At 47.3% G+C, this 69891-nt stretch overlaps 4 protein-coding genes, 1 long non-coding RNA gene and 5 other non-coding genes across 13 annotated transcripts in view; 1 reads left to right on the plus strand and 9 right to left on the minus strand.

Moving 5' to 3' along the window:
- ZSCAN12 (zinc finger and SCAN domain containing 12) overlaps nucleotides 1–2199 on the minus strand; it is an 8857-nt gene extending 6658 nt beyond the window's left edge. Inside the window, exons 1-2 of the mRNA XM_039257564.1 lie at nucleotides 2113–2199; nucleotides 1216–1663 (exon numbers count right to left, since the gene is read on the minus strand). Of these exons, the coding sequence (XP_039113495.1) occupies nucleotides 1216–1620 (405 nt within the window). The 5' untranslated portion in view covers nucleotides 1621–1663; nucleotides 2113–2199. The remainder of the gene's footprint in view (nucleotides 1–1215; nucleotides 1664–2112) is intronic.
- Nucleotides 2200–5726: 3527 nt separating this feature from the next.
- ZSCAN23 (zinc finger and SCAN domain containing 23) lies at nucleotides 5727–24913 on the minus strand. Of its 4 annotated transcripts, none has more exons than XM_039257574.1 (6): nucleotides 24733–24913; nucleotides 18629–19135; nucleotides 18295–18403; nucleotides 17318–17943; nucleotides 8668–9182; nucleotides 5727–6415 (listed from the first exon to the last, which is right to left on the minus strand). In XM_039257574.1, exons 2-5 carry the CDS (start codon nucleotides 19055–19057, stop codon nucleotides 9153–9155), a joined length of 1194 nt encoding a protein of 397 aa, XP_039113505.1. In that variant the 5' UTR covers nucleotides 19058–19135; nucleotides 24733–24913; the 3' UTR covers nucleotides 5727–6415; nucleotides 8668–9152. The 4 variants fall into 4 exon arrangements, 3 of the variants coding, with proteins under 3 accessions (XP_039113505.1, XP_039113503.1, XP_039113504.1); XM_039257572.1 differs by having other exon boundaries at nucleotides 18253–18403; nucleotides 24733–24911; XM_039257573.1 differs by having other exon boundaries at nucleotides 18253–18400; nucleotides 24733–24910.
- Nucleotides 24914–35142: 10229 nt separating this feature from the next.
- Nucleotides 35143–36087, minus strand: LOC120249058 (olfactory receptor 2B11-like). Its single transcript, XM_039257544.1, has one exon. It carries the CDS (start codon nucleotides 36085–36087, stop codon nucleotides 35143–35145), a length of 945 nt encoding a protein of 314 aa, XP_039113475.1.
- A 2678-nt stretch (nucleotides 36088–38765) lies between these two features.
- Nucleotides 38766–45492, minus strand: LOC120249087. The gene is made up of 3 exons (XR_005532778.1): nucleotides 45441–45492; nucleotides 44481–44486; nucleotides 38766–38776 (listed from the first exon to the last, which is right to left on the minus strand). It is a non-coding gene; the product is annotated as an uncharacterized LOC120249087 (long non-coding RNA).
- Nucleotides 42234–42307, minus strand: TRNAT-UGU. Its single transcript has one exon. It is a non-coding gene; the product is annotated as a tRNA-Thr (tRNA).
- TRNAM-CAU lies at nucleotides 45420–45492 on the minus strand. The gene has a single exon. It is a non-coding gene; the product is annotated as a tRNA-Met (tRNA).
- Nucleotides 45493–48123: 2631 nt separating this feature from the next.
- TRNAL-AAG lies at nucleotides 48124–48205 on the minus strand. The gene has a single exon. It is a non-coding gene; the product is annotated as a tRNA-Leu (tRNA).
- An 861-nt stretch (nucleotides 48206–49066) lies between these two features.
- Nucleotides 49067–49139, plus strand: TRNAM-CAU. Its single transcript has one exon. It is a non-coding gene; the product is annotated as a tRNA-Met (tRNA).
- A 9083-nt stretch (nucleotides 49140–58222) lies between these two features.
- TRNAT-CGU lies at nucleotides 58223–58296 on the minus strand. The gene has a single exon. It is a non-coding gene; the product is annotated as a tRNA-Thr (tRNA).
- An 11306-nt stretch (nucleotides 58297–69602) lies between these two features.
- GPX6 (glutathione peroxidase 6) overlaps nucleotides 69603–69891 on the minus strand; it is a 10065-nt gene continuing 9776 nt past the window's right edge. Inside the window, exon 5 of the mRNA XM_039257584.1 lies at nucleotides 69603–69891. This exon is cut by the window's right edge and continues 421 nt beyond it. The gene's annotated coding sequence lies outside the window, so the exon portion shown is untranslated.

Raw genomic sequence — 69891 nt, forward strand, 5'->3', positions numbered from 1 at the left:
TTCTGAACTAGTGAACTTTCCCCCAATCCACCTTCCCCTCTTGATAGGAACACTCCCCGCCTTGACCTCTGATAGGAACACCTCAATTACACTAGTCTCTCAAGCTTGAACCCCCCAGCGCTTAGCCTAAACTAGACTGCTTGGTAGAGTTTTCCCTTCATTTTCCCTTTATCCATCTAATCTGTCATTTCCAATTAATATTTATCTAAGACATGCCTCATCCTTCATAGTCTCACCATCCTGATCTATTTCAAACTCAGATCTTTCTGCCACATGTTCCTCCCCCTCCCCAAAGCTGGACTGCACTTCTTGTTTTATTATTCCCGTTTTATACTCTTCATACGAAGACTTCCAAGCCTTCACTCTATTGAGACGCTGGGTCAGACAATTCCTTGTTACAAGAAGTCACCCTGTACATTGTAAGATATTCCATAACATCCCTGCCCTTTAGACATTAGATCCCAGTAGCACCACCCCTCATTATGACAACCAAAAATGTGCCAAGACATCGCCATATGCCCTCAAGGGCAGAAAACTGCCACTGGTTGAAAACCACTGTCTTTTATCAATATTGGAACAAAACAGAACAGGGTCCTACATAATTTGGTTTTATTCTGGGGTTAGAGAAGTTCACTTAAAGAGAAAACATTATAAGCTTGTGTCCTACAGAACAGACTCTACATTCTACTGGTGATACTCAAAGGCCTGGACTCTGTTCTCAACCTTTCTACTCACAACCTACCTGTCGGACCCAACTGGGTTCTACTACTCCAGGAATCTTGGTCCCCACTCTCTGAACCTTCCTCTCTGCTCTGACCTCACACTCCTCCAAGATACCAACCTTGATTTCTCCATCTTTTAATCCTATAATGGACGCATGGCAGTGGATATACCCGCAAGACTTTATTTCTTACTTGTATCCCGCAACAGAAGCAACGTCCCTTTCAAGAGACAGCTCCCCACCCCATTAGGATCACCTCTCTAACATTTTCTCTTAGGAATCTTGTTTCTAATGTTTCTGAGTAGCATTTCATCAAATAGAATACTATAAGCTTATTACAGAAATACATGATCCTTCCGCAAAAAAAAGGTATAAATAAGTTAGGGCTACGTTAACCAAATTTCCATTATTTGGTGGAAAAATCCTGTCCTTCAATGTCGCCTAGAAATCCTAATTCACTTTTCTCAATCACAAACCATGTCTCGTTTTCTCACTTGCTCTCCCGGTTCGTCCAGCTCCCTCTCCAGATCCTCCAGCACGGTCACCACCTCGTCCCCGCTCTCCGGATGGTGCTCCCGCACCCAGGCCTGGAGCTCCTCGGGCAGGATGGTCAGGAACTGCTCCAGCACCAGCAGCTCCAGGATCTGCTCCTTGGTGTGTATTTCTGGGCTCAGCCACTGGCGGCACAGCTCGCGGAGCCGGTGCAGCGCCTCGCGGGGCCCAGGGGTCTCCTGGTAGCAGAAGTGCCTGAAGTACTGTCGGAAGACCTCCCTGCTGTGGGTGTCGTTCTTCTGCAGGTTCTGATCCTGTCTGGCGGTATTCCTGTATTCCTCCTCCACCTTTACTTCCAGAAGCGCACCCCTGTCCCCGTGGGCCAGGGCAGCCCAGGCAGACGCCATCGCGGCCGTGGAAGCTCTAGTGGTGCTTCCAGCAAGGGTGGACCTGAGGGAGAAGCCGTCGCTTTTAACACAAGTTACACCATAAGCATAAATTGCAAATTCTAACAATTTACTTCTGTGCTGTGCAAGCCACCCCCAGGGTAATTTACGACACTCACAGAAACGGAACAGAAAGACAAGAACAGACTAAAGACAAAGATTCAATAAAAGGTGCTAAGGGTTTGAAGACTTTACAAAGGCAACACTTCCATTTAGCCCTGGAATAAAGAACGATCAAATGGAACACAACCAACGTTCAGAGCAAATAAGTAACAATAAAACGCTGAGACGGCCAGTTCCTAACCCGCAGGCGTGCGGAGGAAACCACGAAACCTGCGCGGTAGCCGCAGCCCCGCAGCAGGTGTAAGGGTCGCGGACGACGCTCCCAAAGGCTGTCCCTGCACCTGAGTCTCCTCGGGTCGGCGGGGCAGGGCACAGCAGCAGCTCGCTCACCTGCGGCCCCCGGTGGCCGGAAGCCAGGTCCCTCCCGGGGAGACCACGGGCCGCGGGGTCCAAACCGCTGGGAGCCAGAACCACCGACAGCGCCCCACAAAAGCCAGAAGCGAGCCGGGCGGGCGCGCGCGCACTTCCGCTGCAGCCGCAGGAAGGGGCGGGCACTCGCCGGGCGGGTCCGCGCGGCCCCACGAGGTCGCGAGAGTGGGCCAGTTGGGCGCGAGTGCACTTCCGCTGCAGCCGCAGGAAGGGGCGGGCACTCGCCGGGCGGGCCCGCGCGGCCCCACGAGGTCGCGAGAGTTGGCCGGTTGGGCGCGAGTGCACTTCCGCTGCAGCCGCAGGAAGGGGCGGGCACTCGCCGGGCGGGCCCGCGCGGCCCCACGAGGTCGCGAGAGTAGGCCGGTTGGGCGCGAGTGCACTTCCGCAACAGCCGAAGGAAGGGACGAGCACTCGCCGGGCGGGCCCGAGCGGCCCCACGAGGTCGCGAGAGTGGGCCGGTTGGGCGCGAGTGCACTTCCGCCACAGCCGTAGGAGGGGTCGCGCTCTCGCCGGGTGGTCCCGGGCTGTCCCACGGGTCGTGACAAGTAGCCGGCTAGCTGGCAGGTGTGGCAGGCCTGGGCCCCCCGCTCCTGGCCATCGTGCCCGCAGCCCCACGGTGCGCGAGGCCTGGCACCCCTGGAATCGGTGCCGTTTTGTCATGTGTGTAATTCTTATAGATTGGCGTCAACTTGCCTGTGTAGTGTTGGGGACTTGGCGTCTCTCTTCGTGGGACATCTTGGCCCGTCGTTTTCCTTTGTGACATCGTCGGGTTCTGTCCACCCCGCCACGGGGTCTGTGCGGGGCCCGTCACAGGGGCAAGTGCCGCGAGAAGTGCGCGTCGAGGGGCAGGACGCAGGGAAGCCCAGACCAGACCTCCGGTTTGTACGCACAGGAAACCCAGGGATGTAGGGTCACAGAATAGGCATTAGTTTACTACTAACACTTCGCCAATTTATAAGCCAGGGAATTCCAACATTTAATAAAAACTGTTTCCTGTGATATTTTGATAAGCTGTCTAACTACTACTTCTAAAATCAAAGGGAAAAAAAATGAGATGTCTTAGGAAATAAAGGGTGAAACTGCAATGCCGGGAGACGACTATGTTATTTTGTACATAAAAAATGAACATAGAAAAACACGATTTGCTCATAGTCATGTTGGGTGTATTTGGGGAAGTTGGAAAGGAGGCAAAAAAGGAGAACAAAATTGAACATTTAGAGAATCCAAAAAGAACTTTATTATTTTTTCCCCAAGCTTTAAATCTGGGTGGATAGGGTATTTTGGAAAATTAAAGATGACTACAAATTTCTTAGTACTTTTCCTGTTTAGAGGTGGGATCTATGTGATTTCCCCTGGGTCTGAGTGCGCTCGAGGACTGTTCGAATAAAATACAGCAATAGTGATGCTGTTTTAGTTTCCCAGCCTGAGCCTTTAAGACAGCAGCAGCTTTCACTTTTTGCTTTTTGGAACAATTGCTTCTGGAGCCCTGAGCCACCACAGAAATCATCTGACTGCCCTGCTGCAAAGATCACATTAAGGAAGCCCTGAGACCATCCTTCTAAGCTGTCCTTGCCCCAAGGCACCAGGCATGGCAGCACAGCTGTCTGAGATTTTCCAGACAAACCCAGCTGCCAGATAAACACCACCAAGTGCCACTTTAAGATGCCACACGAAATGGAAGAAAATTCTACCTGAGCCCTCCCCAAATTCGTGGCCCAAAATCATGGGATGGTTGTTCCAAGCCACTGTTTCGGTTTTTTCTTTATTTGAGAGAGCTGGAGCAGAGGAGAAGCAGGGAAGGAGACCGAGAACCCCCAAGCAGGCTCCACATGGTCAGCTCAGAGCCCAGTGTGGGTCTTGAACTCAACAACTGTGAGATCATGCCCTGAACCAAAATCAGGAGTCGAACGCTTAACCCACTGAGCCACCCAGGCACCCATCTATATTCTTAAATGCCTGTATAAGCAAAAGTAAATCCTAATAGAAGATAACACCAATCAGAACCTTAGCTTATCTCCACAAATTTTCACATACAGTTGTGACTCTTGACCTTAGGGTCCTGAGTTTGAGCTCTACATTGGGGGGTAGGGATAACTTTTTTAAAATTGCGTTTTCTTTACATACAGTACATAATGCATGTAACATACAAAATATGTGTTCAGTTCTTTAGGATAACAGCAAGTCTTCTGGTCAATAGTAGATTCTTGGTGGCTAAGTGTTCGGGGGTCAAGTTATACTCAGATTTTGACTGTGTAGGGGATCAGCACCCCTAACCCCATGTTGTCCAAAGATCAACTGTACTATGAAAAGATCACGTTTATAGTGGCTGCAATGAATAATTAACATGATCATCTTTCTCCTGTAGAATTCAAAGTCAATATAAAGAGAATCCTGGCAATTTCCCTGAACTTAATGCAATGTAATTTTTTTGTTTGTGACTTTAGATTGCTTCCTTTATTTATATTACCTGCCTCTTCTGGGCATTTTGAGTTTGCTTATTCTGCCTTGAAGATTAACTTGGATCTTTCCTGTTTTCCTATGCAAATTAATACCTTTAAAAAAAAAGATGCACCTGAGGCTCCTGGGTGGCTCAGTTGGTGACTCTTGGTTTCAACTCACAATTCGTGAGTTCAATTCCCCATACTGGGCTCCGTGCTGACTATGCAGAGCCTGCTTGGGATCCCCTCTCCCTCCCTCTGCCACTTCCTTGCTCATGTATGCACACTTTCTCTCAAATAAAAATAAACTTTAAAACATAAAGATGTGTCTTTCTTGTTTGGAGTCTTAACTGGGGGCTACACATCCTACATCATAACCTAGATAGGAACAGAAGGCCCAAGAATTCACCTATGTCACTGAAAAGATGCTGAACAAGTTCTTTTTTGACTTGGCAAGTCATAACTGCAACATTTAAAATAATTTACCATTGTGGTGTCTGGGTGGCTCAGTCAGTTGGGCGTCCGACTTCAGCTCCGGTCTTGATCACACTGTTCGTGGGTTCGAGCCCTGCATTTGGGCTCTGTGCTGATAGCTAGCTCAGAGACTGGAGCCTGTTTGACATTGTGTCTCCCTCTCTCTCTGACTCTCCCCTCCTCACGCTCTCTCTCTCTCTCTCAGAAATAAAACATTAAAAAAATTTTTTTAATAAAAAATAAAATAATTAACCATCTAATAATGTTCCTATCTGTATTTTATACATGAATTTTCACTAAAAAAATTAAACAGTCCAAGCTTTTTAAGAACTGTATTTAGGGACTGATTACAACACTTAGAAATCTGAACTGGTGGTCCATACACAGCCCTCTGAATCACTAAAATAATGTATCTGCTTGAGAGTGGTTTTTAAAAAGAAAATTTTTTTAAATACTTATTTTCGAGAGAGAGAGACACTGTGCAAGTTGGGGAGAGGCAGGGAGAGAGGGTGACACAGAATCTGAAGCAGGCTCCAGACTGAGCTGTCAGCACAGAGACGGATACAGTTGAGATCATGACTGGAGTTGAAGTTAGACACTTAACTGACTGAGCCATCCAGGTTCCCCAAAAGATTTTAATGTTAGATGAGATGCTACTGTTCAGACTTTTCCATCCATATTTATTAACTTCTCACATTCTTTGAGTTTTCTGATCTTTAATAAGGAATGAAATACTCAGGAAAATTCTAACTACGTTAATTAAACTAAGAGTTTCTCTCCAACACAGACTCTGATACAGTAAAAAAGTTGTGTTCTCACTGTAACCTTTCCCACACTTGTTAAGATGGTAACAGTTCTCCCTGGTGTGAAGTCTCTGGTCCTGGTTAAGAGCTGACTACTGTCCAAGGCTTTAGCACACTTGTCACTTTTATTATAGGGTCTCTCTCCAATATGGATTCTCTATGATGAACTAGTCCAGTATCTGCACCGAGCGCTTTCCCATATTCTCCGTATTTGTGGGTCTAATTCAGTGTGAATTCTCTTATCTTCAATGAAGCCAGCACTCTTGGACTAAAAGGTTTTCCACACTTCTCACATTCATAGCGTTTCTCTTCAGTGTGTATCAAATACTGGATAAGGATGGAGCTCTGAGTGAAACTCATTCCACATTCATCACTTATGCCATCACAGAAATATTTCTAGGGTTCTCTGGTATTTTTGGACTTCTACATAATCAAAGTGCTGAGGAATATTGCCATCAAATCTAACAGTGTGTTCCTGTTGGCATGTTATTTCTTCAGATTTCTTCTACTTTGGAAACACCTTCTCATTCTCCATTTTGACCAAATCATCTGAAAGAAGAGATTGAAAATTTCAGCCTAATTCCCTCATTCACACACACTTTACTCAGTTACTTGTTCACTGAACAAGAACTCATTGAAACTACATGCTAGAAGAAAACAAAATGTTTCATGTGAGACAGATATGTACTGAGTTTTGACTTAAATTATAGCGTTATTTTTAAAAGGGAAGGATATGCATGTATACATGTGCTTATAATAAATATAAACAACAAAGGGAAAAACCATAACAATAAAGAGCAAGAAAAGATTACCTATGAGAGGGAATTGAAGGAGGGAACAGGAGAATTTTCTTGAAAATATTTTATAGATTTCATATATAAAAGTTTATATTTTACAGAATTTTAAAAATCTATATAAAAAATAAAATTAAAAAAGCAATCCCTAAACACTGAAACAGAAATGAAACAAACTGAATTTAAATGTGTACCTGCTGGTGGCATAACCACACAAAAGAGAAATTATTTCCAATGTCCTTAGAAGAGGAATTTATTTGTATATACTCAATGATATAAAACTTAAAGACAAAAAGAATGGAAAAATCAAGCACCACCATTAAGCTGTTTATAATAATCGTATTTGATAATAATGCTAACATTTTTATTGAAGCTACTGAATAGGGATAAAGCATAGGAGTATTTGATACTCCATCATTCTTAATGTTTTTGAGAATTCTCCACAAGGATACAGATGAAAGAGTAAGACCTTCAAGTACTGAATCTGAATTGGAACAATCAGTATGAATTCACAATACATATTTTATCTTAAATTCTTCCTAGCTCTGAGCACTGAAAGGCGTAGAAACAATGTCCAATAACACAATAAGCATTCCTACTCTCTTATTTTTGGTTTTAAAATGCCATTTCTCACTAAACAAAATCTGGGGTCCTTGGGAAAATGATTGATTTCAGGAGTAGGGAAGGAATTAGAAGAGTCTATACTTCTTTTTATACCCAAAACAAGAAAGGTGTCAAATGCCTAGACTCATGTCATAAATATAGGAGACCAGCATCTGAGAAGCCTGCAGAAGAGAAACCCACCACAGAAGACAAAAAGCCCGATGCATAAGCTTCAGTTTATTTGTCCCATACATGTCGAATCATTCTGGACAGCTAATTTTGAATAAAAACCTGATTAAAGTAAAAAATAATAATTTGATATCGATACAATGGAATCTGTGTCAGCTATATGTATACGTTACATGTAACTCTTGGGAAATATGTCCATAATGTAATACTAAATTTAGAAGTAGTGGTTGATATGTTCAGCATGATTACATTTGGGCATGTATGTATGCTTGTCCAATAAGCAAATAAAAATAATAAGTTTTGTTTCCTACACGAAGTTTTTAGAAAAGCACATTTAAAAACTTCTCTACTGTATGTAGACTTTGAATTATTTTCTACTGGCTTCAATGTAGAATAATGTTCTCCTACCTTTGGCATAAAAGGTCAGGCCCAGTGAAGTTGGTAGTATTCAGTTAGAATGGAGAAACTGAACCATTCAATAGGAGCAGGATTTTCAACAATTTTAGCGCAAAGAAGTGAAGGAAGAATCACGATCAAGGTTAAAACGATGTGCTTTAGAGGGACAAGTTAAAAATGGAACAAGACATCAAGGTAAGCAAAACTTTTAGTGATAAGGCTCATTTGGAAAAACGCAGAAGACATTTCTGATCTTTCCCCCACGGAATCTGATCTTTCTCCTCAGTAGATTCAGAATCAGCTGCCCTGTTCTGGCTGGAGAGTGGACCCCTGTGAGTCCTAATGCCACTGCCAGACAAGCTGTTTGCCCTCAGGGCACTTCCTGTCCCTGTAGGACTAGGGGCCCCGGACAATTGGAGAAATCTGACCAGGGTGATATCTGCTGAGGGTTTAGAGCTTAGATCCCAGTACGAATGGGGGAAAAGAATAGGAGAAAAGAAAGCAGAGTTTCCCTCGACCTATAAGGACAGGGAATAAATGGACAGGGAGAGGAATACAACTCTGGCCAATGCATCTTAGCCATTTCCTCTCACTACACTTGAGAGGAGATGTCTGGAGAGAATACCCGCCTCTGATAATTTTTCTTAAATGTCTTTATTTTGAGAGACAGAGACAGAGAGTGAGCCGGGGAGGGGCAGAGAGAGGGAGACACAGAATTCGAAGCAGGCTCCAGGCTCTGAGCTGTCAGCACAGAGGCTGACACAGGGCTCGAACCCACGGACTTGCCTCTGATAATAAATTATTCCTTCCTTATCTCACCTTCCTCCTGGATGATCCAGCTTCCTCGACAAGCCCCCAGTCCAGTAACAGCCTCCTCCCTATTTGCTGGGTGCTGCTTTCACACCTGGGCCTGGAGCTCCGTGGGCAAGAAGGTCAGGAACTGCTCCAGCACCAGCAGCTCCAGGATGTGTTCCTTGCTGTGCGTCTCGGGCCGAAGCCACTGGCGGTGGAGAGTCTGCCTGGGGCTGGACTCCTGAGGCCCAAGGGAATCCTCCCAACAGAACTGCCTTAAGCTCTGTCTGAAGAACCCCTGTCAGAAGCACCATTTCTGCGCAGGCTAGATGCTTTAACTATTTGACATCCCTTGTGTTCTTCTGCAGCCCAAAAGGACTGGACTGAATCCATTCCTGGGCAAAACATCACCACAACAGCAGGAGAGGCTTAAGGCTGGTCATAAGGCATCACTGTTAACAGAGATCAACTCCGAACTAAAAGCGTTATTTTCTCAGAGTGAATCGTTGTGGTCAAGCCAATGATTTGAAGGTACAGACGCTCTGTAAAAGATAAAACAAGCACAAAATGTCATTAGAATCATGTCACAGGGGCGCCTGGGTGGCTCAGTCAGTTAAGTGTCCGACTTCGGCTCAGGTCATGATCTCACTGTTCATGGGTTCGAGCCCCACGTCGGGTTCTGTGCTGACAGCCAGCTCAGAGCCTGGAGCCTGCTTCGGATTCTGCTTCCCTCCCTCTCTGACCCTCCCCTGCTCATGCTGCCTCTCTCTCTCTCAGAAATAAATAAAACACTAAAAAAGTTTTTTTAAAGAATCATGTCATAAAATTAACTTATACACAATTCAGTTATTTTAGAATACTAGAGCTTTTAAACCTAGAAACTAAAGTGAAACATTCAGATTACATTAAATATTCAAATAATGAAGAAAAACAATGCAAACAGCTTTGCCTACTTGAATTGCATGTTTAGTCAATTGATTTAGTCAATTATATCTATAAATCAATCTCTCTGTGCCAAGAATTAGGCTAGATAGCTTTCAAAGGCATTTTTAGTTTTAGAAAAGAACAGTGTGCATGTTATGTGGGGTGTCTCACATTTGAGTCAGGGATCCCAAGTCAATTAACCGAAGTCCCCTTGTATACAAACCTAGTATTTTTCAGTCCTTTACTTCCCAGATGCCCCTGCAGCACCTAACACTGCTAACCACTCCCAATCTTCTAAAAACTGCAATCTTCTGGCTGTTTCTCCATGAGCTGGTTTTTGTAAAGTGCTTAGACCAATACTTGGTGCTCAGGAAGTATTATATAAGGGCTTGTCGAAAGCTCATTCTTAAGTCCACTTCATGGCTCTTCTTCAGCTTGCCAAGAAATGTCTAGTTACCATTCATTGAGATCCAGCCTTCTTCTCATTCCACGTTCACTCTGGGCAATCTTGTCCATTCAGTAACATCTGAGAACTGAGATGCTATCACCTAGCAACTCCTAAATCTGACTGTCTTATCCCAATCTTGCTTTGGAGCTCAAGACCATTATAGTCCAATGGAATATCAGATCCTTTCACTTGTCTTAAAAGCACCTCAACACTGCCAAAAACTAACTCATCATTTTCCCCTTATGATCAATAATGTCTCTTCTAAAATTACCCATTTCTTTTTCTTTTTTTTTTTAAGTTTATTTGAAAGAGAACGTGTGCACATGCATGTGTGTGAGCAGGGGAGGAGCAGAGAGAGAGACAGAGAGAGAGAAAATGCATGGGGGATGGGCAGAGAGAGAATCCGAAGCAGGCTCTGCACTGTCAGCACAGAGCCCACCCCGGGCTCCCACTAACCACAAGATCGTAACTTGAATGGAAACCAAGAGCTGGACACTTAACGGACTGAGCCACCCAGGCAGCCCTACCCATTTGTGTTAAAATGACACATTCATTCCACTAATCATCTAATCCAAAACCTAATTATCCCTATCTATAGTAAAAAGCAAGCCTGTAGTACTTAGGATGTGCCAGGCATTGTGCTCAGCACGTTTTCAACAATCTTTCTCCCTTAGACATCAAGTGGAGTTAAATCCGCGTCTTCCACACAATCCACCCCATCCTTGTCGTTTTCATAGCCAGCACCTTACTGTCACCAACTCACAGTACTGGCTTTTCGGGGACCACTGCGCCTCTCTTCTCCCCCTTGCTTCCAGTCTTGCCTCCTTCCAATTCATTACCACCTGCTTCTAGAATTTCTACAAGCCTAGTAAGATAACACTACTCCCGTGCATGAAGACAGGGACTCCCGTCTCGGCGACGTCCCCCTCCCCGACCACTGGCCACGCCGCCATTCACTGCACCGCGAGCAGCTCACAGCAGCGTCAGCACATTGACGACCTGGGCTGCCCGGTGGCCGCGCGGAACTGGGCAGCGCAGCCCAGGCCGGCTTACATATGCAAGGCCGTGCGCACACACACACAGCGTGTGCACATTGTGCGGGAACAGTCACACCGAAAACAGAGAGGCACACTGCCTTTTCGAGTCCAAGTCCCCTGGGGTACCGCAGTTCCTCTCGGTCCCGGCCACAGCACACCCACCTTCTCTCGGTTTCCTCTCTGCTCTCCGCCACGCCGCGCAGGCGCCCCCCGGCTCCGGGCACCCCACTGCGCCGTACGGGTGCGCCCGTCTTCCGCTCGGCACTGTGAGCTGCGGGCCGCCTCCGACCTAGAGAGCCGCACGACGGCCTGCAGCCCGTGTCCGCTCGAAGGACACGCTTCACTTCTCAACGTTCCCTGAGCCGAAGAAATCGCACTTCCCTCCGTTCTTCAAAACCCTGCGATCCCATCACCGCGCGTCGCACCGGGTCGAGCCTTCCCGGCGGTGGTCACGACCACCGCCAGGGGGGCCTCGTTGAAACCAGGTCTCCGGAGGTGAATGGAAAACCACCTCCGGCCCTAAGGGCGCGTCAGCGCCCGGAGCCTCGAAGCGGGTGGTCTACGCAGCGCTGTAGTCCACAGGCGCGCGCGGCGACACAAAGGAGACGGCGTCCCGTGGAGCCGCCACCTGGCCCCAAGGCCACCTCTCCCGGGAGAAGACGCGCGCTAGCAGCGGCTCTCAGGAGGCCGGAAGTACGTCACAACGCGCGGGCACGCCCCCGCCGGCTCCTCGCCGCCCCTCTAGGAAGGATAGAGGTCCCATATCTCAGTGGTTGGCCGGCTCCCACCGCCAGAGCCTTCGGTGGCCTCTCTGGACGGCTCAGGCGGGTCCACTGGGTGTCTGGCGGCCACGCAGCCTGGGCCCGTCTCTCTGCCCTGCTGGGGAATGAGACGCAACCCTCCGTCCCCTAGGACCCCGGTCCCTTGATACCATTGTCCACTGGCCCCCAGGGTCCGAAGCAATAATCGACAGGCTGAGCAAAGCAGCATTGAGGGGCAGGTGTTGGCTTGCTCTCCACGGTCTCAATCTCTGTGCAAATGACTCCAGTCCTTTTTAGTAACCTAACGACTTACAGATCCCCGACTCTGCAGAACTGGCGGAAAGGAAGGGAAGCCGCGCGCCCTGCCCTGCCCACTGTGAACGGCCAGAGAATTGCAGAACGTGGGGCCCCGTCAGCCTGTCTTCGGCACCCTGCGGTGGTTAGAGCGCTCTGGTTCCACAGCCCGTGAAGAATGTGCAACATTATAACTTAGGAAACTACCTGGCACAGTATCTGGTCCTCATTTTTCCTAGCTACTTGCTTCAAATGCCTCGCGCTCTGCCTTATTCCTGTGAGGTTGTGATCTGGTGTGCTATATTCCCACTCTTCCTCTGTATGTTACAGGTGAACAGCCATACTAGTCCATCAGCCCTAACCACTGAAATGCTCGAGGCTTCTGAGCGGCCATCCGTCTTGTCTGGTAAACCATCATCTCAACAGGCTCATCTAGCTATTTTAAGTGTTTTGTCGTTGGTTGGGGGGGGGGGGGGCATACCCACCCTTTCTTACCTAATCCAATAAATGTGTTAACCGGGATTATTTCAAATCAGGCACATGGTGGCTACCTTGGTCTAGGTGGCTACACCTAACCATCCCATAGCCTCCTTCATAGATGTTCTACCTTAGCTTTCATGAGAACACTGTATTCTTTTCTTTCTGATTCTGTCTCTTCTGTCTCCTCAGCTGGAAAAGTCTTAAGTAGGAATACCGTATGTCCTGATTTATGCCTCCTGGCTGCGTGTAATTATTAATAGCAATCCCTTTCATTCCCAGAAGTGTCCAAGATTGGGCAATACGTTATATATAGTTACCTCACGTCTAAGACCTACTGATACACTAGCTGAAATGCAGATTCCCAGGTCCTGCTCTCACAGACATTCAGCCAGTCTGGGGCAGTACCCAGGAAACAGCAGTTCAAACCGCGTAGGTGATTCTAACACAGGTATGTACTCAGAAGCAGTGGCTTCCTCAGAGAGCTGAGACGTTGGCAAGGAAAACTGCGTGTGGGTCCAAAGAGACCTAAAAAAAAAAAATCCGTGACTTACACACTGTGCCCGCCTCCTGTTTGCTATGTAAAGTGCGGAGATGAGTGAGGAGTGAAGAGCAGTGGGACACGTGGACTCTCTAGCAGCTATTGTAAGGATAAAGCACTTTTCTTGGTAACACCATCTCTGCATCCTTTTATATTTTCCTTCTCCTTGGTCACCACTTGCTGGCCTAATCCCGTTTTAGTGTGTAATTTTGCCTGGTTCCTTTTTATCTTCTCATGTTTTGTTCTTCCCTTTCCTTTTTCTACCCCGTTTTGTTGCTACTGTTTGCAGATGCCTAAATGGGTCTTGGATTCCACGTCCAAGTGTCTATGAAACCACATATAATTCACAATGACCTTTGTTCATAGTTTTGTTTTTAAAGAGTTTTTAAGATTTTTTTTTTTATTTTAAAATTTTCAATTACTGTGATTAAAAAATCAATCACTACAAGTGTTTAACCACTTTAGGCTTCACTTTTCTCATGCAGGTATGAAATTGGTAAACTCAAAATTTTTTCTTAAAGCTAAAATTCTCTGATTTTGGGTTAAGAAACTCCTATAGCACAACAAAATACTTTCAATGATTCCATCATGCTTAATAAAGTGTTACTGGCCTCTCCATCTGGCCCCCACCCCTGCACTTCCTTGCTGGTGCCCCATGACCAGGCCAAACTGGAAAACTCATGGCTCTCGAGCCTATCTCACTTGGGCCTTCCTCACCCTGTTTCCTCCGCCTCAGATACCTTCTGCTATCCTCCATCTCCTTCTACAAATAATCCACCTTTCTCTCAACTTTTATTTTCTCTCTCAACTTCTAACTCAACATTCAACCAATGACACACATGTATACTGGTATATAGATTTCAAAACTGCTCCTGAGAAAATGTTTCATACTCTTTAATTTTGACTTTAGATATACTGTTATTTTAAAATTTTCTCAGAGATATTTTTTGTCTTATATAGTTTTGCCTTAAACTGTCCTACCAGTGCTCAGACGGGCGCTCAAGAACCAGTAAGGCTTTTTTATATTTTTAGTAATCTCTACACCCAACGTGGGGCTGGAAATCACAACCCCATGATCAAGAGTCACACACTCTTCTGACTGAGACAGCCAGGCATCCCTAGAACCAACAAGGCTTTTTAATTGAATTTGAGTCAGTATTTCTTACACCCTGCTCAGCCATAAAACTGACTAGTCTTTCAGACTGGGGTTTTTCAAAGGCACAGGGAGAGATGGTTACTGGTTTACAGCGCAGCTGAAAGGAGATCAATGCCAGAGACTCTATGGGTTGAGTGAAAAGAGCCAGGGTAGAAAAAGACAAAAAGACAAGTGAGGGTAATGTAGAAACGTAAAGGGGAGTCAACGACAGTGTCCAGCCAGGAAGGCTGGAGTAATCACAGAAAAGGCAGGGTCTACATGCCACTGTCTACAGGTTAAGTCAACTAATGACAAACATGCATCCCAGGCAAGAGAACGAGAATGATCTGTATCAGAAAACAAGGAAAGTTATAGTCTGGTGAACTGTCAGTCATTTTAATCATGTTAACCATCACTGCATTCAAGTAGTTTACATCTCTACAGCACAGACTTTTGTTTTGTTTCTTGGTATTTTTATCAGTTGTTGAGAAAATTTAGAATTTTTGAGAAGCTGTGGGGGGAAAAAAAAAACAAGCACGAAACAAACCAAACATCCAATCTTCAATTGCAGGTGTAAAAACAGTCCATTAGAACTATATCCTTTAAAATCCCCATCTGTTCATATTTTAAGTCTTTTAATAGCTGTTATGATGGAATTACCCAAATGCTGTTTCAGCATATGCAGAGGCATCTGAGATGCTTACGAACTCAGGTTATAAGAATGTATGTATATTACTGTACAGAATATATATTTACCTGAGTTTATTTTATTTCAAACTTAAGTCTACTATATTTTCCTTAACTTCAATCGGTATGTATTTCCTTTGGAAATAATTTAACCTCAAGACACAGTAAAACACACTCTTGAGAAAATTTAAGATTTTTGAGAAGACCTACAATTAGCCAGAAGTGGCCTCACAAATGGTCTGAAATGTTATGACTGAGAATACGTAATAGAGCCAAATATACGAGACTGAAACCATCTGCATCACGGCATTTCTCTATAGAATTATACCCAACGCTAGTTGTGCAAACCCTGTTTTCTAGCTCATGTGGAAGTTGTTAGCTTTTAAACAGTTTGACTTGAAGTACACTGAGAGGAGAATAAAACAATTTGTAACATTCTGAAGTAGAGGTTGTGCATTCACAGAAGTGTGTTAAAGTAAGGAGCACCAGCAAATGAGATACCGTCCTTGTAAACAAAGAGGAGACTTGCTGTTTCAAGCTCTCTCTAAAGATCGTAGGGTTTCATGAACACAGCAAGGGGCTGAAGAGTGTAAACATATGCCATCTTTCCGTGGAACACAGGGAATAAGGTTATATATTATACAGTCACAGTTTCTTGTATTTACGTGAAGAAACACTGAAGATATGTTAAGATAGCAGAAAATGACTACCTATGAGGAAAGAAGACTCCCTTTTTAATGTTGTTTTGGTATTTGAATCAGATGAAGAATGAATTACCTTCTTGAAAAGTCCCTCTAAGAAAATTAAAAGTTAAAAAAAAAATCATTCACTACAAAAATAAGTAAAATGCCCCCAGTGAGGGATGAGTGGGAGTCTTTCCTGGAACGCCGTGGCCAGAGCAGCACACAGACGGGAGGCTCTGTTGAGGTGGCAAAACCTCAGTGCCTTCTAAATCCTGGAAGTTCCTTATATGAGTCACTTCTATCTGGTGATAAAACGCTCCCAGTGGCTTAGAAAGAGCACTGGGAATCAGGAGACAGGGTTCCAGCTCCAGTTCGGTGAACCAGCTGGAAGATCCACAGTCACTTCCAGAGCCCCCATTTCTCTATCTATTACATAAGGGGGCAAAGAAGTGATCTGTAGGGTCCCTTACGGTGTCTCTATCATGGTTAAGTGACCTGCGGTGTATTTGGTACTCTAATCCGGATTGCCATCACCACAGATTCCCATTTCTTTGTGACCTGGGCTTAGTATAAAGCTTGGTAAACACTCAATCAGTATTAATGAAAATAAGTACTTTTTAATTTTTTTAACGTTTTATTTATTTCTGAGAGAGAGAGAGAGACACTGTGAGCAAGGGAGGGTCAGAGAGAGGGAGACACAGAATTGGAAACAGGCTCCAGGCTCTGAGCTGTCAGCACAGAGCCCGACGTGGGGCTCAAACCCACGAACAGTGAGATCATGACCTGAGCCGAAGTCGGAGGTTTAAATGACTGAGCCACCCAGGCGCCCAGGAAGTAAGTTTTTTTAAGCATGACCTTGGTGGTAATCAGTAGGTAATGCTGAGAAGCATGGAGCTTATAAAGAGCAATCCACATGAAAGACTGATCAGAATTTCCAACTTCTATAAATATTTGAAATTTTGTATAACTAAAGGTTAAATAAAGAAACCAAAAACTGAAAATGCCTGTCACAGAAAAAATGCAGAGAGGCCTATATTTTTGTAATGAAAATCAGAAGTAAGAGATCGTATTTTTAGCTAAGTTTCTTGGTCTACACAAATTTGAAATCCTGAGCAATAGTAACATATGTTTGCCTCAATTCCTTGGTTCTTCACTGAAGGCTGAGTTAGTGGAACTCTACAGAGTTCTCCTACAGGGAGATGCCTTCTGTGTTATTTATGGGAGGATTCATCTACCCACTTTTGTAGGTTAAAAAGCAAATTATCATACCTTATGAGAAAATAGTCAAATAGTTCAAGTTACAGGTTTTACAGCTTATTATTTTTAAATTAATTTTTAAATACTCAAACTACTTGTAACATAATTTTGTATTCAGGCAGCATAAAACTTTTTTTTTAAAGTTTCTTAGAACTAGGACGAAAGAGTTTTCCTGAAGCACACCTGGAAAACTCCGCACAGGCATGTGGGACCAGAGACTATGTAACAAAGTCGGCACAACACTATTCAGTACCGTAAGCATGGATGTCGCTGACCCCACAGAACCTGACAGACGGACTTAACACATGCTTCTCTCAGCATAAAAACAGGGACAGCCTGCAAAGCCTGCGCTCCAGAGGGCCGAACGACTCTCCTCCTACAACTCTGCTTCAGCGACAAAGTGAGGGCCCGCCGCCGGGAGACGCTGCCCTACCTGCTGCAGGGGGCTGGCGGCGCTCGCCCCAGGGTGGACCTTCCGATGCTGGACGAGGTTGCAGTGATAGATGAAGTTCTTGCCGCAGGCTTCGCATGCATAAGGCCTTTCTCCAGTGTGAATCCGCTGATGCTTAATGAGGACAGAACGCCGGCTGAAGCGCTTGGCACACTGGCCGCACTGGAAGGGCCTCTCCCCGGTGTGGACCCGCAGGTGGTGGAAGAGCCCCGCGTTCTGGCTGAAGGCCTTGCCGCACTCGCCGCAGCGGTAGCGCTTCTCCCCCGTGTGGAGCCTCTGGTGCTGGAACAGGCCCGAGCGCTGGCTGAAGGCCCGTCCGCACTCGTCACACCCGTACGGCTTCTCCCCGGTGTGCGTCCGCTGGTGCTCGGTCAGGATGGAGTTCTGGGTGAAGCTCTTCCCACACTCAGCGCAGATGTAGGGTCTCTCCGCCGAGGAGCCAGCCCGCGGCCTCTCGCACCTGCCCTCCTGCTCACACGTGTCTGCACACTCAGGCATCTGAAGGGTGTCACCGTTCGGTTTCTCAGGAGCTTCCACCAGACATTTCTTTTCCTTAGAGAGCTCCCTCTGCGGGGCTGGCTGCACGCTCCAAGCCCCAGCCTCATCACCTGAAATGACAAATGGATCACATGAGTGTCACATTTCCAAGGGGAAAAGAAAAAAGCAGCCAGGAGAGCGGGTGGCAGGGGACAAATAACCGCGGTTCTGCTTACTTTCCCTGCCTAGCCAAGGACGCCCGGACCTCAGGGAGAGAACACACTGAACTGTAATTGCTCAGGGTTACTCCCAACCAGGCCACAAGCCTCCCTGCCGGTCAGTGTCCCAAGGACAAAGCACACCACCCGGCACACAGCAGGCGCTGAGCAGATGGACGGGGAGGGAGGGAGGGAGGCCTGTGAGAAAGTTCCAGTCCTCACCGATCTCCCGAAGCAGGCACGCCTCCCGCGCCCTGCACTGACCCAACTCCTCCAAGGTTGGGAGGTGGCCGCTTGACGAGGCCCGGGCTGCTCCCCGGCCTGCCTCCTCTGTCACCAACGCTTCCCGTTCGCAGGCACAGGCTGGGACCTGCTGGAAATGAAGGATGGTTAGGAATCAAATGTCAGAGAAGACATCGTAAGGAGGCCTTCCCAGGCCCGCTGCACGGGGGAAAGAAGGACCAAGAAACTGGCAAAACGAAAAAGGCAGAGGGATGGCGCGCCCACAACAGACCACAGACCACATCCGGCACAAAGAATCCTCCCCCCCTTCCTCTTGCTGCACGGAAACCGCACACTCGTTCCTGCAGGTACCGACCTCCGGTCTCCCCTCTTCCACCTGCTCTCCCGGCTCGTCCAGCTCCCTCTCCAGATCCTCCAGCACGGTCACCGCCTGCTCCCCGCTGTCCGGCTGCTGCTCCCGCACCCAGGCCTGGAGCTCGGCGGGCAGGATGGTCAGGAACTGCTCCAGCACCAGCAGCTCCAGGATCTGCTCCTTGGTGCGTGTTTCTGGGCTCAGCCACTGGCGGCACAGCTCGCGGAGCCGGCGCAGCGCCTCGCGGGGTCCAGGGGTCTCCTGGTAGCAGAAGTGCCTGAAGCGTCTTCGAAAGATCTCTCTGGTGTGAGGGTGATCTCTCCAGAGGCCAGGTCCCTGCCCAGAGGCACAGTCCCCATCTTCCTCTTCCACCTTTACTGCCGCATGTCCTTTCCGCATCTCTGGAGCTTGAAGGACCGAGGCTGTGGCCATTGTAGGCTTAACTATTCAGAAAAAGAATCTATCTGTGAGGCTTCCTCTTTGATCTTTTTCTTCTGGAAATCCCAAAATCTAAAACATAATTTGCAGAGAAAAAATTATTAAAATGTAGAAAATCTTTTCTGCTGGCAGGCACTGGGGGTATTTATAGAAAAAGCAGTCACTGTCTAGTGAAGAGCAGGGAGGGCACAACTAACAGTGAGGCCTTTGCAAACCCTGATGCAGGTGACACAGGAAGGAAAACAGACACAGAGCCCCTCCCCCATGCCTGGGCCCCAACACACACACACAGTTTTACTGAAAGAGGGGACCATTTTGATCATCCTCAACGAATGAGCACAAATAACTCCGCTAGAATATACTGGATGGGCAAGATCCTAGACTCAGAGTGTTTCAGTTGAATGGAGGTAAGCCAGCATTGTGGTGCCGAGTGGTCACAGAGGACTCTAAGAATCAAGGAGGAAAGGGAAACAAAACGGAGAAGGGAGAAAAAGTAAAGAAGATAAAAGGACAGAATGAGGAAGAAAAGAAACGCACTGGGGAAGAGAGGCCAGGTCTGTTCCGTCAGGTGAGGTGTGGAGGAAAGAGGTCTGCGTTTGGGCCGGGAGAGATCTGGGGCTGAGACCTGGCCTCCAGGTACAAGCTCTGCAGACCTAGCTTTCTAGGGGATCTGAAGATAAAATAAGATCACGGATAAAGAGCATAAGCAGCTGGCAGCTTGGTAAATTCTATAGTATTATAAATTAACACTATTATTTATCTTATAAATTTTATTGAAGGACTAAATGAATCCTAGTGATCAAAACATCATGGCAAAAGAATCAGAAAGTAGTCAACTGAACTGGTCTTGAGTCAGAGATACCGAAATGAAAGAACTATTGGTTCTGATATTTTTGAATTTTTTTTTTAGTTTTAGAGAGAGCGCATGTGCATGCACAGCAGAGGGGCAGAGGACGAGTGAGAATCTTAAGCAGGCTCCACGCTTAGTACAGAGCCCAATGTAGGGCTCGATCCCACAACCCCGAGATCATGACCTGAGCCTAAATTGAGTTGGACATTCAATCGGCTGATTTGCCCACGCCCCCCAGTTCTGATATTTTAAAACGGGTAGAGTCTGCACTGTTTCTGGTCCTTTAATTTTCCTGGAAATTGTGTCTCTTTGAAACTCCTTGAGGATGGACAGTGGACAGCAGTGCATAAAATAAAACCAGTGCTCATACAGACCCAAATGTCTATGACCACATACAGCTTATAAAAGAATCTAAACCAGGATAGTAATTAATGAAAGCAATTTTCTGAAAGAATATTATGTAACCTAGTGATTTCAATGAGTCATTTCTGGGCAGAGGCTTTCAAACTTTTTTGACCAGGACCCTCAGTAGGAGATATTTTATACTGAGACCCAGAACACACATATGCATATGTGTGCATGTGAATGTATGTTTGTGAGATTCACACACACACATAACTGAAATAGTAACTTGACAAAACACTAAGCACCCTTACTTATGTGACATATACTATTATTTTTTAAATTCCCGGTTGTTGTTTTTAAACCCCAAAAACAAAACAAAACACCCTGGTCACAGCCCACATGGACTTCATGATCCACATGAGTCATGACGTACAGCTTTAAAAAGTTGCCAAATTTAAGTAAAATTATTTTAACTCATTGTAAATATAACCCCACACTATTCTTAGGCATTAGAATCCATCACAAAAGAAAAAGAAAAACTAAGGAGAGGCTATTCAATTACAGCTGAACATGGATCGCACTGTGAGTATAAGAAAAGTTAAATCTGTATTGCATTTACCAGTCACACTTATCAAGGAGGGAAAAACCACCCGGGCAGGGAAGCATCCTTCTGGGTAATCAGCAATCATCATCCCTTCCACAAACTTCTAAAATTTCTGGCATCACTGACTTCTAGAGTCACCACCCCAGGAGGACTGGACAGGGTGTTTTCCTCCAAAGACAGGACCCCTAAGCTCCTAGTCCCTCCCCAACTTTTCCTGGTGCTGACTCACCATCACTGTGAGCACCACATTATCCTTTTCTGTCCAAGGTTCTCACACACCACTCATGCACTAAGCCATTTATTCAGAGCCTACCATATTCCAGGTACTGTTCTAGGCACCAGAGACAAGCTGCAGACAAAACAAAGTGTCTACTTCCATGGGATTTACATTCTAATAGCAACATCAATAACAGCTGACATACACTGCTTTGGAGGTACCGGGCACTGTACTAGATGCTTTACCTATATTACTTCATTTCACCTTCAAACAACCACGAGTAAGGTTTTGTTATTACCCAGCATTACAGATGAGAAAACTGAGGCACAAAGACTTTAAGGCGCTTGCCCAAAGATCACAGGCAGTAAGTGGGGAAGCTGCCTTTCAAACCCAGCAAATCTAACTTCAGAATTCATGGTCTCAAGTGCTACACCACTCGCTCTCCTCTACGTGGGACGGAAGAAGGAAGGGGCCAAGAGGGACAGACAGTAATGAAATAAATACGCCAAACTGACAAATGCTACAGAGAAAAAGCAAGGTAAAGGAGACGGGGAAAAGGAAAGAAAGGTCTGCACTTCACGTGGGGTGTCAGGGAAGGCCTTGTGGACAAGGTGATGTCTGAGCAGAGACCCAAGAAGTGAATGGCGGTAACAGGACTCCCTAGGGAACGGCAGTTCCACGCAAAGGAAACCCAATCCTTGGAGGCGGGAGCATGCCTGGTTCTTCAAGCAACAATGTGGCGACAGCAGAGAGAGCAAGGGGTACAGTGATAGATGGAGTCAGGTTGGGAGATCATGAAACACCACGTGAGGGCTCTGCTCTCTAGTCTAAGATGTGCGGAAAGCCGTCAGGGTTACAGCGGGGGGGGGGGGGGGAGATGGTGACAAAATTTTACTTACACTTAATATGAGAGTATAACCAGCTGCTGTGATAACAGACCGTGGGAAAAGCGGGAGCAAAGACAGAAGCTATCTGGTCATCGAGGGAGCAATGATGGTGGCCGGAAGCCTGGTCTGTGGAGTCTGTTCCAGGGCGTGGAAGTTTGGGGTGCAAATAGGTAAACGAGGGACACGTGCTGTCGCGTCACTCAGTTAACCGAGCACAGGTTCAAAGGATTAAACAGCTACTGGAGCGCTCCTGTTTGGTCACCCTCCTATTTGCTGCCTGTCTGCTTTGGTTTCAAAGATTTTCTATTCAAAGAAAATGTAGTTGAAGCTTTGAGCTCTGCTCATAGAAAATCATTTCTGCTCTATGGTGTTTCAAATTACTCAGTTTCACGAAGACCAATCTCCCCCTACTCTCTGTATAGGCTCCCTTTTGCTCTCCTCCCGACTTCACTTCTGTCTGGTGGCCTGAAATTCCCCAGCCTCACACCCGCACATCTTTGTTGCTCTCTGAACCCAGTGCCTTTTCTAAAAGGCTACCCAAGAGTTTTGTAACCCTGCCCTCCTGCTCACAGACATACAGCTAGTAGTCTCATTTAGGCTCACCACCCCATCGTACAGATCTTCCTCGACTTACCACAGGGCTACGCACTGATGAACCCACCACGAGTTGAAAATATCCTGGGTCGAAAATGCACTGAGTCCACCTAACCCACCAAACATCACAGCTTAGCCTCACCTACCTTAAACACGAGCCTACAGCTGGCCAAATCATCTAACACAAATCCTGTTTTGTTATTAAGTGTTCAAAATATCATGTACCTGAATATTGTACTGACGGTGAACAGAATGGTTGTAAATATATCAGTTGTTTCTCATAAACAACTCAAGAAAGATCAAAACTCAAAATTCAAAGTAGTATGAATGTGGATCACTTTCCCATCATCAACTTGAAAAGCCATCCTATGTCAGGGACCATGTACATGCCAGCTAAAGAATTAGCATAATAATCTCTCACACTTAAAAACCACATCAGCATGTTAGAGCTGGTTTCTCCTACAGTCTCAGCAAGCTTGATACTCCCAAATCTACCACCGCTCTCAGGCAGGAATGCATTTTACCAAAGATACGCATGTCTGTGAAGACCAAGCAGCATGCACCCAAGTATGTCTTTATCTTAAGGCACCCCCCCCCAAACCGTCCCCCGTGATGTTCCATCTAAGGCCCCCACTACTTACTGGACGCATCTCCAAAACACTCAAGCCTGGCTCAAGACCAGTCAGATCTCTAGCTTCAACTGCTGGGCCCCACTCTTGTTTTCCCATATTCCACACGCAAAACCCTGCCCGCTCCACTCGGGCTTGTCTTCTCACTGTTCTTTCATCAGGCTTTCCTCATCCCTTCTCCCTGTCCATGGTCTTGCAGGCTGCACTCATTCAAACTCTACCCAATCTCTGCACCTTGATTTGAATCTCACCTCCTCTGAGGTCTTCCTCATGCATTCCAGTCCACCCTCTTCCTCTTTCCAACTCTTCTATCATTTTACCCCCAGTCTCTATCTTGCAGTTACCTCTCATATTAAAACAAAACCCCAAAAGTACAGAATAACCAATTCCTTCATCAAGCTCTACTTCCCAGAAGTAGACATTGTTAAAGATTAGAACGTATCTTTTCACTGTCTGTACGTCTTTAATGCACACACGTGCACACAGACAACACAAAACCTTTCCTATTCATCGGCAATAAGTAGAAAGTGGTATAAGGCAGCAGATTTAGTTATGAATTCTGACTTAACAATGTGATCTTGAGCAATTTACTTGATTGGTTTTTCTGACCCTCAATCTCATGTACAAAATGAGGACAATTATTTGCAAAACAGTCAAGACTATTACATGAGATGATGCATATAAAATGGTTTTGCACAAAGCCTGGCACGTAATAAATTTCCACCTTTTAAAGAAATACTGTACAATTTTTGGCTTCAGGTGGCTTAATCAATACCTGCAACCTATCCTTGGGGCCAAGACGGTAAGGTTTCCGATCGTCCAAAGCACCGCATGGGTCAGTGGGCGGGGAAACACGTGTTCACACACACCACTAAGTAGCAGTTTCACCAAGTTTGCGGACATGCTCTGGAAGACGTTCCTGTGTTCAGACAACACTCTTCTCTAATCTTAAATCCTGACCGCAAGCCCAGGACTCCTGAGGCCCGAATGGGGGAGGCTCAGATTCAAACTACCCCTGAGCTGTGGCCGCAAAGCTAATGCAGCAAAAAGAACGGAGTGGGCACCGCAGCAGGTTTAAGAAAACGGCCTGGATCTGAACCCTGACTACACCCCTTACCCGCTGGTATGAGTCGGGCCGAGTGACTGGACCTCATGGTCTTTCTCGATGTCAATCAAAAAGCGGACGAGAAGGGGAGGCCCATACTCGGAGCCTACCTCCTGGAGTTCTGAGTCAAGTACGTTAACACCTGGGGAGTGCTTTGAACACGCCTCCCCGGAACGTACTACCCGCTACTGAAATATTCGCTTAACAGACGTGAGCAGACGGCGAGCGCCGCTGCCGGAGGCGAGCCAGACCCCGAGAGGCCGCCACGCGCGGGGGGAGAGGAAGGCTCCTGCGTCTGCGCCGGTCTCCTCCTCCCACGACGCGGACGACGCCGGGCCAGGCGGCGGACGAGCTCGGGCCCGGCCAGGACGCCCCACCTCCCCCACGCGGCCCGGTGACGCGGCTCACACCCCGGCGCGGCCCGACTCCGAAGCTCACCCGGCGTCCGCAGGAGGACAGGGCCAGTCTCTCGGCCCGACGCAGACGGGCGCCGAGTCCTGGCCAAGCGCCGCCCGCCTAGCGACCAGCTACAAAGACCGGAAGTGCGTCACGCGCGCCGCCTCCGGGATAGCGGTTCCGCCGCGTTCCTTCTGCCAAGGCCGGAGGTCTCACGCCTCTGTGGTCGTCGCGCGCGGTCGGCTCTGCAGGTGGAGTGAGGCGCTGGGCGGCGGATTCTGTCCTGCGGGGACGATGGGACAACAGCCAGCATGGTGTTAACGTATTCATTCTGCACAGCAGCCCTGTAAGTGAGGTAGTTACCCCCACTTAACAGATGAGGAAACTGACGCACGTTCCCTCTGCGTTTGTTGCCATTCCGGCAAAGAAATCATTTTTGTGCACTTTACTGAAATTGCAAGAGATATTCCAGGCTCACATTATGCATTCCTTGCCCTAGACCTAGAATGCACCGTTGTTCCATGAAGCGCTGAAGCTCTGGTTCCTTTCAGTGAAGAATGGTATACCGAAGCCAGCCGGTCCGCGCAGGGGTAGAGGGATATATCATTGCTTCTCGGCCATTATCAGTGAATATATATAATTTCTTTTTCTCTTCAGGATTTTATTTTTTATACATTTTAAAAAGTTTATTTTGAGAGAGAGTGAGAGAGGGCAGGGAAGGGGCAGACCGATGGAGAGAGTCCCAAGCAGGCTCCACACTGTCATCACGGAGCCCAAGGCAGGGCTCACTCTCACAAACGGTGAGACGCTGACCTGAACCGAAATCAAGAGTTGGCTGCGTAACCGGATGAGCCACCCAGGTGCCCCAACAGTTACACATGGATTTTCTTAATTTTTTTTTTTTTTTTTTTATTTCTGAGAGAGAGTGAGAGAGACAGCGACAGCATGAGCAGGGGAAGGGCAGAGAGAGGGGGAAGTACAGAATCTGAAACAGGCTCCAGGCTCTGAGCTGTCAGCACAGAACCGACTCCAGGCTTGAACGGGAACCGGGAGATCATGACCTGAGCTGAAGTCGGATGCTCAACAACTGGGCCAATCAGGCGCCCCTACACGTGGATTTTCGACAGCACAGGGGTCAGTACTCCAACCCCTGCCTTGTTCGAGGGTCAGCTGTATACTAGTGCCCCATTTTTATTAGTTTTAAGTTATCCTGTCCTTCCTTCCTCTTTCCCTCCTTCTCTCTTTCCTTCTCTCCTCTCCTTTCTCTTGGAAGTTACTCTAAATTTGTTCATTGAAATATTCTTTTTTTTTTTTTTTTTTTACAGTGGCGTAGTACTCCATCGTGTGGCTTTTTCAACTATTCTTTGAGGGATGGGTATTTGGATTATTTCCAGTATCTTAACAAATAATGCTGCAATGATCAATGGTCAATGAAGAAAGAAAAGTGGGAAGTGAGGAGAAAGGGAGGTGTCTTTGTAAGGGCTGTATTACTTTGCACTCCGAGAGTGCCTGTTTTCACACAGCCTCCTCAACTGTATGGTTTTAAACTTTCAAATTTTGTGAATATGACAGGTCATTAGGTATCTATTATGCAATCACAACCCTAATGATGGAATCCGTGTTAAAAATGGGTTCATGGTATACTCCAAGAACTATATAACATTGATGGAAGAAACTGAAGGTAACACAAAGATATTCTATTCTCGTGAACTGGAAGAACCAATATTGTTAAAATGTGCATACTACCAATGCAACTACTGATTAAATGCAATCTCTATCAAAATACTAAAAACATTTTTCACAGAACTAGAACAAAAAATACTAAAATTTGTAGGGAACCACAAAAGACCTTGAAGAACCAAAGCAATTTTAAAAAAAGAAGAACAGGGGCGCCTGCGTGGCTTAGTCGGTTAAGTGTCCGACTTTCACTTAGGTCACGATCTCGCGGTTAGTGGGTTCAAGCCCCGCGTCGGGCTCTGTGCTGACTGCCAAGAGCTGACTGCCAGCTCAGAGCCTGGAGCCTGTTTCGGAGCCTGTTTCAGGAGCCTGTAACTCCCTCTCTCTCTGACTCTCCCCTGCTTACGCTGTCTCTCTCTCTCCTAGAAATAAATAAAACATTAAAAAAAAAAAAAAACAAGAACAAAGCTGGAGGTATCACAATCCCAGATTTCAAGATATAGTACAAAGCTGTAGTAATCAGAACAGTATGGTACTGGCACAAAAATAGACACATAGATCAATGGAACAGAATGGAAAACCCAGAAATAAACCAACACATATGTGGTCAGTTAGTCTTCGACAGGAGGTAAGAATACCCAATGGGGAAAAGACAGTCTCTTCAATGATTGGTGCTGGGAAAACTGAATAGCTACACTCAAAAGAATGAAACTGGACCACCTTCTTACACTATACACAAAAATAAACTAATGGATTAAAGATCTAAATGTGAAACCCGAAACCATAAAACTCCTAGGAGAAAACATAAGCTGTAATTTATTTGACATAAACCGTAGTCATTTTTCTAGATGTCTCCTCTGGCAAGGGAAACAAAAGAAAAATTAAACTATTTAGACTACACCAAAATAAATACCTTTACACAGCAAATGAAAACGTCAACAAAATAACAAGGGAATCTACTGAATGGGAGAAGATATTTGCAAATGACATATCAATAAAGCGTTAATATAGAAAATGTATAAAGAACTTCTACAACTCAGCACTAAAAAGCCCCAAATAATCCAATTTAAAAAATGGGCACAGGACCTGAATAGACATGTTTTCCACAGAAGACATCCAGAGGGCTAACAGACACATGAAAAGATGCTCAACATCACAAATCATCAGGGAAATACAGATCAAAACCACGATGAGACACCACCTCACACCTGTCAGAATGGCTAAAATAAAAAAAGACAAGAAATAATTGTTGGCGAGGGTGTGGAGAAAGTGGAACTCCGTGTACTATTGGTGGGAGTGTGAATTGGTAGCGCCACTGTGGAAAACAGTATGGAGGTTCCTCAGAAAATTAAAAGAATTGCCATATGATCAGACGGAAGGCCTTCCCATACACACATTCATAAGGTTTCTCTCCGGTGTGGATTCTGTGATGTCTATTCAGGTCAGAACTTCCACTGAAGGCTTTACCACATTCATCATATTCATAGGGTTTTTCTCCTGTATAAATTCGCTCATGTTTGGGGAGGTTTGATCTTCCTCTGAAAACCCTCCCACAGTCAGTGCACTGGTTTAAGGTACGGTATCTCTGAAGCTGAGCAAGTTCTGTGCTGGTACTGGTTTTTACCACATTCACTCCTCATAAGCTTCCTCCCCAGTGTGATTTCTTTGATGTTTAAGGACTGAGCCTTAACTAAAGCTTTTCCCACACTGATCACACTAATGTGGTTTTTCACCCGTGTGGACCAGCTGTGTTCCTTTTTAACGAGGTGCTTAAAAAGCTTTGTGTTTTGACTGATGGCTCTCCCACACTCTTTACACTGAAAGGGCTTTTCCCCTGTGTGGATTCTCTGGTATCCAAGAAGACTGATGTTGTGCAAGAAGCTTTTCCCACACTGATCACATCTGTGTGGTTCTCCTTACTCTGAATTTCCTTGATGCCTGCCAGACCTGTCCTTGCATTCATGAAGGTCTTCAAGGTGGGTCCCCTGGAAACTCCTACCTCTGCAGATTCTGACAGCCCAGAGCCTGGAGCTGCTTCGGATTCTGTGTCTCCCTCTCTCTCTGCCCCTCCCCTGCTAGTGCTCTGTCTCTCAAAAATAAATAAAAATGTTAAAAATTTTTAAAAAACAAACTGTATTCAAATTCAATTAGAGCAGAAAGGTAAAAGTGTATTTATTCTATTGCTTGGAAAGAAAACTCTTTGTCTTGATCTTCCTCCAAAATAGGGTACTGCTTGCAGATTCAGTGTGAAGTGATAATGCCCTTATATAAACTAAGATCAGTATTCTTTTATGAACACAATAGGAAAATAGTTTTAGTGAAATTTGGCCTGAGGGGGATAAATGTCTCATCAAACTAAGATGAAGATTTCTACTTCAATTCAAAGGAAATACCAGAAAAGGTCTGATTTCTTGGCTGTTCTGGTCACTTTATTGCTATTTTCCAGAGATTGTGAAGGGGATCAGGATGTAAAAAGGGGATCAGGAAGCTTTGTGGGAAGCACATCTGATATGCTGTGTGTGAAGCTTTTCCCTGACATGTAGAGAATGTAGAAAGGGAAAGGACCAAATGTAGACTCGAGCGACAGACAGGGAAGGTATAGGGCATGAAAACAGGAGGGAATTTAATGTGGGAGAAGATAAGAGCAGTGCAGTCAAAGGGAAATGTTAAAATGTGGCTCTATCCTGATGGGTAGAAAAAAACCTAAAGAGGGGCGCCTGGGTGGCTTAGTCGGTTAAGCGTCCGACTTTCGCTTAGGTCATGATCTCGCGGTTCGTGGGTTCAAGCCCCGCGTCGGGCTCTGTGCTGACTGCCAGCTCAGAGCCGGGAGCCTGTTTCAGTCTGTGACTCCCTCTCTCTCTGACCCTCCCCTGCTCACACTATCTCTCTCTCTCTCCTAGAAATAAATAAAACATTTAAAAAAAAAAAAAAAAAAACCTAAAGAGACAGAGGATAAGGCAAGACACTAGGTAGGCCATCTTAAAAATCATAAAGGAGAGATGTTGTAAGAAGTCACTGAATGATGTGATAATTCCATGCTTTAATGAAAAGCAAAGATGGGTATGAGAAAAAAGTAAAATAAAATAAAAATCTTTTGTTTAAAAGGCCAAGAATAACAGTTATACTTTGTAAATAGAGAGGTAGATAAGCCAATGAGGATTCTGGGTGAGAGTGAGGGTAGAAACACTCCTGATTAAGCTGTAAAGGATGGCTGTGATTGGCCAAGCGGGAGCCTGCTACCCTGATCCGCGTTCCCATACAGATTCTCCTCTTTCTCACCTCTCTCTTGTAGGGAATGGGGTTCCAGAGAGTTATGCTCAAGCGGGGTCTCCATGTGCTGGAGCTGATCACGTGGTGACTGGCAGGCAGCTCCCAGGGATGTCACTTCCTCCCAGAGCACTTCCTGTCCATTTGTTTGGGATCTTGGGAAGAAAGTGCCATGAGAACTAGATGTAAAACCTTGGGAAGTATGTCTCATGGAGACAGGACAGGGGGAAAGGACTCAACAGGCTTAGAAGAAGAGATGAGGCAGGAAAAGGAACAGACAGAAACAATGATCAAGAATGCAGATGGAAGCTCATGGCTGCCCTCACTGCTTTCCTATCTACCTAACCAGTAAACGCTGCACTTTGTCACCACAGAACTTGTCTCCTCTTCCCACCTGTTCTCCCGGCTCGTCCAACTTCCTCTCCAGATCCTCCAGCGTAGTCACCACCTCCTCCCTGCTCCCCGGATGGTGCTCCCGCACCCAGGCCTGGAGCTTCTCGGGCAGGATGGTCAGGAACTGCTCCTTGGTCCATATTTCTGGGCTCAACCACTGGTGGAACAGCTCCAGGAGCCGGCCCAGCGCCTAGCGGGGTCCAGGGGTGTCCTGGTAGCAGAAGTGCCTGAAGCGCTGGTGGAAGACCTGACTGGACGGGCTATTCTGCTGCAAGTCAGTTTCTTGTACATAAAAGTGATCTTCCTCCACCTTTACTATCTCAGGTCCTTCTTGTTGTCCATCCTGGATAATAAGATCTGTAGCTGTCTTCTGTCAGCTGGGGCGGGGGGGGGGGGTCCCCAAAGATGGCCCTCTGCTTCAAGGAGAATGTAGGTAAAGATTTAAAAAAAAAAATTGCCACCAGTTAAGGGGTGCCTGAGTGGCTCAGTGGGTTAAGGGGCTGACTTTGGCTCAGGTCATGATCTCACGGTTTGTGGGTTCTAGTACCACGTCAGGCTCTGTGCTGACGGCTAGCTCAGAGCCTGGAGCCTGTTTCAGATTCTGCGTCTCTCTCTCTCTCTCTGACCCTCCCCTGCTCACGATGTCTCTCTATCTCTCAGAAATAAAAAATAAATGAAACTTAAAAAATTGCCACCAGTTAAAAAAGAAAATCGAGATGTATAATAAAAGGCTGCCCAAAACACTTTAAGAAAAACACGACAGAAAATATTTTTGAAGTTTTGCTAACAGTGACTGATGTAGATTATTTGAGGATTTGACATTCCTCTTAATGGAAATTATTATTGTTATTGTTATTGTTAGGTAATGGAAATGTCTATGACTATTTTGGAAATTAAGGGAATAATCCTTTTCCTACCAATCATTCCTGTGCTCACTCTACTCCAATTAAACCCTCTTCAATTTAATTAAAAAAAAAAATTCTTTAAGTTTGTTTACCTTGAGAAAGAGCGAGGGAGAGCACACACAAGTTGGGAAGCGACAGAGAAAGGCGGAGAGACGGAATCCCAGTCAGGCTTGGCCTACTTTGCAAACAGCACAGCGCGGGATGCGGGGATCCCCTCTGACACTCGGGACAGTCTGGGGGAGGGGAGCGGCCGGGCCGGCCCCGCATGGGTCACCTGGAGACCCACCCCCGGCCGCCCAGACAGCACGCGGGGGTCCACACTCTCCGCCAGGGACGCAGAGCGAAGTCTGTGAGCTTGAGCCTACTCAGCCCTAAGCCCCAAACCCTACTTCCGGCCAGCCCACAACCCGGAAGTGCGCCGTGCCGCTCTAGGAGTCCTCGTCTCTGTGGCTCTCGCCGCCCGGAACCGCCGCGTCTAGTCGCAGGTGGCGCTTGACCCTGGAATTGTCAGGGATCCCGCGCTCTGCCGGGTTAACACCTGGCTGATCCGAAATGACCGTCGGCCGGGAGACGCTGAATTTGTTCTCCCCCTGCCCCCCCATCTCTGGTTTTCGCTTCCTCTCTCCACCTTCCGCCATCCCAAAGTCTGCACTTGCCCTGGCCCCATGCGTGTCCTTCTCCCAGTTTGCACTCTTCCGCACTTCCCTCCCGGCTCGTAGGATCGTATACAGGCACACACGTTCATGTGCAATTACGAAAAGGCAATGGTGTTTAACGGGTCGGTTTCTGATCTTCACTTGGAAATCTTGTTAGTTTTCTGCTGTGGGTTGTGGGGGAGCAAGAATATCCGTTCCCCTAAAGACCCTTATAGCCCAACTAAGAATCAAATTGACAGAGTGAAGGGAGAACATCAGATTTAATAGTATACGTGAGGGGAACCCCCCCCCATGAAATTCCAAAGACAGCAAAATAAGGCATGTATGTCATTCTCGACTAAGGAGAGGGGGTCAGAGTCTGAGACTCAAAGGGGAAGAATGCAATTCACCGGAGAATGAAAAAGAGTAAATGTCTGGTAAACAAACATTTTCACGTCCACTCAGGAACAATGGGACATAGAGGACCTTGATCAAAGGGGCCTTGCCAGGTTCCTCTCTGTCCACCAAGCCTACTTCATACCATTGTGTGGTTGTCCATAGTGACCACTCTCTTCCAGGAGCAGCTCCTCTACCTAAATTCTTTTTAGGTAATTGTGGGGGCGGTAAAGAGCTTTTCCAGAACCTGCTGGATTTCAATTACTTTTTAACTCTAAATAGTCTTCAAGCCTAGGAGGCCCATCTGTGGGCAGCCTGCCTTTGGCCCTTACAGGCCCTAGTTACCAAATTTCTGTGTGCCTCATGTTCCTTATCCGTAAAATAAGATTAACAGTACACATATCAGACAGTTATCATGTGTAAAGAGCCCCTACAGCCAGGTAGATCCTTCCAAGTCATCGGGAATAATTTTTAAGTATATTTTTTAAAGGTCTTAAGGCATTTATTTTAATAGCTAATTTACTATCAATGGGCATACTAAAATATATTTCTTTTTGTTTTAATGTTTATTTATTTTGAAAGAGAGAGAAAGCGTGCAGGGAAGGGACAGAGAGAGGGAGAGGGAGAATCCCAAGCAGGCTTCCCACTGTCAATGCAGAGCTCAACTTAGGGCTCAATTCCACAACTGTGAGATCACAACCCCAGCTGATATTAAGAGTTGGACACTTAACTGACTGAGCCACCCAGGCTCCCCCTAAGAAATACTTCTATTTTTTTGTTATAATGAACAAGTCTGCAACATTTATTCTTATGCATGCTCTCCTCACAGATGGTTTTATTTCTAGGGAATAAGTTCTTGCAAACAAAATCGCTGGGTAGAAGAACATATATATTTTTAATAATAACAGATGCTGTTAGATTGCATTCCAAAAGGCTGTAACCACCTCATATTTCAAAGAGCAACAGCCATTATAGCTTTTCCAAAATGAAGATAATGATCCCCACATGTCACATGGGAGAGAGGTTTTCCCAAGATTATCCTCTAGCCTTGGCCCTCAAAGCTCTTTCTCTAGGGTGTTGTTGCCTTCAAGATAACAGCACTAAGCTAATTTCCATATTCCAAACTATTTCTCACATGTAAAAAACATTATTTTCTAAGATCTATCAACTTCTTTCACCTATCTGTCACATTTCCCAGCTTGTATTAGCAGAAGGAGCCATGAACCCATGTCAGTTTGCAACCTGGTCTGCATTTAAAAATTGTTTTTTCTTAACGTTTATTTACTTTTGAGACAGAGAGAGACAGAGCACGAGGCGGGGAGGGTCAGAGAGAGAGGGAGACACAGAATCTGAAACAGGCTCCAGGCTCTGAGCTGTTGGCACAGAACCCGACACAGGGCTCGAACCCACAGACCGTGAGATCATGACCTGAGCTGACATCGGACGCTTAACTGACTGAACCACCCAGGCACCCCACGCAACCTGCTCTGCATTTTTAAAAACTTGTTTGTAAGACCAGGTTTTGTCACATAATGGTATATTGCTCTGTTTCCCCATACATAAAGTATCTATATATTGATCTATTAGCTGTTACTTATTTAGTGATTGCAGAGTAATAGATTAATTATATATTTTATATAGAAAATACTTTGTATTAAAAAACCATAATACTGGCTATAAAAACCACAATTTTACTTTTTGTATTTATTTTATTATACACATTTTTGTCATTTCTATTCATCTTGTTTGGTCTTACTTTCCATTTATTCAATTGTCAGAAATGCAATTCCCTCCTACAGTGTGACAGAAAAATATTTTATTTTTAATGAAAAGCTTTTTAAAATGTTAACTGAAAAATTTTTTTTAATGTTTATTTATTTTTGAGAAGGAGATAGAGTGTGAATAGGGGAGGAGCAGAGAGAGGGGAGAAGGCAAATCTGAAGCAGGCTCTAGGCTCCAAGATCAGAGCTGTCAGCACAGAATCCTATGTGGGGCTTGAACTCACAAACTGTGAGATCATGACCTGAGATGAAGTCTGACGCTTGACTGACTGAGCCACCCACATGCCCCCAAAATGTAACTTTTGATTCAAATATAATTTGTTTTAATTTATGCTATGAAGAATAGACCCAAAGTAAGTAGTTACCATACAAATTTTGATTCACATTTAATTTGTTGTAATTAACAACACCTGTTGTAAAGGTCTTTTTCTTAAGGTGCTTATTTTCATGAGAAAAGTGTGAGAATAAGAAATATATATTTGGTCTTTGCCCCCAGTTCCTGACACAGAACTTGGAATTTCTTGGGAAATAGGGGTGATAGGATCACCTTTTATTATTCATAACAAGCCCTTCCAATCATACTTGAATTTATCTTAATAATGTGATTTTTGGTGAGCCCCTAGATGGCCTCAGGATGAAGGGGCTAATTGCCGGAGGAAACAACCTGGATTAGAGAATTAGACCTTTAGGCCCTTCCCTTGATTCCTGGGAGGGGAAGAGGCTGGAGATTGAGTCAATACCAACGGCCAATAATTTAATCAATCATGCTTACGTAATGGAGCCTTCATGAAACCCCCTAAATGGGATTTGGAGAGCTTCAAGGTTGATAAACACACTGAGGTGCTGGGAGGTCTCAGGCCCTGAGAATGAATGAACGCCCCACCCACCACCCCTCCCTGCCAAGCTTCACCACATGCACCTCTTGCATTCAGCTCTTCCTAGGTTGTATTTTTTTAAGTAACAAACCAGTAAAAGTAAGCAAAGTGTTTCCTTGAGTTTTATATACTCTTCAGGCCAATTATCAAACCTGAGGAGGAGGTTGTAGAAACCCTTGACTTAGCTTGCGAGTCATAAGTATAGGTGGCCTGGACTTCTGATTGACATCTGAGGTGGAGGCTGTTTTTACAGGACTGAGCCCTTAATTTGTGGAGTCTATGCTAACTCTGGGTACTTAGTGTCAGAACTGATTAATTGTAGGCCACCCAGTTGGTGTCAGAGAATTGGGTGGTGTTGGGGAAAAACCACATAACTGGTGTCAGAAGTCGTGTAGGTAAACATAGCACATGAAGGTTTTCTTGACTTGGCTTTGGAGCACAATTCTGGTGAAATATACATTTAATGGAGAATATATTTCAGGTTATTGTTGAGCTTTTCAGTTCAGAGTGAAGCATCATTTTCTCAGATTCTTTTGGACAAAATGGCACTCCTCAGAAGTCTCCTCAAAGCTCCTTTAACATCCTTGTTCCTCAAGGTGTAGATGAATGGGTTGGCCATAGGAGTGATAACACAGTAAAACAGTGTCAGAGCTTTGGTAAGGTCTTGAGGGCTGTCCCCCGAAGGCTGCATGTAGATGTAGATGCCGGGGCCATAAAATAAAGACACCACCAATAAGTGTGATGAACAGGTGTTGAAGGCCTTAAGTCTCCTATCAGCAGAAGGGATTCGAAATACAGCTTGGGCAATACAAGCGTAAGAGACAAGAATGATGGAGAGGGGTCCCATTATCAGAAAGGTGGCCACCACTGCTAAAGTCACCTCATTGATTGTGGTGTCCACGCAAGCCATCTTAATAAGCCCAGGAAGCTCACAAAAGAAGTGATCTAGCTCCTGGTTCCCACACAGGGGCAGCTGGACTGTGAGTGTGGACTGCAGCAGTGAATTTGCCAGACCAATGAGCCAGGCTGTGCTGGAGAGCTTCTGGCAGTGCTTGTGGTCCATGATTACAGAGTACCTCAGGGGCTTACACACAGCCACGTAGCGGTCTAAGGCCATGATGCCAAGCAGGACACATTCAGTACAGCCCAGCCAGTGAAATATATAGGCCTGCGTCATACAGCCTATGTAAGTGATGTTCTTGTTGGGGCCTCCCAAGTTGAACAGCATTTGGGGTACAGTTGTGGTGGTAAAACAGAGGTCCAAAAAGGAGAGGTTTGTGAGGAAGAAGTACATAGGACTTCGGAGTTGGGAATCTAGTTGAGAAACCAGAATAATAGCAATGTTTCCCAACAGTGTGAACATGTAGGAGGTCAGGAGGGCAAAGAAGAGAGGCAGATCCAACCAAGGGTGTTTGGTGAAACCCGTAAGAACGAAACCCTCTGGAAAGCTTTCATTCATGTGCTTCATTGAATTTTGATGGGAGACACGTGCTAAAATCAAGGAAGATGAGGGTGATTTTAAAACCCCAAGTTAGCAGAAGTTTTGAAGACATGAGAAAAAATACACTTTTATGCAAGACAAATGGGGGACATCCTCAAAAGAAATTGTAACTAATGAATCAGATTAATGAATATCATAATTATAATTAACATTATAATGTAACATTTGAAAAGCCCTTTCAGTAGAGAAAGTGATTTCAAATCTCCATCTATATATTTCCTAAATCAAAGCATTAGTGGACATTAGTGGTTATGGCTCTTCTGTATGATTAAAGCAGCCACTGGGAGGTGGGCAGTGTATTCTTATCCCAGCAACCTTGAAGTTAAGGGTGCATGTAATCTACATTTGGTCAATCAGACACTGCTACACAGGATTTGAATCTTAGTAAACTGATGCAAAAGAATGAGGAGACAACGGATGCTGTGAACTACCACTCTTTCAATACCTTCTTTCTGCTTAAGTTATCAGAATTATTTTCTTTGTTTACAACCAGGGACCTCGACTAATACGGAAAATGGTACCAGAAACTGGGTTGAAATTTTCTGCAGGTCTCTTGTAAGGTGGGGCACTAATGAGGAAAGAGTGGGATTCCAAGAATTGGAATGAGGACATAGTGGCATCCAGATAAATCAGGATGACAGACTCCCAGGGCTTCCAGAGGGGAAAAGATGACTATGAAGTACAATAAATCAAAAATGGTAGTGAACTTTCTGATAGCAACCACGGAAGTGAGAAGGGAAGGGCAATGATTTTAAAATTCTGAAGGAAATTATTTCTAGCCTAGAATTCTATTCACAACCAAGCAATCAAGTGTGAAATCAGAAGACTTTCAAAGGCATGTACAAAACCCCAAATGTCATTTCCCAGGCACCATTTCTCAGGGAGTTACTGGAGGCTATGCACCTTCAAAACAGGGTAAAAAACCAAACAAGTAGAAGACCCCAGGAGACAGGGAGCCCACACAGGATGAGGGACAATCCCATAACAACAGTAATGGGAAGTCTTGGGAATGTGTTAGAACATGGAAAGAGTTGAACAGCATGTCTCCAAAAATGAAAAAAAATTAAAAAAGAAATTTTGTACCATCTGCGACAGAACTGAGAGGAGAGTTTTAAGCCGATGTGGTTCATCACGTGATCCCATCATTACTAATGTTTACAGAGGCATGAAAGCATAAGCCCTCTATGCTGATGTACCTAAACAGTGTGATGTGTGAGTACTTGGAGGGTGAGGCGTAGAACTCTCTCTGTCTTCTTTCTCTCCTTTGCTCTTCTTTTCACTCTCTCTTTGTTATGTAAGAGTTAAAGTTTCCCGTTTTTATAGTAAATAATAAACAAACCATGTTTGAAGTGAAAAAAATCCAATTAGAATAAAAGCTAGTTATTAGGAAATATGGGTGAATAGAAGAAAACACCAAAATTAATAAAAATGTATTACCTCAGGAAAACAGAAATAGTGAGGAGTGAAGTAAAGTATTATTTTACTTCTTAACTTTGAACATAAATGAAAATTAAATTAAAAGGGGTGCAAGGGGATCTTGATATCTCTAAGTGATGGCAAAGGGCATTCTTTTTTAAAAATGGAAGCACGCACTGATGACCGCAGTGTAGGATGCATAAAGTGGCGCAGTGGAAAACCGTGTTGTAAGAATAACCCGGGTCCAGGGTATGGAAAATCTTGAATGCTAGGTTCAGGAGTCTGAGCAAATGAAGACTTTTTTCAGAAGGGGCTGTGAAGTGATGGGAGCAGCACTCCGAACAGTTACGAGGGCCGCGGAATGAGGGACTAAAGAGGAGGAGGCTGGACGTTGGGGCTTCGGTTGGAACTCCCGCTGGAGTCCAGGGAGAGATGCTGAGAATGTCAGCTAGGAAAGCGTCAAGAGCCAAGTCTGTGTGCAAGACACAGGAAGCAGTTGAGAGAAATTTGAAGTTTTAGTTTCACGTGCTGAGCGAATGGAAATTTACTGAACAGAAAGGGGCACGTATGTGAGGATTGATAGGAATACGTGATTTAACCAAAAAAGGCCTCCTTAAAAAAAAAGGTAAATTTATTTTTGTTCTTTTTTTACGTTTATTTATTTTTGAGAGAGAGAGCATGAACAGGAGAGGGCCAGAGAGAGAGGAAGATACAGAATCTGAAGCAGGCTCCAGGCTCTGAGCTGTCAGCACAGAGCCCGATGCGGGGCTCAGACCCACAAACCATGAGATTTGTCAGATGCTCAACCAACTGAGCCACCCAGATTCCCCCCAAAAAAGGTAAATTGGGGGGCGCCTGGGTGGCTCAGTCAGTTGAGCGTCCGACTTCGGCTCAGGTCATGATTTCATTTATGGCTTCGAGCCCGACATCAGACGCTGTGCTGACAGCTCAGAGCCGGGAGCCTGCTTCAGATTCTGTGTCTCCCTCTCTCTCTACCTCTCCCCTGCTCATGCTGTTTCTATCTCTCTCTCAAAATAAATAAACGTTAAAAAATTAAAAACAAGACAAAACAAAACAAAACAAAAGGTAAATTTAAAGCTTGGCCTGTAACAGTTGGCCCTGAGGGTCCAGAGGATGGATTACTGCTTCTCCAAGACACCCGTATGTCAACTTGACCAACTTCCCAGTCACAAAATGTCATACGACCACCTGAATCCACGGTTAGGATGGTTTGTTGCTGCTGTTTAACCACCAAGGATAGATATGGAGGCAGAGGCAGTAGTGAGGGAACATGTCTCCAAAAACAGAAAAAGAGGCATCTGGGTGGCTCAGTCGGTTAAGTGTCCAATTTCGGCTCAGGTCATGATCTCTCAGTTTGCCCCTTCAAGCCCCGTGTAGGGCTCTGTGCTGACAGCTCAGAGCAAGCAGTCTGCTTTGGATTCTTTGTCTCCCTCTCTCTCTGCCCCTCCCCCACTCATTCTCTCTCTCTCTCTCTCTCTCTCCCCTCTTCTCTCTCTCTCTCTCAAAAATGAATTAAAAACAAAACAGAGAACATAATAAACTATATTTGCCAGGAAGTTCCTGCATCTGCATATGAAATGGCAGAGGAAAAGAGTAAAACAAGATCCCACAGCGTACACACCCCACCCCAACCCCCTGGCCAAAAAATATCCTCAATACTTTGGCTTATTGGTCATTGTTCACAGTGTTTGGTCTTCACATTTATCTTCAGACTATTGGCCTTTAGAGAATTGATTTTTAGTGATACCTGCTCTCTTTCCTCCCTGACTCCTAGACAACAGGATCTTTTGCACATACTTCTGAGACTCAAGTGGACAAATGGTAGCCACTGGTCTGGCAGAATGAGAATTCATTTAGCTCATGGGGTCATCTCACCCTGATTGATCTTTTCAAAGTCTGGAACCTTCACTTGCTGTCTCAAAATAAAATAAAACTGAACAACACACACTTCCCTCTTGGCTGGTGTGACTAGAAAGAGACATCACCAAAACATACCTCTTCTCATTTGAACTTGTATTAAGCAGGTGTCTCTAGCTATCGAAGCTTAGTCAGGAGAAAGGTTGCAAAGGGTTGGATCCCAAATGTCCTGGGAGAGCGAAGCAGGCACTTAGTGAGAGCCACTAAGGGTCTTGATGCCACAGGTAGAGTGAATGTGTTTCCTGAGGCCTGCATCCAAAAGTCTGATTCAAAGGCAGATAAAGCCAGGTCTCACCCAGAGGCCCCTGGGTGGTGGGGGTGGGGCTGTCCCTGGCAAGTGAATCTCCCTGGAGAAACAGCATCCATCTTTTATTTACAATTTGGGTTATGATTATAGATGGCATCACTGCCTCCACTCATTAGTCCCATCGTAACAGCAAGGGAGAGTGGGATTTACCCCAACAATTTCCAGAAAGCATATATTGCATTAATAATGACGATGATTATAGTAGCCTAATATATCCTAGACACTTTACATGAATGTTCTCATACAGCGCTCCTAACAACTCCTTGAGCTGGGCACTATTATTGTCCTCATTTTACTTTTTTAATGTTTATTTACTGTTGAGAGAGAGAGAGCACAAGCAGGGGAGGAGCAGAGAGAGAGGAAGACAGAGTCTGAAGTCTGATCTTAGACTTTTAGCCTCCAGAACTATGAGAAGATAAACTTCTGTTGTTTAAACCCCCCAGTCCACAAAATTCTGTTACAGCAGCCCCAGCTGACTAACTAATACACTATGTTTAAAACGCAAGAATCAGGGGATAAGGAGAGCTTGTCCAAGGCAAAAGCAGATAGAGCCTAGGAGATAAATTCAGTTTGTCCACAGGGCCTGTTCATTCTTCACTGAGAACTCCTTACATCAGTTCCTGAGGTTTTGTTTTACATTTTCCATTTCCATGATTCAAACATGAGTTAAACAGTTGTTCACTGGGCAAAAATTTTCTCAAAAAAACAAAAAACAAACAACAACAAAAAACCCAGAGTTACCTCATGCACCCTAACCCATTGGACTAGGTTTGAGATCAGTCTAGGTCACTTAACTTTGTTTAGCTCTGTAGCCAAAGACTTTATTCTTGACTCTAATAAAATAGAAGACATATATTCTGGGTTCTGGTATCAGACAGACAGGCTTGGGTTAGACATTGAACTTTGCCTTACTATGTGTCTATGAACATTATTGAGGCTGTCTTCTCATCAGCAAAGAGCTGTTTATTACACGTATTTGACAGGATTGTTGGACTGATTAGAGAGAGTGCGTCTGGAAGCACCTGGAATATTGTAGACCGATGACTGGAAGGTCAGTGGATGCTTGTGAACAAGCGCGAAAATGCTACGGGTGTAAAAACTCCCTTGGGCCAAAAGGCGAGGGGCTTGCAAATGAGGACATACCAACCTTTGTTTGATCTCAAACTCTATTCGGGTAAAAGGTCAGGGGCTGAGCAACCTGGCCCCTCCCGGCTGCAGCAAGCACCTGAGGGGTCCATCTTTCGTGAACATTGTGATTACAGCGGTCAAACGTGTGCTTCAAGCAACTGTTAAGCAACCCCCACCTCTAACCGCCAAATTCTCGCTTCTGTACACCGCCTTCCCCCCTCCCTATATAAGCCCTGAGCTATGGCGCGGCGGGGCGCTCTTCTGAGGACATTTCGGGGGCTGGGGAGGGGCCGTCCGGCCGGACTAAAATAAACCTGAATAACCAACTCCTTTCGTGCTTTGTGGGCTTTGTTCTCGTGATTCTCCTTTGGAAAGGGAGGTCCAGCAAGGGCATGTGCTGACCTCACTCTCAGTTCAGCTACATCTGTAATACTTTATTATTTTTTTAATGTTTTATTTATTTCTTTTTTTTTTTTAAATAGTTTATTGTCAAATTGGTTTCCATATAACACCCGGTGCTCATCCCCACAAGTGCCCTCCTCCATGCCCATCCCCCCCTCCCCCCTACATCTGTAATACTTTAAGCTGGAGTTTTGCAAAGGTAATTCACGTTCTTCACAATCACTAGGAGGACTTGCTAAAACTACACATCTCTGGGTCCTTCACCAAACCGGAGTGAAAACCTCTGGGGATGATGAGTCCCAAGAAACTGTATTTTAACAAGTTCCCTGGGTGATTTCATGCACACCCAGCTTGGGAATCACTGCCTTGTGGGATCATTCTGTGTTTTAAATTGCAGAATTGAAATTCAGTTTCCAGTGGGGCCAATTTACTTAGTTCCTTGGGGACCAAAAGCCTGCCTTGAAGACTGAAGACATGTAAGAAAATATAAATTACTATTTTATAATTTAGTAGTATTTGGAAAATCATATGTAAAACATAACATCATGCTGGGTTTCCTAGAATCACTGATAAATTCTATGGGAGTCTGGGAAAAGGCTTTAAGAGTTGGGAACATTTTTGTTGTCTCTTCCTCCTCCTCTTCCCTCCCCCCAAAAAGTGGGGACAGGGAGGAGCGTCAGCAAAGGAGAAAGTTATCGATTTCTGTTTTTCAACTCTGAGAGTCACCGGAAGTCCATTTTTATTGATTTCCTCCCTTACAGTTGTTACCACTTTGATCATAAAGAAACATCACTTTCCCTTGCGAGTGCGAATTCTGCAGTCATAAGTGCTTTGAGTGGTTGTGTCAGAGTTTATGGTAACACTGAATACAGTGGAGAATAAGGAGCGGAAGGGGTTGACGGATCCATAAGAGGAAAAGCCGAGGCCCCGCTGGGACTCGAACCCAGGATCTCCTGTTTACAAGACAGGCGCTTTAACCAACTAAGCCACGGAGCCAGCGCGCGCGGCGGGGGCGGAGCGAGGTCTGTCCTTGCGCCGAGACGCACGGTTCCCGCAGGTGCGGGTGCGGCGCCCGGTGGTCAGCACCCTCGGCGCTTCGCTCGCTCCCAGGATAACCCGCAGCACCGCACTTAGGCCGAGGACCCCACCCCACTCCTCCCTCCCCCGTGGGATGACGTCTTCCCGAAGCTCACCTTAGTGGGGCTGTGCCTCCTCTGCAACGCGGACTCCACCTGCGAACGTGCGACGTTGGGGTCTCTGCAAAAGGAGCTTCGCGCAGGACTCTCGGAGCGCGGGACCGGGCACCCCGCACGTGCACTGCGCAAGCGGTGACTTGCAGGGAGGGTCAGAGGCGGGAGCGGGATGCCAGGGTGCGGACCTCAGCGAGCGAGCACCTCGCGGTCCCCGAATCCACGACGCCCGGTGCCGAGACCCGCGCAGAGGCAGCGCCCGCGGCGAAGGCTGGGCGGAGAGGGCCCCGGGCGCCCCAAGCTGTTTCTGGGTCCGGGTCGACCCTCCTAAGGTGAGGGGCTTCACGGTTTCTGCGAACCCAGCCCTGCCCACGCCTGCGCAGCCTGGCCCGCGAAGACGGTGACGCCTTTCCCCCTCTAACTCCATCCCCCGAGGTCGCACCCCGAGGTGACCTGACCCCCGGCCCCGAGGTCGCAGCCCCTGTGGTGATCCGCCCCCCCCCCCCAGGTCTCACCCAGCCGGGACCCGCTCCGCCCCCAGGTCGCATCCCTCGCAGTGAACGGCCTCCTGCCCCCCGGGTCGCACCCCATCTGTGACCTGCTACCCCCCCAAGATCCCACCCCGCGGTGACCCAATCCCCTAGGTCTCATCCTGTGATGACCCACACCCCCTCCTGGAAGTCGCACCTCCCACGATGACCAGCCCCCCACCCGCGAGGTCGCACTCACCGCAGTGACTCGCACCCTGAGGTCGCACCCCGAGGTCGCACCCCAGTGATGGCCGGCACCCCCTCCCCGACTTCACACCCAGGGCGCCGAGAGCCGGGCGCACAGGCTGGCACCTGGTCCCGCTGCGCCCGCGAAAGGCCCCGCGACTGACCGGGATGGGGTCTGGGACTGGGGCATCGGCGGGCGGGGGTCCTGACACCCGGAGATGAGGGGCGGAGGGCAGGAGGCCCGAGGCCGGGGCGCGCGCGGAGGAGACGCGGCCGCGCCCAGACCGCGCTGCGGGCTCTGCCCCGCGGGAAGCCCGCAGCGGATGCCCGCGGACCCCAGCCCTCGCCTTCGGGTCTTGTTTCCTCTCCCCCCCCCCTTCCCGCCGAACTTCGAGAGCAGCCCCGAGTCCAGCTCCCCCGGGGAGGAGGCAGGGAGGGCGGGATCCCGGCGACTCCCACCCGCAGACTCGGAAGACACCTCCCTGCGGTGGTCCCGAACCCCTAACCGGCACGCAACGCGGCCTGATCTACAGATCCAGGGCAATCCCAGCCCGCGCTCCGGCGGGTTGTTCCTGCTGCGGACCGACGGACTCTAAAGCCGACGTGTAGACACACGGCTTCAGAACAGCCGACGCAAATCAGAAGAAGGAAAAGTTCCAGGCCTGTCATTACCTGGCGTCCGATTTACTAGAAAGCCTTAGGGGGGAGAGAGAGAGACAGAGACACAGAGAGAGAGACAGAGACACAGAGAGAGACAGAGACACAGAGAGAGAGACACACACAAAGACAGAGAGACACACAGAGACAGAGAGAGAGACAGAGAGACAGAGACAGAGACACAGAGAGACACACACAGAGAGAGATACACAGAGACAGAGAGAGAGAGAGACAGAGACAGAGACACAGAGAGAGGAGAGACACACAGAGACACAGACAGAGAAAGAGAGACAGAGAGACAGAGACAGAGAGAGACACACAGAGACAGAGAGAGACAGAGAGACAGAGACAGAGAGAGAGACAGAGACAGAGACACAGAGAGAGAGACAGAGACAGAGACACAGAGAAGGACAGAGAGACAGAGACACAGAGAGAGGAGACACACAGAGACAGAGACAGAGAGAGAGACAGAGAGAGAGAGACAGAGACAGAGACACAGAGAGAGAGCAGAAATAGATCCAAAAGGGACTCAGAAACTTGATTTTGAAATTGCTGGGACGGTGCCTCCTTCCCTCGGGGGCTCCCCTTTTCCGTGGCGGTGTCTACATGCTTCTCCTAGGCCTCTCCCCCGTCGCATTCTGGGGGAGCAGATAACCTGTGAATTTCACAGGCTTGTACACGGGGAGGAATCGTGCCCAGAACCGCTCACACGTGGAGCCTACCCTTCCTAAGTGGGTGATTCAGATGCGTTGATGCTGAAACGAGTTGAGATGGGGGTGGGGGGGGGGGGACTGGGACGCGGTGGGTGTTTCCCTGAGGACCTGCCGGATGGCTTTGGGAACCAGGGGCAGGTTGTTAGGTGTTAGGTGTGATAGCGTGACCCGCCCCCTCCCTGAGGGCTCCACTGCCTGATCCCCAAACCTGTGAACACGGTACCCTGCATGGCCAAAGGGACTTGGAGGATGGGGCCGGGTCAAGGCTCTTGAGGTGGGATAGTAGCCTGGCTTCCGCCGCCCCCGCCCCCATGGGCTCAAGGTCATCACGAGGTCCTCACCGGAGGGTGGCGGGAGGGTCCCGGGCAGAGACCATGTGACCGCAGAGGCAGAGCGGGTGCTGTGGGCCCGTCAGGAGGCGGGGCTGTGGCAGCCCCTGGGAGCTGGACACAGCAAAGGGGAGTTGTCCCCTGGGGCCTCCGGACGCAAGGCCTCGGTCACCTCCTGATTCGAGCCCGTAAGCCCGTGTCAGACTCCGGACCCCCAGGACTGGAAGATAAAGAATGAACGGCCCTTTAAGGGACCGCACTTCGGGGAAGTTTCCAGGCCGGCAAAGAGCCCTGAGCGCAGACCCGGGCGCCAGTGCGCCCTGAGGTCAGCGCGGAGAAGCCCAGCTCTCCTAGGAGCCCGGCCCTGGCTGTGACGTCACAGCGGGTCACCCACCAGGAGGTGGTCCCGAAGCGCAGCTTTCCCTTCGGGGCACTTGACCCGGGGTGATGTCCCCAAGTCACCTCTCCGTCCACAAGGCGTGGAGAGGGGACAAAAGCCTCACTGCCTTCTCTGAGGCTCGAACTCAGGACCTTCAGATTATGAGACTGACGCGCTGCCCGCTGCGCTAAGAAGGCACCCGCCCGGCGACCCTCCCAGCGCCCCTATAGGCGGCAGCCCCGCGCCGGAGGCACGTCCGGGGAACGGGGGCCGCTCGCCGGCGCGCGCGCACCTGGGAGCCGAGCGCGCGCCCGGGCCTCTGCGTTCGCGGCGCCCCCGCAGGTCCCAGCGACCGGCCCGAGCCCCCGGCCTTCACTCTCCGGGGAAGAAGCCGCCCGGAGCGGCGCCAGCACCGGGTTGATTTCACCCCCGGCCCCGCCGCACCCGCCCCTGCCCCGGGCGGCCGCGACCCCGGTCCCCGGCGTCCCCGGAAGACCACCTGGCCCCGAGGACCGGGTCCTGACTCCGAGGCCGTGGGACCGCAGTGCAGACCTCCCACGCGCCGTCGGGCAGCCCGGGAAGAGCCACGCGCCCGGTTTGCCTGGGAACAGACGTTCCCTGACGGGAAATGGGACGTCTTCCGGGGTCATTTAAACCGCTGCGCACCTGGCACAAGACAGACGCTCAGCGAACGCTGGTGAGTGACACGAATAGTGACAGTAATTGATATAGAAAAGTAAGAAGCTCAAATGAGGGGGCGGTAAATATATACATTAGAATATGATAACGGTGGTAACTAAGTAAACAGAGAAAGATAGATTACTCAGCATATGGTGTTGAGTAGCTATCTAGGAAAACAAAGCTTGGATCAATATATCACCTGTAATAATAAATTTCAAGTAGGTATAAATTTTAAAATTAGGGCGTAAACCCGAAATATAATTACTGGCATTGCTAAGAGAGCTATTTTCATAAGTTTGGTGTAGAAAGGTAATTTTTGCCAAAAAATTTCAGAAACAATGAATATGACAACTCAGTATATTAAAATAATAGTCTGCTTAGATATTCCCTCATCCCCTCAAAAAAAAAAAAGTGCATAAGCTGCTAGGAATTGACTCAAGGGATACAGGAGTGCTGATGCATAGAGGCACATGGACCCCAATATTCATAGCAGCACTCTCAACAATAGCCAAAACATGGAAAGAGCCTAAGTGTCCATCAACGGACGAATGGATCAAGAAGATGTGGTTTATCTATACCACGGAATACTACATGGCAATGAGAAACAATGAAATCTGGCCATGTGTAGCAACATGGATGGACCTTGAGGGTGTTATGCTCAGCGAAATAAGTCAGGCAGAGAAGGACAGACACCATATGTTTGCACGTATAGGAGGATTAGGGGGAACTTAACGGAGGACCATGGGGGAGAAGAAGGGGAAATGGTGGGGGAGAGGGAGGGAGGCAAACCATGAGAGTCTCTTGAATGCTGAGAACAAACTGAGGGCTGATGGTGGAGGGGAAGGGAGGCAATGGGCATGGGGGAGGGCACTTGTGGGGATGAGCCCTGGGTGTTATATGGAAACCAACTTGACGACAAACTATTTAAAAAAATAAAAGAAAAAAGTGCATAAGCAAAGTGAAAAAAATCAAGTGAACAAACTGTGGGAAAACATGTGTACATTGTATTGTGAAGTTAATTTTCCTAATATAAGTAAACTTCTATACCTCAGCAAGAAACATCCCAATTCACAGGGAAAACGTGCAAAGGGTATAAACACTGAATTCATGAAAAAAGAAAAACAATGGCTGAGAAAACATGGAAAGATTATTAATATTATCCCTAAAAGAAATGAAAAATGCAGCCACAGAACTACTTGGAACAGCACTTTGTACGTATCCGGCTGGGAAACAAACAGAAACAAATGTTTGGGGCAGTGCTGCTTATTGCAGTTACACACATCGAATGAGATCTGCGGCTCCTGTGACACATTACCACCACTCACAGTTCTGGAGGCCACAAGTCCCAACTTCAGTGTTACTGGGGGGAAATCAAGGCACTGACAAGGTCACAGAGGCTTGTCTCTGGCCGGTATCAACATCCTTCTCCCATTCCCCACCCTCTTGGACAAAGGGCTTGAGGACACTTGTGAGGCATTTAAGGTCCGCCTGAAAATCCAGGATAAGTTCCCCATCTCAATTTTTTTTTTTTTTTTTTTTGCCATATAAGGTAATATTTACAGCTTCCAGGAATGGGGGGCGATGGTATTTTTCAGTCCTCTACAGGCATTAACGTCCTGATTCCTCCTCTTACAGCCAGGGGATTACCTGGTCATAAGTTTAGCCTCCTCTGTAAGCAGGAGTAATAATGTAAATGTCCCCGTGCATTACGGCGAGTATTGGATGACTTAATACGTGTAAGGGGCCTGTGACAGCATCGGGGGCTGGCAGGACACACCTGGAGTTGCCACGGTCACACTGCAGGTCCGGCGGGGAGGAACCGGCACCTTCCCAAGCGCTACAGGGCCCTAAAGGGGCCTTACTAACATTTGGGGAAGACTAAGACCAGACCCAACAAAGGTGCCACCCCACCTAGGATCTGACCGAGCCCTCGGGGTTCTACGAGGTCCCGAGCACCGCACGCGGGTATGAGTTACTGCGACACAGTTTAGGGAGCTACGTGTGGCCGGTGAAGGTGCCCACCGGGCGAGCCACGTGGTTTCACTTCTGCGTGAACCTTATGACCTTAGACATAAATAATTGGCAGCCGGACTCCTTTTTCTAAGGTCTCTAAACAAATCCTCACACTCGGCTCACAATAGAAAGGCTGGCAGCGGTGGGATTCGAACCCACGCCCCCGAAGAGACTGGAGCCTTAATCCAGCGCCTTAGACCGCTCGGCCACGCTACCGCGCGCCGTCTCCCCCGCGGATCTGGTGGAAGATGTGAAATGTAGGGCGGGGGCGGGGGGGGGGGTTCTCCCCAGGTTGGGTTTCCTGCCCCCGGCCCCCACCATGAGCCCTGGGCACCGGGCCACGGCGCACCCAGCAGGCGGGATTTTCGCCCCGCGGGGTGCGCACCGAGGTTGGGGGCACCGCTTAGAGCCCCAGCCCCGCCGCGTGCAGGGGTGCGGCCGGGGCAGCGCCCCCCTCCCGAGCAGACCGGGACCGTGGGCACGACGCAGAAGTGATGGGGAGACTTGTGTCACTTCAGGTAGGTGGCTTGACAGAGCACGTCCCAGGGGGCGCACGGTCACTATTCGTGTCACTCACCAGCGTTCGCTGAGCGTCTGTCTTGTGCCAGGTGCGCAGCGGTTTAAATGACCCCGGAAGACGTCCCATTTCCCGTCAGGGAACGTCTGTTCCCAGGCAAACCGGGCGCGTGGCTCTTCCCGGGCTGCCCGACGGCGCGTGGGAGGTCTGCACTGCGGTCCCACGGCCTCGGAGTCAGGACCCGGTCCTCGGGGCCAGGTGGTCTTCCGGGGACGCCGGGGACCGGGGTCGCGGCCGCCCGGGGCAGGGGCGGGTGCGGCGGGGCCGGGGGTGAAATCAACCCGGTGCTGGCGCCGCTCCGGGCGGCTTCTTCCCCGGAGAGTGAAGGCCGGGGGCTCGGGCCGGTCGCTGGGACCTGCGGGGGCGCCGCGAACGCAGAGGCCCGGGCGCGCGCTCGGCTCCCAGGTGCGCGCGCGCCGGCGAGCGGCCCCCGTTCCCCGGACGTGCCTCCGGCGCGGGGCTGCCGCCTATAGGGGCGCTGGGAGGGTCGCCGGGCGGGTGCCTTCTTAGCGCAGCGGGCAGCGCGTCAGTCTCATAATCTGAAGGTCCTGAGTTCGAGCCTCAGAGAAGGCAGTGAGGCTTTTGTCCCCTCTCCACGCCTTGTGGACGGAGAGGTGACTTAGGGACATCACCCCGGGTCAAGTGCCCCGAAGGGAAAGCTGCGCTTCGGGACCACCTCCTGGTGGGTGACCCGCTGTGACGTCACAGCCAGGGCCGGGCTCCTAGGAGAGCTGGGCTTCTCCGCGCTGACCTCAGGGCGCACTGGCGCCCGGGTCTGCGCTCAGGGCTCTTTGCCGGCCTGGAAACTTCCCCGAAGTGCGGTCCCTTAAAGGGCCGTTCATTCTTTATCTTCCAGTCCTGGGGGTCCGGAGTCTGACACGGGCTTACGGGCTCGAATCAGGAGGTGACCGAGGCCTTGCGTCCGGAGGCCCCAGGGGACAACTCCCCTTTGCTGTGTCCAGCTCCCAGGGGCTGCCACAGCCCCGCCTCCTGACGGGCCCACAGCACCCGCTCTGCCTCTGCGGTCACATGGTCTCTGCCCGGGACCCTCCCGCCACCCTCCGGTGAGGACCTCGTGATGACCTTGAGCCCATGGGGGCGGGGGCGGCGGAAGCCAGGCTACTATCCCACCTCAAGAGCCTTGACCCGGCCCCATCCTCCAAGTCCCTTTGGCCATGCAGGGTACCGTGTTCACAGGTTTGGGGATCAGGCAGTGGAGCCCTCAGGGAGGGGGCGGGTCACGCTATCACACCTAACACCTAACAACCTGCCCCTGGTTCCCAAAGCCATCCGGCAGGTCCTCAGGGAAACACCCACCGCGTCCCAGTCCCCCCCCCCCCACCCCCATCTCAACTCGTTTCAGCATCAACGCATCTGAATCACCCACTTAGGAAGGGTAGGCTCCACGTGTGAGCGGTTCTGGGCACGATTCCTCCCCGTGTACAAGCCTGTGAAATTCACAGGTTATCTGCTCCCCCAGAATGCGACGGGGGAGAGGCCTAGGAGAAGCATGTAGACACCGCCACGGAAAAGGGGAGCCCCCGAGGGAAGGAGGCACCGTCCCAGCAATTTCAAAATCAAGTTTCTGAGTCCCTTTTGGATCTTCAATGTTCAGCCAGCTCTCCAGGCCTGGGAGGAGTCCCCTCGGGCTGCGGTCTCTGCCCTGGGAGTCGGCTTCCTTCCGTGAGGGGCAGGGCATCCTGCTCAGTGCCTCCCTCACCATGACCTCTTGGGAGTTCAGTATCCTTCTTCCATGTGGTCTGCCTTCTGTCCAAGTTGGCAGTGTGTCTGCCCGTCTCACACTCAAGACCTGGGTGGGTGTCCTGTGGATGCCATGCAGAGTGTGCGCTCCACAGCTTGGGGAAGGAGGCCCTTCTTTCCTGAAGATGCCAGGCTCCAGCTCGCCCGTTTCCCTAAAAGACTTCAGTTGGTCTCCAGTTGTCGCTGCCTCTCCTGGAAGGCGGTTTGAGGAGGCAGCGGTAAAGAAATCACCATTTAGATCCCAGGTCTACATGGGCTGTTCTCAGAATCCATTGAGTGTGGGCAAGGGTAAGTGCTGAGAGGCATTACTGCTGCATCACATGGTGAGACTCATTTTGTATGAAACTGCCAGGCTGTCTTCCACAGTGGCTGTCCCGTTTTGCATCTCCACCGGCAATGAATCAGAGCTCCTGTTAACTCCACTTCCGCACCAACAGCTGGTGTTGCCAGTGTCCTGGACTTCGGTCACAGCAGTAGTGATCTAGTGGTCCCCAGTGCTGTTTCAGCCTGCAGTTCCCTAGTGACAGATGGTGTTGAGTCCCTTCCAATACGCTTATTTGCCAACTCTGTCTCTTCTTTGTTGACTTGCCTGTTCAGATTTTTGCAGATTTAAAAAATTGAGTTGTTCGGGAGTACATCAAAATACAAAGCTTCTGCCAGCAAAGGAAACAATAACACTAAAAGGCCACCTACAGAATGGGGGAAGATATTTGCAATGACAAATCAGATAAAGGGTTAGTGCCAAAATCTGTAAAGAACTGATATAACTCAACACCCAAAAAACAAATGACCCAGTTAAAAATGGGTAGAAGACATGAACAGACATTTCTCCAAGAGGTCATATAGATGATGGGTGGATCAGTCACTTAAGCCTCTGACTCTCGATTTTTACCAATGTAATGACACTGAAGTTTGTGAGATTGAACCCCGTGTGGGAGCTCTGTGCTGACAGCTTGGAGCCTGCTTGTAATTCTCTCTCTCTGCTCCTCCCCTGCTCTCTCTCCCTCGCTCTCAAAATAAATAAACATTAAAAATAAAAAAGAAGACATTCGGATGGCCCTGAAACACATGAAAAGATGCTCAACATCACTCATCATCAGGGGAAAAAAATCAAAACCACAATGAGCTATCACCTCACACAAAATGGCTAACATCAAAAACACAAAAGACAGTAAGTAGAGGTGAGGATGTGGAGAAAAAGGAACCCTCTTTCAGGATTGGTGGGAATGCAAATTGGTACAGCCACTGAGGAAAACTGTATGGAGTTTCCTCAAATAATTAAAAAGAAAACTAACCTATGATCCAGGAATCGCACCACTAGATACTTAGCCCCCCCCCCAAAAAATATAAAAACACGAATTCTAAAGGATATATGCACCAGATGTTTATTGCAGCATTATCTACAATAGTCAAATTATGGACATATCCCAAGTGTCCATGGATAGATGAAAGGATAAAGAAGATGTGGTATATAATATACAGTGGAATATTACTCAGCCTTAAGAATGAAATCTTGCCATTTACAACAACATGGATGGAGCTAGAGAGTATTTGGCTGAGTAAAATCAGTCAGCCTGAGAAAGACAAATACCATATGACCTCATTCGTATGTGGAATTTAAGAGACAAAAGAAATAAGCAAAGGAAAACAAAAGAAAGAGAAAGAAAAACCAAAGAACACACTCCTAACCATAGAGGACAAACTAATGGTTACCAGAGGGGAAGTGAGTGGGGGGCTGGTGGAAATATGGAGTAGGAATTAAAGAGTGCAGTTATCATGATTTAAAAAAATAAGAAATTGAGTTGTTTCCATATTGTTGAATTTCTTATTGTTGAATTGTAAGAGTTATTTGCATATGTTGGATAATACTCCTTTATCAGAGATAGATCTTTTGCAAATATTTGTTCCAGTCTGTGATGTGTCTTCTCATTTTCTTATCCATGTCTTGGAACACGGATTTTTCCTGTATTTCCTGTATTATGTTATAGGAGGTTTATGGTTTTACATTTTTTTATTTAAAAAAATTTTTATGTCTCTATTTTGAGAGACAGAGAGTGAATGGGAGAGGGGCAGAGAGAGAAGGAGACACAGAATCTGAAGCAGGATCCAGGCTCTGAGCTGTCAGCACAGAATCTGACATGGGGCTCAAACTCATGAACCATGAGATCATGACCTGAGCCAAAGTCAGATGCTTAACTGACTGAGCCACCCAGTCACCCCTGGTTTTACATTTTAAATTTAGGTCTGGGATACATTTTCAGTTAAGTTTTGTAAAGGGTATAAGATCTGTGTCTAGCTCTGTGCCTAGATTCTCTTTTCTCTTTCTTTTTTTGCATGTGGACATCCAGCTGTTCCAGCACCATTTGTTGAAGTGACCATTTTTGCTCCATGATCAGTTGACTATATTTATGTAGGTCTATTTCTGCACTCTATTCTGCTCCATTGATCTGTTTGTATATACATATTTCTCACCAACACCACAGTGTCTTGATTACTATGCCTTTCTAGTAAATCTGAGGTCAGGTAATGATAGTCCTCAAAACTTGTTCTTCTTTAATTTGTGTTGGTTATTATGAGTCATTTGTCTCTATATATCAACTTGAGAATCAGTTTGTCAATATTTATGAAATAACTTGCTGGAATTTGGATTGGGATTACATTGAATCTATAGATCAGTTGGGAAGAAATAACATCTTGATAATATTGAATCTTTAAAAAAATTTTAATGTTTTTATTTATTTCTGTGTGTGTGTCTGTGTGTGTGTGTGTGTGTGTGTGAGAGAGAGAGAGAGAGAGAGCGTGGGCAGGGGAGGGTCAGAGAGAGAGGGAGACACAGAATCCGAAGCAGCTCCAGGCTCTGAGCTAGCTGTCAGCACAGAGCCCAATGTGGGGCTCAAACCCACAAACCATGAGATCATGACCTGAGTGAAAGTTGGACACTTAACCAACTAAGCCACCCAGGTGCCCCAATAATATTGAATTTTAGTATACATATATGGAATATCAATTTATTTAGATCTTTGATTTTTTTAGAGTTTTTAGTTTCCCTCATATATCCCACATGTATTATGTTAGATCTGTACATAAGTATTTTTTTAGTGGTGATATAAATCATATTGTTTTTTATTTCAAATTTCAGTTGTTCATTGCTAGTGTATAAGAAAGCAATTGATTTTTGTATATTAACTTTGTATATTAACTTGTATCCGTGCTATAGTTTGCTTATTAGTTTCATGAATTTTTCTTGATACTTTTGGAATTTTCTACATAGACAATCAGATCATCTGTGAGCAAAGCCAGTTTTATTTCTTGCCCCCATCTCTACATATTTTATTTCTTTTTCTATCTTATTGTGGTAGCTAGGATTTCCTGCATGGTGTTGCATAGGGTGTGGTCAGAGTGGGCATCCTTGCCTTGTTTCTGATGTGAGCAGGGAAGCGCCCCCGATCTTAGTTTCTGGTCATTAAGCCTGATGTTAGCTATAAGTTTTTTGTAGATGTTCTTTATCAAGCTGAGAAGTTCCCCTCCATTCCTAGTTTGCTAAGAGTTTTTATTATGAATGAATGTTGGGTTTTGTCAAATGCTGTTTCTGCATCTGCTGAGATGATCATTTAATTTTTGTTCTTTAGCCTGTTGGTGTGATATTACCTTAATAGATTTTTGAAGACTGAACTATCAGGAGTAAATCCCAACTGGGTTATAAATTTTTTTATAATTGCTGGATTCAACTGGCTAATATTTTGTCAAGGATTTTTACATATATGCGCATGAAAGATATTGGTTTTTAATTTTCTTCTCTTATCATATCTCTGTCTGGTTTTGGTATTAGGGTGATGCTGGTCTCACAGAAAGAGTTATTCCCTTTGCTTCTATTTTCCAAAAAAGTTTTGAACAAAATTGGTATAATTTCTTCTTTAAATGCTGGCAGATTTTGGCAGTGAAGCCATCTGGGTTGCTTTCTGTTTCGGAAGGTTATTAACTATTAATTTAGTGTCTTTAATATATAGACTGTCTTAGTCCATTCAGGCTGCTGTAACAGAATGCCATAGACTGAGTGGCTTATAAACAGCAAATAGTCTGGAAGCTGGAAGTTGAAGATCAAGGCGCTGGCAGATTCAGGGTCTGGTGGTGAAGGTTCACTAAGTGACTCATAGATGAACATCTTCCTGTCTTCATGTGGCAGAAGGGGAAGGATATGCCTGGGGTTTCCAATATCATTCCTGAGGGGTCTGCCCTCATGACCCTCCCAAAAGACTTACTTCCAAACACCATTAGGATGGGGGAATAGGTTTCCATACATGAATTTTGGGACTATACACAATTTAGTATGTAGTATAGGCCTATTCAGGTTTCATCTATTTCTTCCTGCATGAATTTTGGTAGATCTCATCCTCAAGGGATTGCTTCATTTCATCTAGGTTATCAAATTTATGAGCATATATGGTGGTCATAATATTCTTTGATCATCCTTTTAATGTTCATGGGTTCAAGTGTGATGGCCTCTCTTTTACTTCTAATATTAGAATTTAGTATCTTATCTTTTTTTATTAGTTACATAGCTAGATGTTTATCAATTTTATCAATTTTTTTCAAAGAATCATTTTTGCTTTTGTTGATTTTCTCTATTGATTCCACTTTCTATTTCATTGATTTCTATTTTTATTTTACTTTTTCTTCTGTTTACTTTGGTAAATTGTTCTTTTTCTACACACCTATGGGGTAAATGTAAATTATTGATTTCAGACCGGTCTTCCTTTCTAATACATGCATCAATGCTATAAATCTCTCTCAAAGCACTGCTTTCATTGTGTCCACAAATTTTGACAATTTGTTTTTATTTTCATTCAAAATATTTAAAATTTCTCTTAAGACTTCTTCTTTGACCCATAAGTTATTTAGACATGTATTGTTTAATCTCCAAGTATCTTGCGATTTTCCATTTATCTGTTATTGATTTCTAGTTTCATTCCTTTATGGTTTGAGAACAGATATTGTATGATTTATATATTTAAAAAAATTTTTAAGGTGTGCTTTAGGGTCCAGAAAGTGGACTGCCCTGGTGCACATTCCATGGGAGGAAAATGTATATTCTTTTGGTGGATAAAGTAATCTATAGATGTCAGTTAAATTTAGTTTATTCATGGGGCTATTGAGCTCAACAATGTACTGGTTTTTCTGTTTGCTGGATTTGTCCTTAAGTATTCGAAGGTGTTAAGGTTTCCAGCTATGACTGCGGGTTCATCTGTTTTTCCTTGGAAGTTCTATCAGTTTTTGCCCCACATATCTTGACACTCTGCTGTTGTGCACATATTCATCAGGCATTGTTACATCCTTTTGGAGAATTAACCCTTTTATCATGATGAAATGCCACTATTTATCTCTGACCATTTTCCTTGCTCTGAAATGTGCTTTGTCTAACATTAAGATAACTGCTTCAACTTGCTTCTGATTATTGTTGGCATCATATACCTTTCTCTATCCCTTTCCTTTTAATCTATAGATGTATTTATATATAAAGGGGGTTTCTTATAGACATGTAATTAGGTCTTGTGTTTTGATCTACTCTGACAGTACTTTAATTAGGGTATTTAAATCCTTGACATTTAAAGTGATTATTGATAAGGTTGGATTAATATCTACCACAATTGTTACTATTTCTATGCATTGCCCTTGTTGTTTCTTTCTTTCTTTTGTTCGTTCGTTCATTCTTTCTTTCTTTGTCTTATCCTCTTTTTCTGCTTTCTCTGGTTTTGAGTATTTTATGTGACTCCATTTTGTCTCCTCACAAAGCACTTTAACTATATTTCTTGTTTGGCTTTCTTAGTGGTTTGCCTTGGAGTTTGCGGTATACCTTCACAACGAACCCAAGTACACTTTCACATACCACACAGCACCAGTCTGTTAGTACAAATATTCCTAATTCTTCTCTCTGGTTCCTTCATTCATGTATTCATAAGCTATAATCACTGACACACTGCGGGTATTATTTTGAACAAACTATTACCCATCAGATCAGTTAAGAAAAAGAGAAAAAAAAAACCAAGGTTTTCTTTATTTTCTTCTTTTTTTCTTTCCAACGTTTTGTTTAAATTCTAGTTAGTTAATACGCAGTGCATATTGGTTTCAGGAATAGAATCCAGTGATTCATCACTTACGTACAACACCCAGGGCTCATCCCAACAAGTGCCCTCCTTCATGCCCACCCCCCATCTAGCCCATCCCCCTACCCCACTCCACTTACTTTACCTTCTTTCGTTCTTTTTCTTTCTTCCTTTCTTCCTTCTTTCTGACCTATATCATTTCCTTCTCTCGGAAGAACTTTTAACATTTCTTGCAATGCAGGTCTACTGGCTACAAACTGCCTAAAAATTTTTTTTTGAGGAAGCACTTATTGCACTTTAACTTTTGAAGGCTAATTTCACTGGGCACAGAATTATGGTGATTCTTTTAACAGTTTAAATCTTTCACTCCACTTCACCAAGTCCTCCCATAAATTCTATACATACATACCTGTTACTATTTCCATCTTACACCTGAGGAAAGTGATACACACTGAGGTAAAGCATTTTGCCAAAGGTCGCTTAGCTACCAGGTAGAGGGGCTGAGGTGTGAATACAGGCAGTGTAACCTAGTTCAGTCAAGTCCTAATCAAACAGAGGAGAGGTCCAGGCATAGCTGGGGAGCAATCTTCTGATGGTTTAACCTTGCTATGTATGGTACTTAGAGTAATATAGTGGCCACTTTGTGACTATGTCTTATTAAAAAGTTAAAAAAATAATTTTGAAACATTTGCCAACATTGTCCAAGAGAGAGGATAACATTCTCTGATTACCCTGCCCCCCAACATATATGCTCCCTCTATTCTTTTCTTGTTTAGATTTCTCCATAGTCTTCATTAGTATCTCACATATTTCCTATATTCATTTCTTTATTTTCTGCATCACCCCCACTGGAATGTAAGATCCCTAACAGTAGTGATTTTTGTTAGCTTTGTTCATGGCTGTTTTTCCTGCTCTTAAAAATATGCTTGAATGGTTATCAGAGGTGGGGGAGGGGGAAACAGGTGAAGGTTTCAAAAGGTACAAACTTTCAGTTATAAGGTAAATGCATCCTAAGGATGTAATATACAGCATGGTGACTCTAGTTAACAACACCATATAATATACTTGAAAGTTGTTGAGTAGATCTTAAAAGTTCTCACCACATGGGGAAAAAACATAACTAGAAAGAAAGAAAGACAGAAAGGGAGGGAAGGAGGGAGGAAGAAGGAAGAAGAGAAGAAAGAAGTGTGTCTGCCATAGAGAAGGCCAGCAGTGACTGTTGCTGGATTGCCGGATGAAAGGGCCGGAGACAGGAAGATGCTGAAGTCCCATAAGTCCCCAGGGCAGAAACAAAGTGGCCGGAGATATTCCCAGCCTGCTCTTCTCCCACAGTCACTTTGTTCTCCCCTGGGAATTCTTGGGTCCAGGGCATTTTAACTTCCAGTTGACCATTATTCCTAAACTTTCCTGAAGAGGATTAACTAGGGCTCCTAACTGTCTATTCTTCCTTCCCTGCAAACATCCCAAGTTTTCTTGGTAGTGAAAATTGTTCATCAATTTCTCTTCCTTTATAAAATCATTATAGAGCTGGAGATGTTAGAATCTCGAGAGATTGCACATTTCTCCACGCCTGCCTGCTTTAAACTGTAACACACTGCTGGCACTCAAAAACAAGGTGATGCAAACTAGGAAAAGCATCCTTCCTCGGTGGTGGGTTGATGTTGCAATGTATGAGACTGGGTTCTACCGCTGGGAGTTTGGTGAGAATCTGGGGGGATGAGTACGATCGACATGAGGGGGACTCGCCAACGAGAAAAGATAATACAGCAAGAGTTGGTCTCCTGAGAAAATGCCAGGCCCTACTGGGAGTCGAACCCAGGATCTCCTGTTTACGAGACAGGCGCTTTAACCAGCTAAGCCACAGAGCCACCTGAGAGCCACCCTGAACTCAGTCGGCCTCATGTCACTTGGCCTGGGTGGACGGGCCGCTTACACCGCGGTTTTCTCCAGAAAACAGGCCGGCTGCAGGGAGAGGCTTCTCTCCCGCAGGATGCACCGGGGGCCGCAGAACAAAGTGTCAGGGGCTGCAGGGGCAGACGAAGGGTTTTGCATCATCCGGAGAAAGAGGGTCAGAGAGAGCGGAGGCTACGCAACCCGCGGTAAAGACCACGACCAGGCAGGACTATGTGTAATTTGAAGATAAGCGCAGGACTTGCACAGAGTAGCTGGTCCAGGGCCACCGCGGACCGGCCTGAGGCGCCTGCGGCTCCAGGCCCGGGACACGGAGAGCCGCGCGCCCAGGGCGAGCGGAGGCGGCCCGGGTCAGGGCCTCAGCGGCAGGCGGCGGCGGGCCGGCCCGGTTCCGGAGCTCAGCCGACGTCCGCGGGAACGACCTCGCAGGGGGGCCTCTCGGGAGGCGTGCGGGGTGAGAGCCGCGAGGTCAACCTTTGAAACAGCCGATGAAGAAAAAGAGCCGTTTGCTGGCTGCCTCCCCGCACCTTCTGTCCCCTCGGGTCCTCTCGGCAAGGTTCCGAAAATCAGCTCGCCAAGGATGGCAGGCCTGCTCCGCTCCAACGCCCCCCTGTGGTGGCCCGCCCCTCCCGGGTCACCCCTGCCCCCCCAGGTCGCACCCCTGCGGTGACCCGCACCCACCCGGGAGATCGCGCCCCACGGTGACCCGTCCCCACCCGCTCGGTGAGGGGCCTCCAAGGAGATCGCATTCCCGCGGTGACCCGCAACCCCTCCCCAAGGTCGCACCCCCGCCGTGACCCCCTCCCCGAGTTGCACCCCCACAGTGACCCTCACCTCCAAGGTCGCAGCCCCGCGGTGACCACCCCCCTTCGGCCTGAGGTCGCACCCCTGCGGTGACCGCCCTCCTCTCTGAGGTCGCAGCCCTGCAGTGACCCTCATCTCCGAGGCTGCACGCTCGACCCAGAGGGCACGCGGTCGCGCAGCGCGGGCAGGAGGCGCGATGTCAGAGCCAGGCCTGGGACTGGAGGGTCTGCGAAGCGGGGGGACCTGGTCGGGCCAGGACTGGGGGCAGCGGGGGTGGTGGCTGGGGGGCCGGGACGGAGGTGGGGGTCGAGTCGGGGCCCCACCTACACCGCGCGAGGGGCTCACGGCCATATTTCGTTCCCCGGCCGGGCCCCCCTCCGCACCCCCAGTGTCCCGCGGCCGGGAGGGGCACCGCGCTGCTGGGTCCTGGCGGTTGGCAGAGCTCAGGTCTGTTCCGGTAGCTGCGGACACGGGGGGGGTGGGGGCAAGGGGAGGTCCAAGCACACGGTTCCGACTCTGCGCGGGTTGAAGGCTGTGGGGCTCTCGACGCCGGGGCCAAAGGGAGCGGGTGATGTGCACGGGGCCTCCTGGTGTGTCTCCTCAACACTGGAGATGGCTCTGAAAGAACCGTGTGTGTGTGTGTGTGTGTGCGCGCGCGCGCGTGTGTAGGACAGGTGTCTAAGCGGCCCAAAGCGCTGGTGACGGCTCTGGTGTCACGCAGATTCGAATCCTACCCCTCCAATCACTTCGCGTGCAGAGGCCACAGCGAGGTTCTGGGACCGCCCCGCCCCCTCCCCCACCTTCTCCAGATTTGAGGGCTTGGCAGACACAAAGGCAGTTTGTCATAATAAACTAAGAATTAAGGTCCAATTAAAAAATAACAGGAACCCCAACTTTCCCCCCTATTTCCTCCTTGTGTTTTGTGTCTTTAGCCACTTGGGAGTCCCAAACGGTAGAATTTTATTTTTGTAAATCGATGATACGTTGTATAGATAACATTTTGCGGTGGCCCAAGCCCGAGGAAGTGTCAGCACAGACCCTCCCCACCCTCCCACCCCTCTCTAAGATTCAGCCTCACAAGCAAATATTTATTTTTGTGCTTCCTTTCAGGGACATTTTGTGTTGTTTTTTGTTTTTCTCACTTAAGTGCAAGCGGATGTATCATCGTCCCCACTTTTTATTCAAACTACAGTGTATCAGACACTCTCTTATGCACCTAAACCACTTCCAATATACTGCAGTAATTCCCCTAGGAAAACACCAAGAGCCCCTTTTCCTGGCGGAGTGTCCGCTGAAATTACCCAGCCAGTCGCTTTGCCCCGAGGACCACCGCAGGTGGCAGCAAGTGTGCATATGAATCGTTCACGCGTTTGTGCCAAGTTCCTGGAGGTGGAGCGGATGAAGATAGCAAGGGGGCAATTTTCGTGGACCTTGCCTGGTAGCCGTCCCTAGGTATTCATGCCAAAACTCACACCCCCCAGCAACTTCTGAATTCTGCTCTCACCCTCCCCCCACCCCACCAAGCAGAATTGATTGAACAGTAACATTTAGCATTTGTATAGTGCCCACAACTGCTGAGTGTTCTCTATCTCTACGTTCCTTGACATTTAATTTCCATAACAATTCCACGAGGATATTAGCATATTTACCCCTTTGTAACTGAGAAGAAAATGGGCCTTTCAGTTTAAACGGCCTGCCTAAGGAGAACAGAGAGAACACTCAAGATTAGATATCTATGGGGGCGCCTGGGTGGCTTAGTCGGTTAAGCTTCCGACTTTCGCTTCGGTCATGATCTCGCGGTTTGTGGGTTCGAGCCCCGCGTCGGGCTCTGTGCTGACTGCCAGCTCAGAGCCTGGAGCCTGTTTCAGTCTGTGACTCCCTCTCTCTCTGACCCTCCCCTGCTCACGCTGTCTCTCTCTCTCTCTCCTAGGAATAAATAAAACATTAAAAAAAAAAAAAAAGATTAGGTATCTATGTCTGCATCAAAGGATTTTTGGGGGGCTAGTTTGAGAGGTGAAAAGTATTATGTCACTATAGCTTTACTTTGTCCACGCCACATCTCCTCAATATTATAAGACTAAAATCTTCTCAAAATCTTTCCTTTCTAAGAAATGTCTATTAGAAAATTTATCCATTTTCTTTTTTTCTGGTAGGTGACTGGATTTTTTCTTTGATACGTGCTATCTCTACATTAGAGAAATTGTGTGTGTGTGTGTGTGTGTGTGCGCGCGTGCGTGCGTGTGTGTGCACATGATGAACTGTGAAGAGTATTTTTGGGTCCGTTACTCATCTGTCTTTTCACTTGAAAGTTTTTTTTTTTTTAATCTAGGCAAACTATTTTGAAGTTCACAAACTGAGGAAAAATAGACATTACTCACCAAACTGAAGTGTTATGATTATGGAGGGAGGAGAGAGGTTCTGGATGCTCTATTTAGCCAGAAGTCCTGAGACCACAGTTTACCTTCGTAAAATAATGAGTCTGGCCATTAAAGAAAAAACCTCGGACTCCTGGAGTGAGTTTTGTTTGGTGCTGTTGAATTAATTATTCTTGCTGGATTCTTACTTAAGATTTTGAGATGTTGATCTTTAGATGTTAGAATTGAATTGTTCTCACTTGATTTATTTTCTTTTGGGTGCTATTTATATGAGGTTTTGGTGGCCCTGACCAGTGCATTGGGCAGTTTTCTGTTTCTTATGTCCTGGAACGGTTTTCAGCCCACGGGAATGACCTGACCCTTGGTAATCCGAAGGAACTTGCCTTAGGAATGAGTGCTTCTCAAAGTGGGAAGAGGTCGGACACCTTCTTCATTTGCTTCTCTGGTTGCCATTCCGGGCGAATGTTTGTCCTACCATCTGTGATTCTTGGTTTATTTGTTGAAAGATAATGATACTAAAAGGCTAACTGATCCACTGTGTCTGTGGTCCTGGTATAACTCCTGGCACCGGCAAGCTTCAAGCAGTGTTGCTCATTATTATTTTCACATCAATGTTGGTAATTTATATCGTCCTAAACTCTGTCATTCATGACACTTAGGTCATCAGATATGAGTATGAAGTTGTAAATATATTTGATTTTTGCTTAAAATATCTCTCATCTGTTCATATATCTACTCTTTCATTACTAATTTTGACTTCTGATTTTATATTTTCCTTTGATTAGACTTTCCACTGGGTTGTATTTTGGTTTTGTTTGTCAAGAATACTTTCTTAGCTCTCTTAGCATGTAGACAGTTTTTCTTTATTAATTTCTCCTATTTTCAGTTGGTAGGTTTTATGGTCTCTTATTTACTTCTTAAATGGGATACTCAACAATAATTCAGTCATTTTTAATCTTACCCATATTCTTTTAAAAAATGCATCTGAGGTTATAAATTTTTCCCACTGACAGGCTTTAGTTACAGCCTAGTGGTAATGATATATGTTTTCTCATTCTTTCTACATAGCCTTCAGTATTAGTTTCGATTTTCCCTTTGAGATATTTTTAGAAGAATTTTATTTTTAAGCAAAAATTTTTATATTTTTAAAACTATATTTTGATTCTGATTTGACCCATATTTTCTAGTACATTATTTTCTTTTTTTTTTTTTTTTTAACAATTTTTTTTAGTGTTTTATTTATTTCTAGGAGAGAGACAGAGAGAGAGACAGCATGAGCAGGGGAGGGTCAGAGAGAGAGGGAGTCACAGACTGAAACAGGCTCCAGGCTCTGAGCTGGCAGTCAGCACAGAGCCCGACGCGGGGCTCAAACCCACGAACCGCGAGATCATGACCTAAGCCAAAGTCGGACACTTAACCGACTAAGCCACCGAGGCGCCCCTGTTTTCTAAATTAAAAAAATATTTTGACAGTTTCTTACTAGACCAATATATAGTCAAGTTATGACATTCCACGGGCAATTTTAAAATGATACATTCTCCATATTGGGGAAATAATTTGATTGTATTTATCAGGTTAGTTTTATTGATTATTTCTAAAGTTTCTTATAATACTTATTTCTTTGTCCATTGATATTTCTTGGACTGAAAATGGTAAATTAAAGCCAATTATTAATTGTGCCTTTCTATTTGTATGAGTTTCTGCTGAATGAAAATTGCTGCTTTATTTCTTTGAGCATAAGATTAAAAGAATCTTTGTTTCTCCACTTGTAACTTTTAGCATTTTTAAAACAATGGCTTTGAAATTTTAAAATGCTGGAGGAAGTTGCAAGCGAGATTTTGAGCAGACCTACTGTGTGCTTTTGTAGAACAATTCTAGGGGCAATGGGGTCTCTCATTCTGGCCAAGAACTTCCCGGAGACTTGAATAAAATGTGTTTCTAACCTGAAAATCTTGAGTGAGCGGGACAATCATCCTTTCAATGTTGATATTTTCTAGGTTCTTTCATTGTCTTCCTTTTCCCAGACATACTAAGCGTCAGACTTCAGCTTAGGTCATGATCTCATGATTTGTGGGTTCGAGCCCCGTATCGGGCTCTGTGCTGACAGCTCAGAGCCTAGAGCCTGTTTCACATTCTGTGTTTCCCTCCCCCTCTCTCTGACCTTCTCCTGCTCATGCTGCCTCTTTCTCTCTCTCTCAGAAATAAATAAAACATTTTAAAAAATGGGGATGGGGTAAAAAAAAAAAAAAAAGAACTTGATAGCAGATACAGAGGCATGGCTTCTATAGAACTTTGCAAATTAGAAATATGTGTTGAAGCCAGAAGATACCCTTAGAACACAGTGATTGATTATAATTTATTTTATTTTATATTAGAATTGTATTATTTAAAAAATTTTTTGTTTACTTATTTTTAGAGAGAGAGAGAAAGGGAGAGGGAAAGAGAGAATCCCAAGCAGGCTCCACACTGTCAGCACAGAGCCTGACGCAGGGCTGGAACCCATGAACCATGAGATCATGACCTGAGCCAAAGTCAAGTGTCAGACGCTTAACCTACTGAGCCACCCAGGTGCCCCTAATTTTATATTAGAATTTTAGACTATTAAAGTCATAAATTATTTTCTCCCCTTTGTTGTGAAATCACTGTTGGAAACTCAGTTTTCCCTAATAAAGGAATAGAGAAATTGCTCTGCCGAATATCACATAGTTTTGATTACCATTTCTACTCCTTTCTAAGTAACACTCCTGTTTGTTCAGTCATATAATCCTTGTATTCCATGTGTCTTTAGTGTGTCTTCCAAGTTACTAATGTATTTACTTGTCTATATTTAACACAACTTACGAATTCTGCCTGTCTCACCAGCAACTTGCTTATTAATTGTCTATACTCTGCAAGTCCTGTGTGTAGGAAACAGAGCACCGTCATGACCACAGGCACATATTCGTTCAGGCTCCAAGATCACTGAGAAAACTCGAGATTGCAGGGTTAAAAATAACCGGAGAGGACTTGAGTGAAATGCTCTTGGGAATGTGGCCTGTTCTTTCGTACACAGATAGGGATATTTTGCCTAAGGGAAGCCAGCAGTACACAGTTCACACCCCCTTTGTGTTTCACCCTGCCAAAAAGACTCCTGTCCTATCTCGTTTTTCTGCTGAGACCAGTCCTGCACGGTGTTTACAAGATGCATTCAGTGCCATACTTCACTAAGCTCTTGTAGTTAATCATTGTTGATTCATATCTCTGTGTAGGTACATACAATGATCCAAAATAAAGCTCGGGACCTCGGGCTGTTGGCTCAGGGTCCCCTGTGCCTCACTATACCGTCATCTCTTTCTCAGTTCCTTCGCCGCCCTGGGTCTCCGATCTGTTGAGGTTGACACCTATAGGTTTTGCCTTTATCTCATAAGCTACTAGCTTACTTACTATCTATGTAGGCTTTATCCATCCAATGTGCTTTCCCATTTTCCATATCAGATATTATCAAATAGCATAGTGACCTCATGTTCTGTGAGCCCATCAGGCTGAGCATTCTGTACTTTTAGACAGGCTGCCAGGGTCCTGTCTGCGAACGGTCCCGAGGTCCTGGGGGTGCAGACAGAGCTCGAGGCTCAGGCTGTCAGGGTTAGTGTGTGAGGCTCAAGGTGTCAGAGTATCAGGTTCTTCAAAACTGATTTGTCAGGTGATTCTCAATTTCAGCTCCTACAGATTTGTCTGCTGGAAGCAAAGAACAGAAACAGGGCAAACTGGAAAGAGAGAGAGAGAAAAGATCTGAAAAAAGAAAAGATCTCTAGTCATCTTTTCTTTAGTCCCTCTGAAATTGTAATCTAATTATAATTAGCCTAGGTGCCTTAGTCCGTTAAGCATCCAACTTTGGCTCAGGTCATGATCTCATGGTTCGTGGGTTCGAGCTCCGCGTCGGGCTCTGTGCTGACAGCTCAGAACCTGGAGCCTGCTTCGGATTCTGTGTCTCCCTCTCTCTCTGCCCCTCCCCACTCATGCTCTGTCTCTCTCAAAAATGAATAAACATTTAAAAAGTTTTAAAAATTTTTTAAAAATTAAAAAAAAAAAACTAAAAATTGGTATGAGCTGTATGTCTTTCTTCTAGGTGTGCTCTGAGGTGATGAAATGGTTTGCATAGTGTCGAGGCCACTGCGTTTCCGAGGCCAAATGGTGTCTGAAAGAACTGAAAGTATGTTGTTCTTCCTTTTTAGAAGAACAAAAGGGTGGGCAGTCTGTGTGATTTCACAAGGAAAACTGGGGTGGGGAGAGGGAGGGGAACAGAATCTATCAGGAACTTCCCAGATTCAAATGATTCTGACCTGAAACTTGAGGAAAGCAAGAGAAAATTCTGTAGTCAGAGCAGCGGGTGAGGTGGGCTGGCAGGCGGGGTGGTGAAGGCAGAAGAGAAGGGGAGACTTTTCCTGGGCTCCAAACCACAACGCATGTCTGAGTCTTTGGGAAAATAAAGGAAAACTGTTTTGACTTGTTCAAAAGACTGAATTTAAGACTTCTGCAACAGAGCCCACAGTATTGCAACCGGGGAGCCAGACTGAACACAGCCCTGCACACAACAGGGACACGTGGGGACTTACAGCCAACACGCAGGGTGCGGGCAGGGGGCCGGACACTAATGAGACCTAGCAGGAATCTTGGTAAAGCCTGGCCAGCGTCAAGTCTTCATTGAGAAGGGGGATCGGAGGAGCCTGACCAAGGTCTGGTCAAGGAGGAGGTCTGTCAAATGACACACCTTGAATTTGGACCCACATGGAAACCACAAAGGTCAGGGACTGAGGGCACCTAAAGCCAGGAGTGGGGTGGGGGGCCTGAATGGTCCATGTCAACCCTGGGGTCTTAGGAAAACCTACTGGCTGAGTGGGGGAGGCAGTGGCGCTGAGGCTGAGCAGAGTAACCACGGAAAGTGCAGGGGAATTTCTCATTCATCTGTGTCAAAATGCCATCATCTTGTGCAGCGCCTCCATTCCCCGGGGCAGGGGTCTTCAGACTCTGGCATGTACTAGGATCGCCTGGATGACTTTTAAAAATACAGATTGCTGTTCTCACCCCCAGAGTTTCTGATTCAGTAAGTCTGGGAGATATCTAAAAACTGCATTTCTTTTTAAAATACTTTTAATATTTATTTTTTGAGACAGAGAGAGAGTGGGGGAGGGGCACAGAGAGTCAGACTGAGGATCTTAAGCAGGTTTTGTGCTGACATCACAGAGCCCAACACGGGGCTTGAACTCACAAACCACAAGATCATGACCTGAGCTGAAGTCTGCCGCTTAACTGACTGAGCCACCCAAGTGCCCCCTGAAAACTGCATTTCTAACAAGTTCTCAGGTGATACTGTTGCTGCCAGTCAGGAGACATGGCTTAGAGAGTGAATTCTCTATGGATAGAGGGTGAGAAAGGGAAAGCGCGAGTGGGTGAGGACTCTCTGGGGGGGTCCCTCTGGGTGATGATCTGGGGGTGGTAAAAGGCAGTCGCCACGGACTTACTCAGGTTTGCTTTAGTTGGATGGTGCGCCACCCCCGCCTGTGGGTCACAGCTGCCCCTCCAGCCCAAGGAATCACCTTACCTGGAGGTTGTGCCCCTGGGGACTGGGGGCAATCCCACAGCCGCTGGTTGACTGACCTGAGTTCCGGCAGGCCGGCCCTCTCCCTCCAAGGTGGAGTGAGGATAGTGTGCTGTATCCTGAGGTGAATCTCCAGCAGAAAACTTGCATTGTCTTGCTTCCTCTGCCCCATCTGGCGTCACTGGTCCCTCTGACACCACTCAGTAAGTGACATGTGTTCGAATCCCGTCCTCAGTCCGCTTCCTGGGAACAGAAGCCAAGTCAAGGGATATTTATGGGACCACGGGATGAGATCTACGCCCTCTGGCATGGACTCTGGCCCTCTCTTTCTCAGATTTGGGGACTCCAGCTTCCAGAACGAACAGACGCTCCCAAAGCCAGGAAGTCCAGCGTTCACGCAAGCCTCTGGGAAAACTGGCCTCCACGCGGGAGCTCCTGGAGGCGGCTGTGTTGGGGCCTGGCCTCCAGGAGTGGCTGTGCCCGACTCGGCGTAGGTGGTTAGAGGGTCTGAATCCTGGTTCCCTAGACTTTGGACACCCCCCGCCTGCCGGGGGATTCTCCTCAAAGGTTTTGTGGTCAGCAGAGCAGTACTCATCTCCGACGCCTGTTAGGTGGCTGGTGGGGTAGATGCCTGTGTAAACACTGCTTTGGGAATCAATTCGCTCAAGTTTATCTAATTTGCATGATAGTTTGTGGGAACTTCTGGTTTGAAGGAAAAAACTCAGCAGCAATAATAGAGCCGGTGAAGTCATAACGATCACCACGACGGCAACAGTAAGGTTCTAACTGCCCTAACGGACCCAAGAAGGTCTCGCTCTGGAAGGTTCTGTGTGAGGCTTTCCCAGGGGACCATGATCGGTCACAGGGGTCGGTGAGGAGGGGACAAGTGGGCACTTTCTCTCCGGATCCCCCCGTTAGAGAGACTTACGCATTCTCCTCGTCGTCGCCACCATCATCTGGGACACCTGCCCCCACACCTGCCCCCACACCAGCTCCCCGCCTCCGGTGGCAGGAGGCTCCCCGCGCCTCTAGTCTCTGATAACCTGGTCTCTGCAGGGTCAGCCCCTGGGGGGCGTCACGGACGAACCTGCATTTTCCACAGCTGCCTCAGGATGGAGCTTCTCGGAGACACTCATCACCACCGGGGGGGGGGGGGACGGGGGGGGAGCCGAGCCCTCTTCCTTCGCGGCTTCGAGACTTTTCCACGGAGCGTTGGCTCGCACACAGCCGCGCTCTGCTTCAGGCCGAACCGGAACCCCGTGTGGCCCCACCTCCTGCACCCACTTCCTGGGTCTGATGATCCTCATCGGAAAATAGCAACAGATGTGGACGCTTCCGAGGCCTCGCTGAGGTCCCTGGGGTTCTCGCATCTCTCACCGCGCCGCGAGCGGGCCCCGCAGCCCCTCCCCCTCCCCGTCCGCTGGGCGACGCCTCCGGAAGCCTCCAGCCTGAGGTGACCGGAGTTTGCGAGCCAGAAAACACCCACGTGCCCGAGAACGTTTTCCACGAGCGTCCACGGCCTCTAGGGGGCGCAGCCCGAAGGCCGGAGCCGGGCACGGCGTCCCTCGGAGGCCGCGAGCGGGGGCCGGTCCTCCCCCAGGCCCGCGTGAGCGCGGGGCTTCCTGGGCTTGGGGACAGCCCGCTCCTTCTGGACGCTGGGGTCCCCGGTCCGAGCGCCCCCCGCCCCCCGGCTGTGCCCGCTGGCAGGGCGCTGCGCCCAGGGTGGGCCGGGCGGCTCTGCCCGCGCGCAGCCGGCTCATCCCGCCTCACGGTGCCACCGACACTGAAATGCCCTCTACGTTCCAAGTGCAAAACAGTATTTAAAGCGCAAAAAACATGTGAAATGTGTTCAAAGTAATTTTTGAAAGGGAAAGAAAAACGGCTGTTTTTGACAAGCCCCTCGTTTCCGGCGTTGGGCCGTCGGTGCTACCGGAAAGGGCGGCCCGCGCGGTGACCGAACAGCCGCCGCCCCGCACGCTGCTTGCCCCCTGACAGGGGCGACGGCTCCTTATCCTTCTCTCCCGTTTCTTCCTGTGTTTTTACATTTTTAACTGTGAGCAGGAATTTTACGGAATGTCTGTGTCTTTGGAGAGAAGTGGGGCTACCTCGCACGTGGGCCCCCAGGAGCCCCCCCCACCCCGCAGCGGGAGGGGGCGGCTGCCTCGGCGAGGTCCGCGTCCTTGGTCACAGCCGCCAGCCCCGCCCGGTGTCTGGATGGGCAGGGAAGCATCTGGAATGCGTGTGGGAAACACAAAACACGGAGGGTGTGGTATGGGGGGCAGGGTCGTGACCGGGGCAGGGAGACACCTCGGGAAACCAGATGCTGCAGAATTTCCTTTATTTGAGTCAGTGATGAGAAGGGGGGGCTCAGGGGCATGACAGAGCTCCCCCTTCGGATGAAGGGACACCTCTGCCCCTGTGCGATGGCCAGAACCACTAAGGGGCAGGAGCCAAGGAGCCTTGGGTGGGTCCAACCCTGAGGAGCGGGGGGGGGGGGGGGGGGGGGGGGGGGGGGGCGGGGGCCGCCATCAGGGAGAGGCCCCTCCTCCTTTGCCCTGAAGAGTCTGCAGGGGGTGGGGAGTGGAGGCCTCATTGCGGACAGGAAGAGCCTCATACCTAGGTCTATCTTTAAGGACAGGAGAGGTTATGAAGGGGATCTTGGGGGTCTTGCAGCCAGTTCCTGCTTTCTCCAACCCTCCAGGATGGGGAAGGGCAGACGCAGAACTTCCGGGGCTCGCCTTTTTCTGGAATGTTGGGCAGCCTGAGCCATCTACCCTGAAATCTGCTTTTCCTTTGCA

Source organism: Hyaena hyaena, unplaced genomic scaffold (assembly GCF_003009895.1).
Source record: "Hyaena hyaena isolate Hyena2069 unplaced genomic scaffold, ASM300989v1 scaffold_637, whole genome shotgun sequence".
Taxonomy (NCBI): Eukaryota; Metazoa; Chordata; class Mammalia; order Carnivora; family Hyaenidae; genus Hyaena; species Hyaena hyaena.

Excerpts from the sequence above, each read along its gene's own strand:
- ZSCAN23 (XM_039257572.1), bottom strand. The coding sequence starts at position 19,057 with ATGGCCACAGCCTCGGTCCTTCAAGCTCCAGAGATGCGGAAAGGACAT. Across the intron at positions 18,404-18,628 it reads TGGAAGAGGGGAGACCGGAG|CAGGTCCCAGCCTGTGCCTG; the intron begins GTCGGTACCTGC and ends CTTCATTTCCAG. Across the intron at positions 9,183-17,317 it reads CCGCCAGCCCCCTGCAGCAG|AGCGTCTGTACCTTCAAATC; the intron begins GTAGGGCAGCGT and ends TATCTTTTACAG.
- LOC120249058 (XM_039257544.1), bottom strand. The coding sequence starts at position 36,087 with ATGAAGCACATGAATGAAAGCTTTCCAGAGGGTTTCGTTCTTACGGGT.